This window comes from Drosophila guanche, unplaced genomic scaffold (assembly GCF_900245975.1).
Source record: "Drosophila guanche unplaced genomic scaffold, DGUA_6, whole genome shotgun sequence".
Lineage (NCBI taxonomy): Eukaryota > Metazoa > Arthropoda > Insecta > Diptera > Drosophilidae > Drosophila > Drosophila guanche.
The window spans coordinates 421,615-493,703 of NW_022995766.1; the positions used below are offsets into that span (position 1 = coordinate 421,615).

Sequence of the window (72,089 nt, forward strand, 5' to 3'; positions counted from 1 at the left end):
AAATTTGTGTGAAAAGAGTCAGCAACTGGTCTCAGAAAAGTGGAGGTGTTCAAAGTACATTTCACCGCTATATCGTCCAGTTGAGGAGCTTTACCTAGGTAAGGCTTTTTAAAAAACCTCACCCTTTTCACCTGGTTGAGCAATTAAAACTCTCGCGGGACTCAACTCTTAAACCAACGAGAAGGGACGTGTGAGACGCTTCTTACGCGTCACAAATTTTATACCCGGTACTCTTTAGTACATTAGTACATTACCTTAGTGGTTCTTTTCCAAATTTTAAATTTTTTTACATCTTTCATCTACATCTACATCACTACTTACCACAACACGTTTTCTTAGCTCGCCCTCCTCGCCTAGAGCCACACACTTCATCTTCAAAATTGTAGATTTGGGAGGTTTTCGGCCTTTTGCGGGGGCGGAAGGGGGGGCGGGACTAATTTTTTAAATACACTGGTTTCAGTGTGAGCATACAGCAGTCCGGAGCCAAAATTTGGTGGCTCTAGCTCTTATAGTCTCTGAGAACTAGCTGACAAACAAGACGGACAGACGAACGGACGGACGACGGACAGACAGACATGGCTCAATCGACTCGGCTATTGATGCTGATCAAGAATTTATATACTTTATGGGGTCGGGAACGTTTTCGTCTGTGCGTTACATACAACCGTTATTCGCACAAATACAATATACCCTATTTACTATTCGAGTGCCGATCATAAAAACTAACTAAACGAGAAGGGACGTGTAAGACGCTTCTTACGCGTCACAACTTTTATACCCGGCACTCAGGACTACATCTAGATGTAGAAGACATCGCCAACCACTAGATATCGTTCACATTACAGAACACGTAGTAAAAAGCCTACTAAATAAAATGCATCACAAAAATTGGATCACTTAATCGTTTTTTCCAATTTATGAGATATTTAAAACAGCAATAAAATTGGTACTTTTTCCCTGCGCATTCTGTGCTATAATGACCGCTAGGTTTCACAGCAGATTTTTCGAAAGCCATTTATGAAATTTTCTGGTACGCAACTTTGATGGTCACTCCTTTTCTAATACAGAGCGTATTACATGTATGTTCTATAGCAACAAACTTCTGTCAGTATGTCGTAAATGCAACAATTCAATAGCTTAATGCTACAAATTCATTTTACTTATACAAAATATTTATTGCTCCCGGCCATAAGCCCTTTGCGCTAATTTGGCGTAAACAGCCACCAAAACTGGTCATTGGGACAATAGTGCATCTGCACCTCAGCTGTGTTTAGTCAAATTTTAAATTTTTTCTTCATCTGTCATCTACATCTACAACACTTCTAACACCAACATGCGCCTTTAGCTCGCCGCCCTTCCCTAGACCCACATACTGCTGACTTGCGGCAGACGCAGAGGCAGCGCCATCACTTAAAAGTCGGAAGAGTCATCGGCAGGGGGAGGGCAAAGGCAGTGGCCGAGTGAAGCAGAAGCAGAGTGTGAATGAGAGAATGTAAAACGAGCAACGAAAGCTGCGGGACAGGGTGTGTTTAGCCAGTGGAAATTAATTTCTCCATTGTGGCTATAATAATGATCCGATTGGATCCCAATTTGGTGATCTGATAGATATGGCCATTCACTACGGAATGGCGTTTTTAGTTTTCTTTTATCTTCAAAATTGTAGATTTGGGAGGTTTTCGCCTTTTTGCGGGGGCGGAAGGCTCATTTTTGAAACACAATGGTTTCAGTGTGAGCATTCAGCAGTCTGGAGCCAAAAATTTGGTGGGTCTAGCTCTTATAGTCTCTGAGAACGAGCCGACGAACAAGACGGACAGACGGACAGACAGACACGGCTCTATCGACTCGGCTATTGATGCTGATCAAGAATATATATACTTTGTGGGGTCGGAAACGCTTCCTTCTGTGCGTTACATACAACCGTTATTCGCACAAATACAATATACCCTATTTACTCTTTGAGTACCGGGTATAAAAACAGCTGGTAGTTGAATTGAGAATGCATTTGTCATTTTGCAATAATGCAAATGGTTTGCCAAACGTCCCCTATTGCCAAAAGAACACAAATGTAAATAATTAATTTATTAATTTCAGTAAATTTCAGTTAGACACTTAAATGTGTCTAATTAAGTGTCTATTAATATTAAATAGAAAATCAATATCGAGTAATATGATTTTTATCGGAATGGTAGCCACACATGGAACTACACATTTGCTACATTTTACCTAAATATTTTAGTTTCTGCTATGAAAAACTGCATGGTATGTGTTACGAACCTGTTTTGGTGTTGGGGCAAGGCCGGCTTTGCCCCAACACCAAAACAGGTTTGTAACAATAATGGCGCCCAATGTAAGACAAATTTATGAGTCGCAGTCCGTTCTCGAACACGAAAGTGGGAGAGTACGGCTGCGAATCATAAAGGTCGAAGAGATTATAAATGTCCAGCCGAGAGGAACGATCTCGAGTGGTAGTCTGCAGTCAGGGTCCGTCTGTGTTCCGGTGGCCTGTGAGGAGCTTTGAAGGCTGGCTCGCAGATGCACGGCACTGAGGGATCTGTAAATGTAGGAATCCACAAAGTAAATTGTTTTTTTTTAGTTTGAGTTTAAACTTATCTGACAGAGGGAAGCCGGAGCTCTCAAAGGGGTGAGGTTGGCACTGGCTGAGGAGAGTTCTCAAGCCAGTTTGCAACCGACCCGTTGCCTGGTGGACAAAAGAGAGCCGGAAAAGAAAAAATACCCGAAGTTAGATAAGATGAAGTTTGTTTTGTTGTTCTATGGTTGTATCTAAACTTAGCTGACAGAGGGAAGCCGGAGCTCTCAAGGGGGTAAGTTTTGGCACTGGCTGAGGAGAGTCCTCAAGCCAGTTAGCAACCGACCCGTTGCCTGGTGGACAGAAGAGAGCCTGGAAAGGAAAAAAATACCCGAAGTTAGTTAAGTTCGTGTAGTTTTTTTGTGCAGCTTCCCCTACTTACCGCTGGAGGACACCGGGAAAGTAGTATCTCGTAGAGATTTGTTTTACTCGAGGTGGCCCGTGGGGACATCAAGTCGGCCACGCGATGCACGTGGAGCAGCTAGAAGATCCCGAGGCTATCCTTCAGTAGAGTAGTGGGATAGAAGCAGCTAGGTAGCAGAGTGAGCGCCCTTGACTCTTAATCTTCTGTAGAAGATGAGAGGTCAACAGCGCTCGCGAAGAAGTTGAAGACGTTGGACAAGCAAAGACGTAGGGAACCAAGTGCAGATGGCCCCAGTAGCAGTTGTGGTTACTTTCCCCTCTTAGTGTTGATCTTGCAGTAATTTGAAGTTCCGTGTCAGATTTTGTTTGAGTTTTGAGTTTCTGTGGAAGAGAGAAAAGTAGGTGGTCAGAAAAGTTTATGAGCAACTACAATTTACGGTCAAAGGGGAAAATGACTAGCAGGACTCCTCCGCCAGGAAACTTGCCGGAACAGGGCGCAGAAGGAGGAGAGAACGACAGTTGGAACCAGCCGAAGTACCCAAAAGAATTGCCGTCGGAAATTATTTCGGGCATAAACGTCGCCATAGCACAAGCGCAGGAGACGCAGAGAGGAGCTATGGCGGACACCATCAGCAGGACGCTGCAAGAGGAGATCCGTCGAGGATTTATGGAGCTGATGGGTGCCATAACGGAGGCAATGACGCCCCTGCGCCAGAAGGGAGAGCTGATCCAGGATCTGGGCTGGGAGGATGGTCCGAATGGCAGAGAAGGCGGCGCGAAGGCTCCAGAATGGCGAAGACAGAGTACCGGCACCCGACCCAAAGGTTCCGTGGAACAACAGGAGCATATTCCACAAGCGCCTCCGAGGAAGCCGGAGAGACTGAGCCAATATTGGTCACGCAGGGTGGAAGATGGCGACCTGGAAACGAGACCGATGGTACCTGAACGTGAACCAGCAGGAGACGGCGGAGCTCGGCGATACACGACGCCCTACGAGAGGCGAGACGACTGGAGAGAGCCGAGATGGGGACGCATCGACAAATGGGACATCCATTTCGACGGCGACCCAGACCCGGCCAAACTGACGGTGGAGGATTTTGTCTTTCGGGTCGAATTTCTCCAGAGGCAGAGTCGACGCTCGTGGGACGAAGTCCTTGATAATTTTCACCATCTGGTGAGAGGACGTGCTGCCGAGTGGTACTGGCAGTTTGTAAGAGAGAGGCCTCCAGAAGTCTGGGAGGACTTAAAGGACGAGTTGGTATCCCGATTCCGTGCAGTAGGTGGGCAATACGAGCGGCTGCGTGCGTTGAATGAGCGACGGCAAGAACCTGGAGAATCGGTGGAAGATTACTTTCGAGCGATGCGGAGGCTGGCTGCAAGACTGATCACCCCAATAGCAGATTCTGAGAAGGTCAGAGTCGTCAAGAAGGGACTCGAGGAGGAGATCGCTCGTTATGTGTACGCGATCCGAGTCCGGAACCTGGAGCAGCTGAGGGAAGAGTGTGTAGAGGTGGAGTACCTTTTCCGCAGACGCGAGCGAAGGTCAGCTTTTCGCCCGACGCTGAAGTTCCAACAATCCGGTAAGCGAGTGGAGGAGATCGAGCCAGAGTCGGAGGAGCTGTTGGAAGGAGAGGAAGAGGTGATGGTTGAGGAAACCCACCTGACAGCGAAGCCGAGGCTGGGCTGCTGGAATTTCGGGGAAGTTGGCCACGGGTTCCGAGAGTGTATGGCCAAGGAACGCAGAGTATTCTGCTATCTCTGCGGAAGGCCCGAAACGTACACGCCGAAGTGTCCCAACTGCTCGGGAAACTCAAGAANAGTATTGGACACGGAGGGGGGAAGATGGCGACCTGGAAACGAGACGGATGGTACCTGAACGTGAACCAGCAGGAGACGGCGGAGCTCGGCGATACACGACGCCCTACGAGAGGCGAGACGACTGGAGAGAGCCGAGATGGGGACGCATCGACAAATGGGACATCCATTTCGACGGCGACCCAGACCCGGCCAAACTGACGGTGGAGGATTTTGTGTTTCGGGTCGAATTTCTCCGGAGGCAGAGTCGACGCTCGTGGGACGAAGTCCTTGATAATTTTCACCATCTGGTGAGAGGACGTGCTGCTGAGTGGTACTGGCAGTTTGTAAGAGAGAGGCCTCCAGAAGTCTGGGAGGACTTAAAGGACGAGTTGATATCCCGATTCCGTACAGTAGGTGGGCAATACGAGCGGCTGCGGGCGTTGAATGAGCGACGGCAAGAACCTGGAGAATCGGTGGAAGATTACTTTCGAGCGATGCGGAGGCTGGCTGCAAGACTGATCACCCCAATAGCAGATTCTGAGAACCAGTCTCAGCAGTTCTTCCCTGAGCTCCTCCTCTAGCGAGCAATACACATGCGCTAGGCTCAGGCCTTGGACCTCGTCGACTCCCTTCTCACACATCTCCACCTCATGGAAAAGGCGTCTGCGCTCGCTTCCAGTCGAAAAGCGGGCTGCGACTTCAAGGTTGTTAGGCCATTCGCTCACCTCCTCTAGCTCGGTCTCTCGGAGGAGCTGTTGGAAGGAGAGGAAGAGGTGATGGTTGAGGAAACCCACCTGACAGCGAAGCCGAGGCTGGGCTGCTGGAATTTCGGGGAAGTTGGCCACGGGTTCCGAGAGTGTATGGCCAAGGAACGCAGAGTATTCTGCTATCTCTGCGGAAGGCCCGAAACGTACACGCCGAAGTGTCCCAACTGCTCTGGAAACTCAAGAACGGGCATGATGAAGGCGGGATATCAGAGCTCGGGACGGAAGCCCGCGAGGAAGTGAAGGAAGCGCTATTGGAGGTTGTAAAAATTAAGCATTTTAACCCAAGTAGCATAGAAAAAAATAATTTAAAATTCTTACCGGTCGAAGAGAGGATGAGGAAGTATAAACAAGCCCGAAATCGGATCTTTGACGGACATCAGCTGAATGGAATGCGAGGTGTCAGCCGTAGACTCCAGAGGGCCCGTGCACGCTTCCGGCAAAGGAGACAGACTCACAAGGAGGTGGCGGAAGCAGTCAGGCGTGGAGCAGGACGTGACCCAAGGGTTTTTGCCGAGGTGCAAATCCTAGGACGGAAGATTTACGGACTCCTGGATACTGGGGCATCCGTAAGTTTCCTCGGAAAGGGCAGTCGTGAGCTCCTAGACGACCTCGGGGTGGAGATGGACAACTATATCTCGATCGTCAAAACCGCCGCAGGAGAGGACAGGACCATAATCGGCAAGGCGAGAATCCCTGTGGAGTACAACGGAATCAGCAAGGACATTCTCTTTTACATCTGTCCATACCTGGAGCAAGTCATGTACTTGGGAGTCGATTTTTGGAGGTCGTTCGAGTTGGCTCCCACAGTCCTCGGTCCGTATCCAAGATCGACAAGCGATGCCAAAATATCCGAAGTCCAGATGTCACAGATCAGTCAATATGTCGAAGACCACCAGGAGAACGTACATGTGGACGCGTGGGACCTGGAAGAGAAGGAAGCTGAAGAACTGGAGAAGGTAAAGGGGGAGTTCCTGACTTACGAAGATGCCGGATTAGGGTCAACGACTGTAGAGGAGTATCGGATCCAGTTGGTAGAGGGCGCGGCACCGTTTAAGGATCGACACTACCCTCAATCCCCAGCGATGCAGGAAGTGGTCTGGACCGAAGTGGACAAGATGCTGGAACTAGGAGTGATAGAGGTTAGCGATAGTCCGTGGAGCAATAGGACGACGGTAGTGCGGAAACCTAACAAAAACAGATTTTGTTTAGACGCCCAAAAGCTGAACCAACTCACCGTCAAAGACGCTTACCCTCTTCCTAGCATCGAGGGAATACTGTCCAGGATCGACCAGACGCATTACATTTCAAGTGTGGACCTTAAATTCGCGTTCTGGCAAATCAAGTTGGATCCAGAAAGCAGGAAATGTACCGCTTTCACCGTTCCAGGTCGTCCGCTGTACCAATTTGTGATGATGCCCTTCGGTCTGTGTAATGCTGCACAGAGGCTATGCCGAGTGATGGACAAAGTGATCCCGACGCAGTTGAGATCAAACGTTTTCGTCTATCTAGATGATCTCTTGGTGATAGCTCCCGATTTCCAGATGCATCTCCGGTACCTTCGGTTGGTGGCCCAGTGCTTACGAAAAGCAAATTTAACAATAGTCTTGAAAAAATCAAAATTTTGCTTTAGGTCACTGAAATACCTGGGATTTATCATCGGAGGTGGCACGTTGCAGATGGATCCTGAAAGAGTTTTGGCCATTCAAAGGATTCCCAATCCGAGTTCAGTGAAGGAACTAAGAAGCTTCCTAGGAACCGCAGGATGGTATAGGCGCTTCATCAAGGATTACGCTTCCATTGCTGTGCCGCTAACAGACGCGCTGAAGAAGCATCCGCGTGGAAAGTTTTCCCTGTCCACGGAGGCCGAGACGGCGATAGGATTCCTGAAGAAGGCACTCACCACGGCTCCGGTATTAAGTCATGCTGATTTCAAGAAGCCTTTCTATGTACAGTGCGACGCATCGAATTACGGAGTGGGAGCGGTGTTGTTTCAGTTGGACGTCGAAGGAGCCGAGCGTCCGGTGGCATTCTTCTCCGCCAAGTTAAACAAGCATCAGCTAAATTATTCTGTAACGGAAAAAGAGTGTTTAGCTGCGGTGTTGGCCATTGAAAAATTCAGACCGTACGTTGAATTGATGCCCTTCACGGTTATTACGGATCACGCCAGCCTGAAATGGCTCATGTCATTGAAGGATCTAAACGGACGTCTTGCGAGGTGGTCATTGCGACTGCAGAGGTTTGACTTTGGGATCGAACACCGGAAAGGAGTCGACAACGTCGTGGCGGATACACTCTCACGCTGCATCGACGAAGTGGTGATAGATCCAACGGAGATCCTCGGATTCCAGACGACAGAGTTTGAGTCTTNACAATAGGCTTGAAAAAATCAAAATTTTGCTTTAGGTCACTGAAATACCTGGGATTTATCATCGGAGGTGGCACGTTGCAGATGGATCCTGAAAGAGTTTTGGCCATTCAAAGGATTCCCAATCCGAGTTCAGTGAAGGAACTAAGAAGCTTCCTAGGAACCGCAGGATGGTATAGGCGCTTCATCAAGGATTACGCTTCCATTGCTGTGCCGCTAACAGACGCGCTGAAGAAGCATCCGCGTGGAAAGTTTTCCCTGTCCACGGAGGCCGAGACGGCGATAGGATTCCTGAAGAAGGCACTCACCACGGCTCCGGTATTAAGTCATGCTGATTTCAAGAAGCCTTTCTATGTACAGTGCGACGCATCGAATTACGGAGTGGGAGCGGTGTTGTTTCAGTTGGACGTCGAAGGAGCCGAGCGTCCGGTGGCATTCTTCTCCGCCAAGTTAAACAAGCATCAGCTAAATTATTCTGTAACGGAAAAAGAGTGTTTAGCTGCGGTGTTGGCCATTGAAAAATTCAGACCGTACGTTGAATTGATGCCCTTCACGGTTATTACGGATCACGCCAGCCTGAAATGGCTCATGTCATTGAAGGATCTAAACGGACGTCTTGCGAGGTGGTCATTGCGACTGCAGAGGTTTGACTTTGGGATCGAACACCGGAAAGGAGTCGACAACGTCGTGGCGGATACACTCTCACGCTGCATCGACGAAGTGGTGATAGATCCAACGGAGATCCTCGGATTCCAGACGACAGTGTTTGAGTCTTCAGAATATCAGGAGCTGAAAGGAGAAATCGGCAAGAATCAAGACATGTTGCCTGACCTACGAGTGGAAGCGGATGGCTTTCACGCAAATGGACGACCAAGTGGAAGGGTCCATTTGGAAATTATGGATTCCCGCGTCACTGACGGAAACTCTCATCTCCAAGGCCCACGAAGACCACACAGCTGGACACGGTGGACTTAAAAAGACCTTGCATCGGCTAAGAAGGCAATTCTACTGGCCAGCGATGACGACACAAGTGCGGGAGTATGTCCGGAACTGCGATGCTTGTAAGGAGTCCAAAGCACCAAATTATCGAAGCCAGGTAGGGATCGGTCAGGAAGTCGTAACGGAGAGGCCATTCCAGAAATTATACATCGATTTACTGGGGAAGTATCCTCGGTCGAAAAGGGGACAAGCTTGGATTTTTGTCGTCGTAGACCACTTCTCTAAATTCACCTTTCTAAAAGCGATGAGAGAGGCGACAGCGGCGAATGTAGTTCAATTCCTAGTACAGGAAGTGTTCTACAAGTTTGGGGTGCCCGAGGTGATCCACTCCGACAACGGAAAGCAGTTCCTGTCGAAGATCTTCCAGGACATGATGAGCACCTTCGGCGCCCGACATCTGCGCACAGCAGTCTACTCACCACAGAGCAATGCCGCCGAGAGGGTGAACCGGACAATATTAGCTGCAATCAGGACGTATTTAGAGAAGGATCATCGAGACTGGGATATGTACCTACCGGAGATTGAAGTGTCGATCCGTGACTCAGTGCACGAAGCCACAGGCGTGACGCCGTTTTTTGCAGTTTTTGGACAGCAAATGTTCCTTAATGGGAACTGCTATAAGTTGGCGAGGAAGCTGCAGTCGCTGACGGAGCATGAGGTGCACGCATTGAACCCCGCGGATAAGTGCCACATCATCCGGGAACGTATCAAGGCTAACCTTCACCAAGCGTACGAGCGCAGCAGCCAGCGCTACAACAAACGGGCCCGAATATTTTTCGCCAAACCTGGGCAAGAAGTATACAGGCGCAACTTCACCCTCAGCGACTTTGGGAAGAGCTACAACGCCAAATTCGCCCGGAAGTTCCTGAAGTGCCGAGTCGTAAGTCCGGTTGGAAATAATGCCTACGAACTTGAAGACCTGGCGGGGAAACCGGTGGGGATTTTTCACGCCAAAGACCTGAAATTGTAGTGGGAAAGCCTTAGAAGGAGAAGGGAAGAAGAATAGGGCACTCATGTACAAACCGAGTGGGTGTGAGCCTACGTTGGGCGCTGCAAGACCTTAGGGCAAGCGTTAGGTTTCAATGTCCTTCGAGTGTTTGCGAATAATTCTTCCGTCCAGGCACGCCTGAATTTTCGCTAGGTGTTGCATTCGAAGGAGAGCGATAGGCAAAATACTAGATTTGGTAGTATTTTTTTGGAGGTTGATAGGTCGATAGGCGAAAGGGCAAGGCGATCAACGGTGCCGGTGAGAGAGCGCGAGGGGAGAATGTAAGAGAGGGGAATATTGCGGGATCCACGAGCCAGCTCACCCACACCCTCAAGAATGCCATGCTATGCCCTTGAATTTGGTTCAAGGGCAATAGAAGAGATGAGATCAGCTGCAGCAAGGGGGAATGCGTAGAGTAGCTACGCTGAACATGCCGGCAGTGGAAAATAAACATCGGCAGTGTTAGAGCGTTTTGTGTGTGTGACCGTATAGGAAAACAAACAGACCGGCCAACGTAGAGGACCTTTTTACCCGAATCGAAATAAAAAGTGAGTCCAGTCCAAAGGGAAAATGGATCCCAGATTCAATATTTTTAAAACCCATAGGGCGTATATTGTATCGGCTGGCTTCCCGTAGATGGGCCAAAATTACCATTCCCCGGCCCGCGGAATCCTGGTCACACCCCTGCCCGGGCGCGACCCGCCACGGCGCCACCGACAATTAAATAATTAATTCATGCCTACATAAACGCATACCTATCTACATGCATATATAAAGACACACCAAAAATAATATCTATCTATATTAATTAATATTCAATTAATTAGCCACCCCACATATATTTACCGACCATATTAATGTAATATAAATGTAGTATTTGTATTTATATTTATTTTATTATTTATATTTATTATTTTTGTGATTATTCCCACCCATTAATTTAAGTTGAAGAGTCGGGAATAGGCGGACGCGCCACGAGACATTAGTATAGGGATTTTTAGTTAAGTATGTGTTAAGTTTTTGATTTAAATATTATAACGTTTAAAATGAAGTGCTAGTGTGTTTAGTATGGGGGGGAAAGGGGACCACAACGGCGAGATGGAGAAAGTCCGCCACACTTGGGAAGGAGATCTGAGGTATTCTGAGTCGCATCTCAGGTAGAGTACGTAGGAGCTAGACCATCGGCACCTTAGACTTGTCCACGTCTGTGTTGGAGAGATGTTTGTCCGTTAGATGTAGAGTAAAGTCCGATGCATTGTTTTGAATTATCGTTTGTTTTTGATATTTGTTCGAGATGTCCGAACAGTTGGTTTGTTGTGCGACCTGGGGGCCTGGGAAGAACTCAGCCCTGACATGACTGGCTAGCCGGCCTTGCCCCAACACCAAAACAGGTTCGTAACATATGTTACTTGAGCCAGTGCTAGTACTCAGATTGAAAAAAAGGGGTCGCTAAAGATATCAGGGATGATATTCGTATGGAACCGATAAGAAATTTTTGTGCGCACAAGTTACTCTCTAGCGGCTGTACGCCAGGCTGTACCACTAGCCCCGAAAACAAAATCAAATCATCAAAACGAATTTTCGTTTCATCGCTCTTCATACATTACTTTCAGTGTCCGTGTGAATCAAGACAAAACCGGTTTGGAGCGCTAAAAAATCATTGGCTACACGCACTTATACAAATGTAGCTGGGATTTCTAGCTGCGTGTTCTACACGCACTAATACCTGTAGCTACGACGTTGGCAGAGGCCTGGGACTTCGAGACGCACATTGAGCGGTGACGTTTTGCTTGGCTTAAATTGAGAGTCTACTATACCATTTGGTTACTGGCAGTACTCAGATCGACCAAAAAACAGGCCGAAATAATCTAGAAAGTCAGACGATAGTATTTTGTGGTATCGATAGTATTTGTGTGGTATTCGTTGGTATGTTGCTAGCAGCTCGACAAATATAGATTTGATTTATATTACGAGGGTACCTAGCAAACAGAGAGTAAAGTCTCAATCAAATGGAGTCAACAATCCCGCAGAAGTTGAAGGCTTGTTTTGAAGGCGCCGTTTTACGACTTTGCCACGGGCGCAAATATTCCATTGGCACGTCCTTGCTGCTCCACCAATTAAAGAAGGCTGCGGAATACGCAAAGGATATCGTTTCATGGGTTTTTATAAATGTACACATATGTATATGATTTATAATACTGTATAGACAAACGACCGTCCTGGTTTGTTTCCTGCTCCGATCATGCAAGAGCCGCCAATCCCACAAAAGCAATCTAATGCATGCATCAATTTTGCATTCATTGTTTTAAAACCATTTATTCAATATTCACACATTTTCAAAAAGGGAAAAAAAACAACACAGCTGCCTGAGAAGTGTAACCGTGCGAAATGCGGGTCACCTCTTGGTCACACTCTGCTGCTATAAAAATATAGTGCACATTTTTCTAGTAAGTTTTTTTTTCGATCTGAGTACTAGGCTTTAAACAAGGTGTCGTCTTATCAGCCATGAACCGAAATCTATTTCAACGATGTTGATTTGGTTATTAGTATTAGTATCCAACAAAGCTTTCAGGCCACAGAAAGTCGATTCATCAATCGGTAAAAAATTGTTTTTCAACGAGAGTTCTAACTACCTGGTTATATAAATTATTAATATCAAAATATGAAAATTATGTAGGATTCGGAATATATACTGCATATTTTGTAAGGAGGAAGGTATATTTCGGTATATATCCGAGGGTCTAACGGTATATTTGATTGTTAACTTCGTGGTCACACTATTATATATTTTCGCGACAAATAATTATATTTATACAAAAAAATGGGCTTAAAAAAGGCTTTGAACAATTGCCTGATCAATTTTGATTGTCGCGTGATGGTCACAGACCTGCTGGAAGAGTACAAGTTATCCTACAAAGAGGTAAATGACACGTTGGAGGCGTATATCAAAGGGAAGGAGCCTGCAACGAGATTCGAGAAGCGATTCCTGGTCCATGGCACAGGACAGAAAAATGGCACAAATGATGAGTTCTACACGATTGTGCAGGAGAGCAAGCTAGAGGATTGGCGGACGAAGATGCGGGATGCGCAGTGGCAGCTCTACAGCGTAGAGATTGCAGGGGGCTCCAAGTCTCCGGCAACTGTGTTCCGTCCCATGCAGCACCTGGAGGTGAAGCTGGCCGGCGTGGAGAGGCGCTCTGGTACCAGAATTGCTGTGGACAGGGCCACGAACGGTGTGCAGAACTCAGGTCCATCAACCAATGGCGTCCAGAGGGCACCGACTGCTGTGAATGACGGCAAGACTGCTCCGGCTACAAATGGGTTCAAAAACTCTTCTAACAGCAAGGAAAATACTGAAACCGAGCTAATGAAAACATCGCCCAAGGAGCAGGCATCGAAGGGCAAAGCAGCAAAGAAGGGCAGCATCAACAGTTTCTTTTCAGCAGCAGGAGCGGGAGCTACTGCAGCTAGCAACAAATCCAAAGAAGTCAAAGCTACGCCAAGCAAAGCCAATACAATGGACACTTTCTTTAAGAAGCAACCAGCAGGAGGAGCAGCTGCCACAGCAGTCAAGAAGCTGTCCCCAGAGAGTCAGACCAAGAAGTCCCCTGAAAGCCAGTTCAAGAAGTCTCCTGACAGCCAGGCCAAGAAGTCCCCTCCGATTCAGGAAAAGAAGGAATCCACAGCCAACATGTCCATTCAACTGTTTGACGATGAGATCGCCGAATCATCCGAGGAGGAGAAAGAACTGGACAAAATACGACGCAAAGTATTGGCCTCGGACAACGAGTTCGACCAGGAGAAACCCACCACCAGCAAGCGTCGTCGCATTAGCGACTCCGAAGACGAAGAGCAGCATCCCACTAAGAAGAGCGCCGAAGAGGAAGTCCTCACAGTGGATGACGAAATGGAGGCGGATCCCTCGAATGAAACCTTTCTGGATGATGACGGCTTTGTCGTCACTCAGCGCAAGCCCACAAAGCCATCAAAGGCATTTAAAACAATGGCTCTACCAGTCGATTCCGCAGCCAAAAATAAGTATTCGCCTTCACATTCGGTTGCAGGTGTCAAGAAGAAATCGCCTCCAGCGACAACCAAAGTCGGCAAGGAAGCACCGAAATCGAAGCAGGGGAATCTCATGAGTTTCTTTACTAAAAAATAAATACGGAAAATATTTATACTGGAATGAAATCTAAACAATGATATTTTTTGCTTAGTTCTTAAGAAAACTGAATGAAATTTATATGCTCCAACAAAAGCTATTATTAGTCTTTGGAATATTTAAGAGGATTATTTCCAGATTATATGCGCTGTGTTAATTATAAACCTTTCCATTAGAATCTGAAAGTATTTTCTGGAAAATCTGGTAATTACTTTATAATTAGTTTGTTTAGGCTCGAAGTTGATAAATTAAACAATATCCTAATCCTAATAAATATTTGTCCCATTCAATTTGAAACCTCTTCGATTAAATAATCCATGATTCTCGCTGCATACAGTTATATTCTAAATGTTTAAAACAATTAATATGATATTCCATGTCTATAATAATAATCAAGCAAGTTAATATCAAAGCATAATACAGATCAATCGACTGAATTTTCTATAACTTTGACAATTAACCCAAAATGCACTTTATACATAATTCTGCTTTGGATTTCTAGGATGAATTGGAAGATCAAGCAAAAATCCATGGATTTACTACTTTAAATTTGTTCGCATAGTTTTAAAGAAGGGACGTGTGAGACGCTTCTTACGCGTCACAACTTTTATACCCGGCACTCAGTACTACATCTGCACCTTAGCGGTGTTTTGTCAAAATGTTACATTTTTTTATACCCGGTACTCGAAGAGTAAATAGGGTTATTGTATTTGTGCACAAAGTGAATGTATGTAACGCACAGAAGGAAACGTTTCCGACCCCATAAAGTATATATATTCTTGATCAGCATCAATAGCCGAGTCGATTGAGCCATGTTTGTCTGTTCGTCTGTCTGTCCGTCCGTCTTGTTGAGCGCCTGGATCTCAGAGACCATAAAAACTAGATCCACCAAATTTTGCATCCAGACTTCTGTATGCTCACACTGTTACAAGTGTATTTAAAAAATGAGCCCCGCACCCGCAAAAGGGCGAAAACCTCCCAAATATACAATTTTGAAGATAAAAGAAAACTAAAAACGCCATTCCGTAGGGAATTTTAGTTTTCTTGTATCTTCAAAATTGTGAATTTTTGTTTTGCGTTGTGATTTTTATTGCATTTGTTAATAGCTACTAGAAGTTTGTTTGAGTATCTTGCTGTTTGTTGTAATTTTTGCTTAGTAATTCATATTCGATTCCGCGTCTGTATGTGTGTCCGAATGTGTTGGTGTGTATCTGTGTGAAGACTGCCTGGCGTACGCGTATCAGTGCGTTTTTAATTGGTATTGTTTCCTTTTTTTTTGTTGTTCAATTCATATTTTGTCTTCATCTTCCTTCAAAACACTTTCAAAAATTAAGGCGAGGTTTAATACAATTTGAATATTGATTAAGTTATTCTGTTTTTCGTTTCTGCAGTGATTGCGATTGATTCCTATCTGATTTTTAAGCATTAAAAGCTTACAGTCTGGCTGCCCAATGGCAAGCAAATATATACGTGATTGGGAGAGGGACTTTTAACTCGATCTGTATCTGAAACAATATAATGTCTTTCCTGGTTTGATGGCAAGATTTGGAGATCGATTTTGTTTGGTTGGAAATGCCTAGGCTTAGGTAGAAGCTTCTCAGAAGCTAAATGTTTTGCTTATTATTAAGTTTGAGTTTGCTTAGAAAGAGATTTGTATGTCCCCAATGTTCGCTGAGAATACGTTGCATTACATTCCTTTTTTATCTGATTAATGTCCGAACTAAATTTATGAAGCGTACAGTGGGAATGCTTTTGTTTTTTGTTTCGTTTGCAGTTTTAGCTTTCTCAAAATATTGCTCGCATATGCAAAATGTAAAACTCATCTGCTATAAAAATCAGTTGATAGTTTTGTCCTAGAGGGTGGTGTGATATGAACATAATGCATGATATGATTCCTCTACTAAAAATGATTTCTCCACTTTTATTCTGTTTTTTGATTCGTAAAATTGTATGTCATTTACTTAATCACCTAAATGAATGTTACATTCGTTGCGTACAATTTAATATCTCAGCACCATTTTTTGAATAATAGCACAAAGTATATATAATAATATCTATATTTTATGGATCAACAGTAGTACCTTCCTAGAATTTGTTTTCGGGTTTTGTGTGTTTCTTGTTGTGGTTTGCTCTACAGAATAAAATAGTTTTAAGTTAAGTTATGGTTTTGGGTTCTCGTTTTTCTTTTTGCTTCTTTCTTTCTATTAATTTCTGTGTTGTGTTCTAGACCTGTGTATCTACAACACTGCCATAGGACTTTTCAGCATATTTGGGCGAAATATAATCCTCGTAGTAGTTGATGAATATATCCTTGAATTCATCGGCTATGAACTCCAGCGCATTCAGCATCTGCATCAATTCCCGATCGTTACACTTGTAGTTGCTCAATGCCATCACATCCCAGAAGTAGGCAAAGTATTGCACATACTCGATCGACTGCCCGCCGTATTGGGCCACCACAGCAGGCAGCACGGCGCGCATAATGGATCCCAGCTTATTGAACTCCCAGTCATCCAGGACGGTGGCCCCCTCTTCAGAACGCACAGACAGCAATAAGACGACCCGATAGAAAGATAATACACACACAGAGAGATAGAGATAGTAATAGCAGTATTTGCACACAAGAAAAGAGGAAAAGAAATGGTAGGGAGATTGAAAACAGAAGCCCGATTCTTAATGAAGGTGAAACAAATGACATCAGTGCGAAAGCAAGAGCTGGCAATGAATAAAAAAAAAAGTAAATGATACAAATTGTAAATATCGAAGCGTACGCTCCCCAAGGACATACCACGATGCACCATCAGGCACTGCTCTAGCAGAAGCCGGGCCAGTGCCACCTTGCACTCGTGCAACTCCATCAGCTGGCTCTCGGCACGCTCAATAGCGGCATACAGCTTGCAGCGCTCCTCGATCAGCTCGCAGTCAATGAGGGATGTATTGAAGGACCAGAACCACTCCAGTTTCTGCGCCTGGTCACAGTGCGGACACACAATCAGCTCGGCGCCGTTGTATTCCGGCTGGGTGTACTCCTCGGACAGCCACCAGCGTAGGTTCGGTGCATGGGGAAGGGCATGGGGCGTGAAGATCTCCATGCATTTGGGATTATCACAACGATAGCGATGGAACTTGTACTGTGAAAAGGCGGGAGGGTGTAAAGATATGAACATTTTGATCATATGCCATATCCCACTTACGAACTGATCATCCGTATGGGACAGCTGGCAGGCACTGCAGTAGCACTTGATGCCGTGTTCTTCCAGCTCTTTGCTGCGTTCTCCCTGACGCAACTGCTGGTAATTGCCGCTGGCAAAACAATTATATATGCCCGATCCCGCCGGCAGGTCCAGCAGTGCCAATGCAGTCAGCTTTCGCCCCGAGAACTTGCTGCAGATGGTGGAGGAACAACTGTGGCGACAGAGACTCAGTGTCTCTGGATAGACGGCATAGGCCACGACCGCCACCTCGCCGGCCAGCAGATGCAGATGGCCCTCCTGCAGCCGCATGGGCGCTGCCCACAGCTGGAACTCATTGAGGGGCGAGAACACATGAGGATCCGTGGGCAGCACAAAGGAGCGGCAGTGTGTTAGCGAACGATGGCGAAGCTGACTGATGTGGCGCATCAAAAGCGCCGCACACAGCAGCTCCCACTCGGCACTCGACATGCGGGAGGCGGAGGGCAGGCTCTTCTCCAGCTGATCGAAGAACGTCGTGCATTTGCTCAGGTAAATGGCCAGAATGTGCGCTGCCAGTGCCAGGGAAATCAGAGTCTCCGAGGAGTGCTCTTCTTCAAGCCTCTCCAGTCGCAGCACAGAGCTGTAGCCAATATCCTGTCGCTCCAACAAGGCGCCATTGATGCATGACCATAGCTTGCTGAGGGTCGGCTTTTTGCGGCAGTGCGCCAGCATCTCTGGCAGTCCCGTAATCAGCAGTCGCAATGCCAACTGCAGCAAACGCGGCATGCCAAACACCTCTCCAAAGGACTCGAACAGTTCTATTTGGTGCCCAAAACACTCCACGGCATGAATGGCAGCGTGCTTGAAGCGACACTGGCGAGAGCAGTAGACAACCAGGCGGTTGGAGCAGTAAATGCAAGGAAAAGGAATGAACTGAGTGATGCCACAACAATCACACACCCGACAATTGCCACTCGGCACCATGGCTACCGCCTCAGACTCGAAGATGAGGGAATTCCTGGCCAGAGCACGGGTGCTATGCAGCGACGAGGAGTTGTCCAACCAGGCACTGTTTTTGGTAATAAAAATATCGATTAATGGTGGTCCCTAGTTGATGATTCTCACTCACATTTCAAAGGCTTTCATGTCGTTGGTTTCCAGATCATCGCCCGTTTGCACAGCCATCTCGAAACGCTCCACCTTGAGCACCTCGCACTGGTGCCAGAGCTCGTGGGTGCGCGTCTCGAAGACCTGGTTCAGTTCAATGTGCAGGAGCTCGTGGAGATGCTCCTCGCAGAGCGTAAAATTGCGTAGTTTTAAGGCACAGGCGGCTTGTCGGAGCTTTATCAATGGCAAATACTCCTCCGGAAAGCCCAAATCCAGAGAACACAGACAGTCATCATAGGATTCCTAAAATAAAATTACTGTTATTGGCAAGAAATATTTAAATTATCTTTGAACTTACAGCATACAGACCACAATCGTACAGAACCAGTGAGCGATTGGCATGGGCCAGGGCAGCGGCCAGCGTGTTCCTTGCCGGGGCTAGGAAGATGGCCTCTGTGAACAGATCGCTGGCCTTGAGCGGATGCTTCTCCTTGCGGTATGAATCATTCCCGGCCTCGCGCAGTCGACGCGACTCCTCCTCGGACTTGAAGTGGCCCGTTTGGTGGCGTAGATTTTGAAACCATTTGAGTACATGCGTTCTGTAAGTAATTATGCCAAGAATGGGGCGCAGGTGGAGGCCGTTACATGGTTATATGTGACGGGTGGTGAGGTTAAATTGGTTCACTTAATTTATTCACAGAAAATGTCAAAACGAAGTGACCCATATTCCGAAAATCGACATCGAAAATGATACTTAACCGTACGAATGCATGCAATCAGAGTGCATGTTTTATATGAGGTGGGCGGCAGTCCAAGCGAGGCAGTCGTTTTAGTTGCATTATCCGTTACAGTTGTGCAAACCAGAAGGACTGGGAATCAGTCTGGGAATACCGGACAGACCCTTACTCTATATTTATGTGACCTGCAAGCAATCACGACCTGGGCTGAACTCGCTCTCTGAACTCACCCCCACCCACAGAATTACAAAACACACCTGACAATTACAAAACACATTTCTTATGCCATTCATTATATTGGCGAATAAGAAAGTCTACAAAGGTGGAATTAATTTCACATAGTTGCGGGAAGGCAATTTTGCATAATTTGATTGCATTGCCGCCCTGGGGCGCAAAAACACTTTCGCTCTCACACGCACACCCACACACGTACGCTTGCACTGACTGGGACACACGCACACGAAAACACACGAAGAATCGTTTGTTTCACCTAAAATCCAACAGCGGTTCCTTCGTCGTTGTCGTTGCTGGTGTTGATGTTGGGGATGAAACACTGAAACCACCCACCGCCCCAATTAGATCGTCATCTTCTTCCCCGCCATACTCCGGCCTAGAAAGTGGCGCCAATGCGACCACAGTGTCTCCGCCACCATTGCAACCATCCTTCTGTACATCCCCATCAGCCTCCCGATTGAGTTTTTGCCGTTTCACTGGCGTTAAAATCTGAATGAATTGCAGTTCATCTGTATAGTGGAGCTCCTCCAGCTTGAGTTGTCGCAGCTGGTGACCAATTAAATCACCCAGCGACGGAACTGGAGCAGAAGAAAAAGAAGCAGCAGCGGCAGCAGGAGGAGCAGAAGATGTAGCTTTGTTGTTCACACGCGCAGATGAAGAGGAAGAGGCCATCACTTGCTTCCTTTGATTGGGCTTTGCTTTTTTTGGTCTTCACGTCTTCTCGCGTCTTACGGTCTCACACTGTCATTCATTCAATGGGCCATGATTTTCGCCTCTTGTGGTATATGCTGCGGTAATCCTGGCGAGGTACTGGCTATCAATTCGTATGCACTGCACCGCGACATGCTTCAAAGTTGCTAAGACTTGGGCGAAATTTTGCACGTTATGGCTTTCATTGATTTGTTGAACATTGTGGCGAGTATCATCGATAAAATATACCGTAAGGGCTTCGTAAATATACCAAAATATACCATTGCATTTTCAAAATATACCGTAAATATACCCTAGTCTTAAATCAGACTCCTCGATTTTTATGTTATATTTGATATTACTAGCTTGCAGACTTTCACCACTGAAACAATAATTTGATCCGATTGAAGAATCAATTTTGCTTATTATAAATACTCATTTTTATTTGAATTTTTCATTGAAATCAACCCCTCCGGAAGCACTGGAGCTTTGTCTTCAGTATGTTACTGTATGTAAATTATTAACAGAGACACATGTACACATGTTAACTGATATCACTAAGCTAACAACTCATAGAGTGTTCAAACGTTGGAAAAACTGCCTGCCTAATCAGTTTATTGGATTGGCTCCCAGTGCCTTCGGCTCTTGGTGAGAGAGCCTTCGGCTAAAGTCTCAAGTTTGAAGGAAGGGTATGTGAGCTCAGAATAAAAAAAAATGTCAAACGTGTCAAGCACTAAAAGTGAAAACGCATATAAAGTCGAGAATAGATACACGCATTGCCATCATTTATGTATGTACATATGTGTCACCGCACACAAGCAATTACGAAGCAGACTTGAAAAAGAAAACTTTGTTTTTGCGCGTGTTGCTTTGCGTTCAATGTTTAAGAGAGCCAACGCCAAATCTTTTAGTCCAGGCCAACTCGAGCGTGACTTGGATCTATTCTTCGTTTTTGGTTGCCCGCTTAGCACAAAAAGATTCTCACGAGCCTTGGCTTAGCGGCTCTTCCAAATTGGTTGACAAACTGGTCGACTCTGCTCATATAAGCCAAGCAAGCATATTTGCATAAATATGTATCTGGGAGGTGAGTGTGTGAGTGTGTGTGCAGTGGATGTAGATGTAGATGTGAATGGTCATATACCTTCCCTTTTGGCCTAAGTAATTGTTTTTGTGGCACGTCTTCAATATGTTTATTGGCCAAGCAGCAACGAACACACAGAGCCCAGCGAGAACTGTTGCACTCCAAAGTTTGTACGAGAGCGGCGGACAGTTTGACAGAACAATAATAGGCATTAGGTATTACTCGTATAATATAATCCGTAAATATCATCTGCATTCCCCAATCAGCAGACCACAAAGCGAGAAGCGGGCAGAGAGAGACAACATTTAAATCTCTAACGGACATTTCTTCATCTTTAATATCGAATTTCGAACGTTTCGTGAGAGCCGAATCCACATTTTGAATATTAATTGGTTGAAAGTTGAAAACGCGTAAAAAGTAGAAAAAAAAGTATTAAACTGAATCGATTTTTCTTGTATAAATAGTGGACCAGAATAGTATTCAGTATTCAGTTTTCGAATAGAAACATGGGGTAAATACTCTTGCAGAGAGAAGCATGCCTGAACTAATGGGATGAATGGTTAGGAAAATAAGAGTATTATTAGCAGTTTATAAGTTTTCTTTTAATTGTTTACAATCGGAGCAAAACCTAAGTGACACATACTTCTAATTGAAAAGTTATCTAAGCCGCAGATGAAAGTTCCCTTAGATTTCGCAAATTCAGCCGAAGGCTCTCTCACCAAGAGCCGAAGGCACTGGGAGCCAATCCCCTATACTGATTAGGCAGCCAGTTTTATGTCGATTTGACCACTCTATGAGTTGTTTGCTTAGTGATTATACTTATTTAATTTACCAACCATCATCTTATATTAGCAAATTTGTAAATTGTATCTTTCCTTCCGCTCCTGTATCATATTAGCAATTAATTATTAATTGCATATAAATAAATACTTACTATAATCCATATGTTGTCTATAGTCATAAACTAATATATTTTATAATATATTGAGTCGTTCTCATTAGTTGTTCAAACTCCCTTCGCAAAGGAAAAGAGCTTTCAAACTCCCTTAACAAGCCAAGGGAGCTTTGTGGGGCGAAATTTGTACCAAAAACTACGTGATGGAAATTCTCCAGGGAAGTTCTCTCCTGCGTCTTAACGGTCTGGGAAATCATCTCTTGCCAGACGCGCTCACATGCACTATTAGGGATCCTTTCAACAGGTGCGAAAAAGGTGGTAGCTTTGAAAAGCTCGTCGGCCAAAGAGAGGTCAGCAAGAGAGAGGATGCGACCTCTGTTCTCACTCCTAATTTCGTCTCAATTTGAGCACAGAAATCCTACAGAAATATATCACAAAAAATATACGCTCACACGTGCATAAAACGTAAATCTTCACCTATTTCCTCGACTTCGACCTTCTATTTTATATTACTAGCTAGTTTGGACTCTCAGAACTATAACTATAGTTTAATCAAATTTATGAAACAGTTCTTAACTAGATTGGCTAGCTTTCATGACTTCCTTTTATTGGGTTGTTTAGAAAATAAGTTTAAAAATCAACCAAGCAAATAAAAACGAGAAGGGACGTATGAGATGCTTCTTACGCGTTACAACTTGTATACTCAGTTGGTATATCTGTACCTTAGTGGTCCCTTTTGAATTTTACAATATTTTTACTTCTGTCATCTATATCTACATCACTTCTCTAGACAAATAAAAAAGCTGCTGGACGGGGTGGGGTGAATCCAATGCAAATTAAATTCTTTATTGTGTCCATAATAATGATCCAATCGGATCCCAATTCGGTGATCTGATAGATATGGTCATAGGTTTTAAATTTCTTTTGTCTTCAAACTGTGGATCCCGCAGATTTTCGCGGTTTGCAGGGGCGGAAGAGGGCGGGGCGAAATTTTGAAATACACTTGTAGCAGTGGGAGCATACAGCCATTTGCGCCCTCTAGCTTTTATAGTCTCTGAGAACCAGGCGCTCGACAAGACGGACTGACATGGCTGTGTGTGTTACATAAATCCAATTTTCCCCACAAATACAATATACCCTATTTACTTTTCGAGTACCGGGTATAAAAATGGAATTTAATAGATGACTGAAACTCATGATACCAGATATCGTACGTACATACGTACACATTGATTTCATTTTCGTAGTTTCAATGATTTTTGTATATTGTGGGAACAAAAAGATACTATTACGGGATATACTAGTAGAAAATACAGCCGCAGCTATTTCTGGCTGTCTGGCAGTCTTGTGTACAGCGCCAAGCTTTAAACAAAAGGTTGTGTGTGAAATTGTGAAAATAATTTCGTATACCGCACGTTACCATCATTATATCGTAGAATGAGCAGTTCGGTCCGTGTGCTATAGTCAGACTTGATAAGAAAGTATTTGCAAATGCTTCTCTTGTCATTTCTTCTCCAGATTAATCAACTCACAAACACACACACGCACGCACCCCACAAAGTGCACTTGGCTCTCTTAGGCACGTCGCCTATCAGCCGCAAGTTGTAAGTTTTATCTTTCATTTATCTAGTGTTTGCTCTTGATCTTATCGTTCTCTGCTTAGCTCCACATCTTCGTTTGGGGGATATCGGATCTCTGGCATTCTCTCATATAAGAAACATTTATCCGTCAAAGTTTCTGTTGTCACGTTGTGTTTTCTGTTCTTTGGTGCTGCGTTCAAATTGTTTAGCATTATTATGTACAAAAATGAGGATACACCTATTGCCAAGTAAGTGTTGAGGAAGGGAACGAATACGGGGACGGCAGATTATCGTCTGACTTTTGGAATAAATTTAAGTGGCAGGAATAAAAAGTTGCGTAAAAACAAAATCTCTTTTGGGTAAATTAACATAAAGAGAGAGCCCAAATGAGCTGCTGATTTGTGAAATAGCCGTAAAAGCGGACAGCGTGGGAGCGACACCAACTGTGCCGGCACTCTCTCTCTCTCTCTCTATCCCTCTCTCTCTGGTAGGTGCGCTTCTAGAAGGCCTCGAAAAGTTGCCTACTTCACTCTATTTTGCTTTTTGCAATTTTTCTTTTAGTTTTATTTTTGCACATGCTCTTGCTCTTGTAAAGGGGATAACAATTTTGTAATGATATTTTTATCCTAAACAATTGGCGTGCCACTGACAAAAATACTGTCTGGCGATATTACTTGAGTCTTCCGAGATATTTGATTTTCTTCCACTCGGCATCTGTATTTGCGTTGGCGGGGCTTATTCAATTTTTATACCCGACCTCACGTATATATATTATTGATCAGCATCAATAGCCGAGTGATATAGCCATGTCTTTTCGTCCGTTCAACTTTCCGACAGAAATCATAAGAGATAGGGCAACCAATTTTTGCATCCAGACTGCAGTATGGTCACAATGTTACAAGGGTATTTCAAGAGTATATACATACATACAAATAAGAAGAGTTATCCCATAGTATCCATATTTGGGAGCAACTAAAATGTGTGAACATTTTAGAATTATGTAGAATCAAGTTAAGGGTTTGACTGACACAGAGTCAAACATTAAATTTGTTTTGGAACACGAGATATGAGTAATCTATGGATCATAGCTCCATTTCCTCGGTTTATTCTGGACACCCTTTGCATTCATCTCCAGTATCATAAGCTCGCATACTATGTTGGTATGTACATATGTGAATATGTATATAGACATGTATGTAAATATGTATGTAATGACTATGCACCAGGCATAAAATAAGTGACGCGGCTTTAGAAGCGCCTCACAACGTTTCTCCCCTTTGTGTATTCTGCCGCCTTTACGTTTTTGCAATTTCGTTTGGGAAAGTTGCAGAGGCAAGTAGTTTGGCTCCATTTGCACTTTTCGTAGTAAAAATTACGCACACTTGTACCCCTTCCCAAGCACTCGCAAACGATGAAAAGGTATCACACATACTCATACCGATGGGAACACATTAACCCCAACCCATACTGATGAGGAAGGAGGCGATGCTCCTGAAGTTGGGATGGCAATAGGGGCGTGGCCTTTAAGTAGTTCTCGCTAGTAGTCTTTGTTAAGTAAGAAAACTTCAAATTGAATTTTTCGCAACACTTTTCATTTTAGCACCTATCAAAAAACCCACTTTTTCCGAAGCAACTCAGCCTTATTACTGTGCCAACTGCCTGATGATGGTCTGTGGTTGTGGGTGGTCCAAGGGGCATTATATGATGGGTTTTAGTATGGAATGCGGCCGCTTACATTGTGTCTGCTTGAATGCCGCAGTTTCTTGCCAGCTTGCAGTACGTTTTAGTTCTCTTTAGAGGGGTTTCCTACCAGTTGAAGTCGAATTTTCCCTTCACGAGCCAAAAAAAAAATTCCTTGCTGTCGCTGCTGCTTCCACTGCATCGTCTTTTACTTTTTTATTGCCGAAAACAGTGAATTTCTATAGAAACTTCTAATAGAAAACGCCACTTTAAATCGGTTTTTGGAGGCAGAAAAATGTATCAGATATAACCCTATTTAACCACTATTTAATATAAATAAAATAAGTTTTTTTTTCTCTCTCTCTTTATATTTACAATCTGTTTGTTTAAACAATAATTGTATAATTAATATTAAATTAACAGAAATAGCAGTTTCCCAATGAGCCCTTCTATTATATATAACATCTTTTCAGTTTATTGGATTTATCTATTGGGGAGATCGAGAATGTGGTATCTTCTCAGTCTTCTTACTGTTAAGCTATTCTCTAATAGACTTAAGGCTAAATTATTTTCATGGTTGTGGAGTCTGTCGATGTATTTCTTACTAGTTTTCTTTATTTCCTCTTTAATGGTTGGAATATTAAGATCTTTGTGGATATTTGCATTAGATATGTAAAACGGAGCATTGACAATGTGTCGCAAAGTTTTTGATTGGTAACGCTGAAGTATCTCAATATTTGAGTAATAAAATAAGTGATGCAATTTTGTTACTTTCATTTGCTTATTTGATAAAATGTTGTATTTTATTTTTAATTTATAGTTCGGAAAATTCCCGTAGGGGTAACTATGGAACGGGACAACTGAAGGGCCAGACTAATGGTGGCAATGGCAACAACAATAACCCAGCAACGCCCTCAACACCTTCTCAAATTTTTTGTTTGCACGGACGCTCCAATAACGTGGAAGGTATGTACGTAGACTTGTGGGTGGCACTGTGACAGCTGCGACGTCGAGGCGGCACTGTCGTGTCGCTTTCAATCAGAGGTGGGGCAAACAATTTTTAGTCGTCATTCATAAATGATTAAGACAAAACCGCAGCAGGCTGCCATTTTCCACTAAAAGTCAAATGCAAAAAAATCAAGCAGAAAAAACCAACAAAAAATCATTGAGATATTAAGCAAACAAAACTAGTTTTTCGTTAGAGTTTCGATTCGTTGCTGTTCAGTTCTGTTATATTATCGTGAATTTGTTGATTGTTCCGTAAATGCTCCGTTTCGTTCAGAATCGGAAATTGTGTGCAATTTGAGCGGGAGAACCATACCATACATTTATTATAGGGTTAGCGATTCGCTAATTGTCAAACGGCACGGAAATCGGCAGGAAATGAATGATAGCCTTGCTGCTGGTAACGCTTGTGATGCCGGTGTCAGCACTCGCATCGAAATGTTGCATAAATACGGTAAGCGAAGCGAACCAACTTAGCACCTATTAAGTGGCACAGGCACACTCCGACACATCACAGCTCATCTAACAGCTGATGCTGCACTCTTCGCGATTTTGCAGCAAGTGCTGCTTCTGACCCACAATCTGGGGCGTAATCAAAATATTTCAAGCCAAAGCCATAAATCGGAAGAGGAGCAACATATCTGCTCCTCCTCGTAATTTACTTATGTATGACATCGATGAAACACCCCCACACCCATCCAAATAAATGTTGGGGTAATTTTTCCATCTACGCCATAGGTGGCAGACTCCTTCGATCTGGAAGCTCTATATTTTAATTTCCTCTCAGCTGAGTCTGCAAGATGTTAAATTTTTTCAGATTTTTTTGGCTGATGATTCATTTTATTGGCAGACGTCGAACGTCGAACAACGACGACCCTCAAATGACATTAAGATGTGTCTAGACTCTACACTGTTGATGGTGGTGCAGGCAGCCCAGAGCGAAAGTCTTAGTCTTATAAGCAGTGAGCTCAACTCTTGTCGGATGCATTTTTATTGGCTGGCTGGGGGATTGCCTTATGGCAATACATAAAGGTTTATCGTTGGCTAAATCCAGCAAAATGTTATGAATTTATTTACGGAAAGGGGATATAATAGGGAACAATTTGACAGAATGTAATGTGAAACAGCTTTCTGATTACCTGAAAGCTGAAAACTTGGGAAAAGAACAATTACAATTTCCAAAATTTTAGAAGGGGAAATGATACAACAGCTTTATATTATGGCAAAATCTGTATGAAGAAGATGTCCTTCTATTTCTGAACTAATTACCGACTAAATGAAGCTACAGACAAGATCTTAACATGACTTTAGGAGTAAATATTTATTTTTTTGGCAGCTTAAATGAACACATACATATGTGAAATTGAAGCCCACAACATTTGCGACAAATATTACAAATCCTGGGCATGCAAAAAATACCCATATATATGTTGGTACCGCCAAACGACCTATCACTTTATAAGTAACATCCACACACATATTAGCGATATGCACACAAATGTAATATGCAATCATCTGGGCGCTTTCTGGTGCATTCAATAATAGTTCAAGTAACAAGCACCCATTAAATGACCCGAGAGCATGTTGTCAACCCCCCACTCCCACTCCATACACCCCAACTCAAGAATCAAGACTAAGCCAAAAGCAGTTACAGCAGCTAGTTTCAATTGTGTGTCCAGTGCCTAGTTAGTCGTTCGTTAAACGCGTCCCAGATGGGACCTAGTACGCTCCCCCTGGTACCTTGGCACACAAGCCCATATGCCGATATTCTGGCATACTAATCATTTGGAATAGTTCAAGTGGATCGACGTTCCGTCGTTTCCATGCATACTGTAGTGATTCCCAGCTCATTGTTATCGATGCTTAGGATTCGGATAACATGGATTTGTTCAATAGGAAAGTGCAGAACAGAAGCGAAGGTAACTATCCACACATATCCATAATTACGGACTGGCCACAGAGATACATGTATAGATGGGTAGATTTATTGAAATTTGGTGGGGGATGGATGAAGTTGTGGATTAGATTTCAAGGGAAATTGACGGAAAGATATGTTAGTGAACAGTTGAGTAAGGTAAGGATTGGGAGATCGACCACTTTGAGACCTTAAAACAACAAAAACTATTAATATATAAGCAAAGTTTTTAACCAATTTATGAAATATAATACTTACCTAGTAACCTATAGAAATCATTATCCAAACCGTGACTTTAATCACCTAACTGGTGAACATAAAATAATCTCTATAGGAAAAGCAGCCCTTTGAATAATGCACATCTATGTTAAAACATTCCCTTCATCAGATGATGGAACTCCTTTCATCACTTTGTTGACAAAAATACACAGAGTTCGCTGCAGCATGGCATTTCTTATTTGTACATAATGGAATACTTGTACGGAGAAGTACTCGACTTGTGCTTGTTAGCTTTTGTTGCTGATTAATGTCTATTCAATTACTGCCCGTTGTGTGTGCTCGAGTTTTGGTTCCCACTTGCACTGACATCCCATTTCTCCAATTAATTATTTATAAGTACACATAGAGCACTCAATTGTTGTTATAGCTAGAAGAAAGGAAGGTGCATGCCACCGGGAACCTCTCCTCCACATATTTTCCCCTTCGCGCAAGCAAGCAGGGACGCTAAAAGGAGGACGCATACCATGGACTACGTTGGTCCAAGGTGACCAATTAAAGATGCAGATGGATCGGAGTTGTTTTAATTGAAAGTATGATGATTATTATGCATCAGATGGTGGCTGCTGCTGCTACTGAAGCCAGTCAGTGGTGCTGCTGCGGCTGCCGCCTCGGAAGCGGGTCTAATAGGTGAAATTTTCACGTGCCACAATCATTGTGCACTCATCATTGTCGTTGTCGTCTTCATCGTCGTTGTCGTCTGTGTTCTCAGAGCCAGTACCGAGCCTTGGTAATGCACATGCAATAAATTTCGCTGCCGGTATTGTTACTGCCTCAGCGAGAGAGAGAGAGAGATAGAAAGAGATGTCATGTGGGGACTCGTTGGATATGCGAATGTGGAGGTGGCAATTCAGAGAAGAGGTCACCTCGCCAGCATCAGACGAAAGGCCAGCAGGCGACGAGTGTAGGATCCTTGCTCTGAATTCAAATTACGATGGGAGACGATCAAAGTGAGTCGTGACATAAAATAGTGAAAGTGAAAATGAATTATTTGAACTTTAGCGGTGGGAGACGATCTCGGTGGAGGGGATACAGGGAACTTTATGAATATAAGCGTGACAGGAATTTTTAGCGTTCTTGGAACTTTGTATAACTTAAAATTGATAAAAGCAAAACTTTAAAGATAATATTAGATTAAAAAAACATAAATTAAGCGAAGGAAATCGAAATCTATAATTTTTAGACAGATTCTATATTTTTTAGCTTTTACACAGCAATTTTTTACATCTTATTGACTTTAAAAACACGGAAAAAGTCGAAAAAAATAAATCCTGTGTCTATTATTTTTTATGAATGGGTATTTTATTTTATTACAGATGTAAGATACATCAGTTGCATGGAAAACAAGAACTACCTCTAAAAAAACGTTAAAAATACCATATTTTAAAAATATTAAAAAAAAGTTCTGCCATATACAAACAAATTATTATTAAACAATTTCTAAGCCCCATATCTTTTATAAAAAGTCGACTAAATCGTGTCGAGTAGTGTAATCATTCCTGGCATAAATACGCCATTGAGAATCCCTCACGTACTCATATCAAACAAGATGAACGGCAGAACGACCAGGCCAGTGAAACATATGCACATGTGTAAAGCCACTTCTTCCTGGTGGTCCACCAAGCAAAGACGACCAGAAGAAGGCACTGAAGCAGTATCAGGAGATGGAGCTGAAATTTCTACGAGCTGATGGAGGGAGAGCAGAAGCTGCGGGAGGAACAAGCAGAAGCTGAAGGTGTAGTGGTAGGAGAGAAAGGCAGGAGCTGAAGCCAGTTGCAAGTGCAAAGAAAATGCATGCGGGAATGACAAAACATGAAATACGGCTGCGACAAATGCTATAAAGTATTTAATAGACTGCTCCTAGCAAATTCTTCGAAGCGAACACAAACAGAAGCAACAGCAAGGAGCAGCAACTGAGAAGCCACTAGCCAACTTTCGCTGCCACTGCCACTGAGACCCAAAAAACGAGTAGAACGTGTTACACCTTTTAATTTTTTCGTGCAACAAATAAAAAAAAAACTGTTGGAAGGGGTGGGGTGCAGGCACTGGACATGAACATCGTCATTCTGTCTATAATGATCCAACAGATTCACAATTCGGTGGGCTGGCGAAGCAGTCACAGCAGTCTAGAGGAAAAATTCGGTCGCTGTAGCTCTTATAGTCTCTGAGCCATAGCAGGCAAACAAGACGGACGGAGGACTGACGGACGGACGGACAAACAGACTTGGCTATATCGACTCGGCTGATATTGATGCTGATCAAGAATATATATGTTTTATGCGGTCGGAAACGTTTCCTTCTGTGCGTTACACATGTATGCATCCACATCCAGTTTTGTACACAAATACAATACACCCTATTTACTCTTCGAGTACTGGGTATACAAAAAGGAAATAAAATCCAAGGAACACAAAAAAAAAAACAACAGAAAATACGAAACGGGAAAATGGGTCATATACCCGGTATGGAAACCATATGGGAGAGGCGTGTTAGCAGAAGCACCAAGGAGCGGCAGCAGGAGCATTGGTGGTCATTATTCACTTGCCTTGTTAAATAAATTTAAATGTAAATATGTATTGCTCATGCTCAGCGCCATAACAGATGGCTCAAGCTGGAGGATGTAAATGCAGCAGCTTCAAAATGCTTTTCCAGCAAAAAGAAAGTGATCGCCCAAACTGGATCCATAAACAAACAAACAAACAGACACATGGACCGTGCTACACTTTAAATTTAAAACCTTCGCAGAAAAAGAATGTGCCACGTGGTTTAAATTCTTAAGAAAGGGCTTAAAGGAAACAATCATGCAATTTATTCAATGCAAAGAGGAATGGGCAGAGCGAAAAATAAATATGCAGTGGAATGAAGACAAACAAAAGCGAAGAAAAGGCTTTACTTTTTGCACAATACTATACATGTACATATGTACATATAATAACAATCATTGTAAATTGTTTATAATGAGCAGGGACTCCGCATGCCTTTGAGAAATTTGTATAAATACAGAGGTTTTGGGTAGTAATTAAAGTGGGATAATTTTATATGACATGCTGGGGTTAAATGAATGCTTATGAATTCCAGATGAATTTAAATCGTTGTATTTGCTTCGACCATATCAGGTCAAATAAATATATTTTATAACATTTTTATTATGTGTAAAATGCCAATAAGTATCTATCAAATTTATAAACATGTTTTTTCTATATCATTTTAAATATGTGCCAATTGCAGATAATAATTTATTAGTACTCAGTTTGTCTGCTTTGTTTCCTACATTTCCCCGAATTTTCAAAATATTTCATTAAAATGTTGTTACCTAAAATATTTCTCAAATATTTGTAACCTTTTCCCTTATTTTTCTTGCTTAATTTCAGTTCGAGATCATTGCCATCGTGCCCGCAGCGAGGGTGTGGATGTAAGGGCCCGTCAAAAGCTGATTATTGCCAGTGTTTTGTGTCTGGTTTTCATGATTGCCGAAATTGTGGGTGAGTGTAAGAGGAAATGCAACAAGGAAGTTACCCATTCATTACGCGACAAACACCCCCCTCCCCCTTGCCATTGTGACGGTCGACTGCTCTTTCAATTCCTGAAATTCCACATTTTTTACTCCCATTGGTGGCTCTTTCAGTCAAACTAATTTCGCTCACCTCTGAAAAACTTAGCCCAAAAATAAACAAGCAGGAAGAAGGAAGAACAGAGAAAGCAGTAAAAAAAGTTAAACAATTCGTGCAGGAAAAAAAGAAAAATGGAATAGGGATACGGGACAGAGGCCACGGCACAAGCAAACCAGAACAAGCAGGAGACGACGATGTCGATGAGGACGACGACGACGACGAGACGATTAAAAACTGAGCACCGGAAGTGCAACAGTATAGCGACCGGAAGGTCTTACTGTCTGCTGTCAAGCTCGTCTCATATCTGGCTTCATTTATGAGAACAGAAAGGCCACCATTGTAGAAGAGGTGGAGTCAGGGATGGTTGGGGGTTCTGTTGGTTATACAATAAACATTTCATTTTCGAGTGGCGACGAAGTCTCTGGGTCCTTGGACGGACGGCTTTTGCCGTTAATCGCTTTGAAATTACTTATCTCTCCTCACCGGGAGAGGAAGAAAGGAATTTTTTAGCCAGTGCCTTTTGCTGTGCCCTTCTCTGTTCGTTTTCGAAACTGTTCCTATTTTCATTCCTCTTTTCTTTTTTTACCCGGTACTTGAAGAGTAAATGCGGTATATTGAAGAGAGAGCTTCTCCTTTTTCTGTTTTTTACGCTCACTCACACAACCAAATCCGAGGGGATTGTCGAGGCCTTGTATACCTTTGAGCGTGCAAGTACCTCTCTCCATCCACTCCCTTCCAATCATCTCACGCAACTCCCGCAGATTGTCGAGTTAATTTTTTGCTCATTTATTTACTCACTTTCCCACAATTCACACCAACTTCCTTCTCTCTGCTCTCCAAAACCACAGGTGGCTACCTATCGAATAGTCTCGCCATTGCCACAGACGCCGCTCATTTGCTCACAGATTTTGCCAGTTTTATGATCTCATTGTTTGCCATCTGGATTGCCGGACGTCCATCTACGCAAAGGTAAGTACAGCACCAAGTATCAGGAATTTCCATTTTAGACCTAACCAAAAAAAATATACACTGCCAAAAGGCATTAGGGAAGGAGCTGGAGCAAAGAGGGAGAGGCAAATCAAGTAAACGTAAAGTTTTCCTCTTTTTTTGCCAAGCTATTTTCATTCCCCTTCTCTTGTTTTACCCGGTACTCGAAGAGTAAATGCGGTATATTGAATTTGAGCTCGAAACTGAATGGATGTATGTATGTAAAACACAGAAGAAAACGTTTCCGACCCATTAAGAATGTATATTCTTAATCAGCATCTGTCTGTCCGTAAGGCTGTCCGTCCCGATGGTCACCTAGTTCCAGAGTCCATAATGCTAGAGCAACCAAGTTTTGCATTCAGACCTCTGTAATATCACACTATTACAAGTGTATTTCCCTTCCTTCCCTTCCTTTTCTAACTTTTACAAGACTTCAAAATTTTGCACTGCCCTCTCCTGCCACCACAAATTTCAAAAAATTGTAAAAACCAAAATTTTAAAAATATAAAAAAACAAAAATGTAAATATATATCAGATCCTCAGATAAGGCTCAAATTGCATCATAATTATATCCAGAGTTTCGAAGTCCAGTCGCTATCCCCACGCCCTAAAGTAATCAACGCTTGCTCATTCTATCTCGCTCGCACACTCTGCCTTGTGCAGTGTGCGGATCTGGGGGAGGGAGCCGAGCTAAAAGGGTGTGAGAAGTGATGTATGCAGATGCAGTTTTTTTTTAAATTTAATCGCTTCAGCGAAATTGGTTGGTCGCAGACGATGAGTCCGCATTGACCAGATACAAATGTTATTAAAAATTTTGAACTCAAAAAAGAACGAACACTAAAAATAAGATGTAGATGTAGTTAACAGATGTAAAAAAAATGTAAAATGTAAAATTCGAAAAAATCATAAGGATACATAAATGTATCACACTAAGGCTACATACGTACTTGTACATATGTACGTACCCTGATTGAGTACCGGGTTTAAAAGTTGTGACGCGTACAAACGTGTCTCTCAATAGTGGTGACGATGGTGGTATGTATCACACTAAGGCTACATACGTACTTGTACATATGTACGTACCCTGATTGAGTACCGGGTTTAAAAGTTGTGACGCGTACAAACGTGTCTCTCAATAGTGGTGACGATGGTGGCCTTAAGGCTCTTTGCGAAATTAATGTAAAACTATTTGTTTTCTGTGCCAGAATTAAGCTGGATCCTGAGATAAAATATTTAATTTGTATTTGTGGAGTATAACTGATGTATGTAACGCATAGAACGAAACGTTTCAGACCCCATAAAGCATATATATTCTTGACCAGCATAGCCGAGTCGATATATGCTTGTCTGTCGGTCCGTCTTGCGTCTGTCCTTCCGTCCGTCTTGTTGAGCGCCTGGATCTCTGAGACTATAAAAGCTAGAGCGACCAAATGGCTGTATGCTCTCACTGCTACACGTGTATTTAAAAAATGATCCCCGCCCCCTTCCGCCCACACGGGCGAAAGATCTGCGGTATTCACGGTATTATTTTGAATATACGAGAAAACTAAAATAGCCATTCCGTAGGAAAGAACAATACCTATCAGATTACCAAATTGGGATCGGATTGGATCATTATAATAGAATTAGAAGAAATTCATTTGCAGTAGATAAACCAACCCCGGGCCCGCAGCTTTTTTTTTTTTTTTGCACGTTCTCTCATTTACACCCTGCTTTTGCAGTGTGCGGCCTCTGCCGTGCCTCTGCCTCTGCAGTGTGCGGCTCTAGGGAAGGGGGCGAGCTAAAGGTGACGACTGATGAAGAAAAAATGTAAAATTTGATAAAAACTGCTGAGGTGCAGATGTAGTACTGAGAACCGGGTACTCAGTAGTTGTGACGTGTAAGAAGCTTCTCACATGTCCCTTCTCGTTTAATTTAGTTTTGACTAAGATTTCATTGTTTCTATCATAAAAGTTAATAATAATCTTTACAATGAGACGTGGAAAGTTCTGCAATGCGGAGAAGCGCGACCTTAGCAAAAAATTTATATTGAAAGAAAAAACCTACAAAGAATTTGGTCAATTGATAGGAAGCCGATTAAAAGAAGAATGATTAAAAACGCCTTCAAGTATGAAGAAAAGTGTAAAACACGTGGACGAAAATTATCTATGACCCCGGAAATATCTTAGGCAACATAGCTTAAAAGCCTGCAGCCTAAAAAAACTACCACATCCCACTATTGGAGGAAATTCTATATTCAGATGAGTAAAAATTGTTTTTTTTTTACTGGAAAGGGATCTTGAACATACTTTAGACGTCCAAGGAACACCAGTAAACCCCAAAAAGGATTAAACATGAAAGGTGTGGTGTAATGGTATGGGCCTGCTTCACTACTATGGAGTAGGTCCACTGTATTGAATAAAACCCATCATGAATCAGCACGTGTAAGTGGATAATGAAGACAGTAATGCTACCGTTTGCAGAATACGAAATGCCACTCGTATGGGTCTTTCAATAGGATAATAACAATACATAACAAAACAAGAAATGGTTCGAGGCCAACACTAAACGTTTTTGTGTAGTGGCCTACACAGTCGCCTGACCTGAAACCCATCGAAAATCTGTGGTTCGACGACCAGAAGGCAGTTGCTGCTTCCAAGCCAACCTCTGTCGGATCACTTTAAGAACACATTTAAGAGTCCTGGTCCAAAGCTCCCCTAAAACGATGTCATGACGAAGTCGAGTCCATGACAAGAAACTACGCATCTGCTATTGCCAATAAAGGATATTGTTCTAAATATGAAATAATAAATATAGATTTAGTATTAATAGATCAAAAGTTTTGAATAAGAAATTCGTTACTTGTTGGTCATTTTTAAAATTTTAAATTTTAAAATTAAAATTTTGTTCGCCTAATTTTATCAGATTCACTAAAGTTCCTTAAATAACTTAAAAACCTTAAGACTTAATAATACCTACATACATACATATGTATGCATGTACAACGTATGACCTAAATGTCTTTATAACTCACTCAGGTGGGTTAAATTCTAGTGTATTTAAAAGGGGGTTTCATTGCAATTTATATTAAATTTTTCTTCAGTGGCGCCTGCACCAAGGCACATGGACATGCCCTGCGCTGTCCCCATGTACCCCATTTTCTCCATCTCTCAGCCGTGTCTCCGGGTGTGCCTCCATTTCCCCATTCGCCATCGTCTAATTAGGCGAAAAGCCTGTTTCCAAATTTTGTTGCGTGGTTGCTGTAGTTGCAGTTGTTGCTCTGTTGTTTTTCTTGTTGCTGCGGTTGTAGTTGCAGTTTCTGCTGCTTCTGTGGCTGCTACTCCTGCGAACGGTTCGGCCGTTGCACATTTTTCAATTGGTCTTTGGGACCAAGAGCACTCCCTGCTCGACTGCTCCTGCTGCTGTTGCGGCTTCTCTGCATCCATCTTGTGCTCAAACTAGAAGGCGGAAGAGGCAGCAGGAGCAGCTAGGGTGGCAAGCGTCACGTTCTGCTCATTCATGCAAAAATCTCACTCACTCGACGACTCGACTGCAGCCACAAAGTGAATAATGAAAAACTTTTGCAATTTCAAGCGTGTTGCATGGTAATTTTGTAAATTTTGCTGCAGCTTCTGTTGGTGCCTCTTTCGCTGCCTTAGCCTCTGACTATAGCCCCTCGTTGATGTTGTTTCTGTTTCCAGTTTCCCTCTTTCTCAGTCTCTGTCTCCCAGTCTCTCTGCCTTGTGTCCTTTCTGGTTGCCATTGCATGGGTTCTGCATGCTGCATAGCTGCTATGAGAGGCTATATGGTAATGAGAGGCCTTAGTTTTCAGCCTCAGCTTCAGTCTGGTCTGGGAAGGAAAGGTCTCTCTGTGTGCAGTTCGCAGAATCTCTACCTTCCACTCCTTGGACTGCTCCTCATCCTCATGCCCCACCCCAGCCATTGTGCCGCCGCCCTTACCTAATTTATCAAAACAAAACACATTTGCACAATTGCAGAGGCAAACAAAACTATACGGTAAAGCACAGTGAACGAGATACTATTTATTTGGCATTATTTTGATCATTTTCAAAGGAAAAATTATATAAAATTATTGAAGTTCAATGAGTTCCTCAACGAGAACTCAATGTGCCGCAGAATTTGAAGCCAAAAAATCATCTTTCTCATCACAGTAAATGTTGGCTTTCATGGAAGAGTAATCGACTACTGTTTCAAATATGATTATCCATTGCTTAACCAATTAATAACACTTATCGACAAAATCGACCTTTTTTTTCTCAAGGAACTAAAACTACTTTTTCCGAAAGATTTGGGGATTAACATTTTTTTATGAATTGTGGTTTTTTTCTACGGAGGAACTTTTATTTTAAGAAAGTAGTATTTTCGTTAGTGCTTTTTTTGGAAGTAGCGGTTCGGGTGTGTACATAACTTAAGGATCTTAGATTTTGTTGTTAAGAACCATTCTGAGAAGCTATTTGATTCACGTAAAAATTGAATCCAAGCACTGACTTCTACTGTCTGGGATATACATACATATGTATGTACAAATAGGGCTTTCAAATGCAAAATTTAGTATTTTTATGCGGTATTTTTTTTTTTTTTATAATTTCGCACCTGTATACGAACAAATATATTACATCGGATTACAATTTTTTTCGACTTTTCCTGAGGTTTTAAAGTCGAACCTAAAAAATAAGTTTTTCTATTTCAAAGCTTAATATATCCCTGACATTAATCTTAATCCACAAAGTGTTTGGGGACACTTTAAAAATGTCTTTATGAGCTTTTTAAAATTACATGGTTCGACCAGATGTAAGATACTTAAGTTCTGTGAAAAAAAGAAAAAAAGCATAACAAAAGAATAACAGTTTTTAAAAATTCTTAAAAAAATTCTGCCATAGAAAAAAAAAATATCACATAATTTCTGAGCCCCATATCTGTCAGAAAAAGTTGGTTTGGTTTTTAGTGAACGTTCTTTAAAATTATTAAGATTCAATGCAGTTGATCAAATTCCCTTAAGAGATCGCTCAAAATGCCTTAGAACTAGAAGCTAATAAATTATTTTTCGTATATTATAAAATTTAGCATCAATCGGAGGGAAAGCCTATTATTGCTATAGAAATGAACCAAATAAAACATTAACATAACACTGTACCTATAATATAAAAAAAACAGTTGCAAAACAGCATCCCTTCCTTTCTCGCCTTTAACTTTGTTTCTTTGTCACGAAATTTCAATCGCTTTGTCCTTAATATTTTATTTTATTTTTCCAGATTGATTGGCATTTTAAGTGGAATGTTTTACATACAAGTAACAAAACCATATTTTATTTTCGCTAATCCCAATTAAGTGTTTTGGCTCCTTATTTTTAATTATCGTGCTGCTAGGACCCACTGTGTGAGTGCGGTGCAGTCATTGAGGTAGCTGCTGCTCCTCCGCCAGCAGGACCTACAGCAGCAGGCGGTCATTTAGCAAATGGCTGCTCTTGCAACTTCAATGACGTCGATCCCCTTAGACAAAAACCCTACTCGTATATATTCACACATACATATATTCGACAGAATCTGGGGAAATGCACCAGGGAGTGGGCAAGATGGGGTAGGAGTTGGAGGACACGACGGATGTTTGCTGGAAATTAAATTGTATTATTATGGCGAGACATTCGTTGCTGCACCTCCTGCTCCTAGGAGCTACCTGGCATCGCATTAGTAAGCACGTTGGCAAAATTGTTACCTTTTGCCATTATTTCACTTTTATAAAGAGAGAGTGGAACCGAGCTCCGTTCGTTGAGGTGTTGACTTAGACCCGACCAAAATTGAAAATATATACACAAGAAATATATACACGAGTACATATGTACATATATACGTTTAGGTAAAAGCACACGCAAGACTCACATTACATTAGGGAAAAATAATCGCACAAAAGGGAGTGGGAGAGGTGAGAGAGCGATGCCTCCCCGTTTTCACCACTGCCAAAATATGATCATCCAGAACCACACCCCAGAAAATGAAACGAGGAGGCACGTGTGAGGCGTTTCGTGCGCGTCACAACTTTTATAACCGGCACTTAGTCAGCATATCTGTACCTTAGCGTTTTTTTATACCCGGTATTCAAAGAGTAAATAGGGGAGTAAATGTATTTGTGCACAAAGTATGTAAAACAGGTAATAAAGCAAACTTTTCCGACCTCATAAAGTATATATATTCTTGATCAGCATCAATAGTCGAGTCGATTGAGCCATGTCTGTCTGTTCGTCCGTCTGTCCGTCCGTCTTGGTGAGCGCCTGGATCTCAGATACCATAACAGCTAGAGCCACCAAATTTTGCATCCGGACTTCTCACACTGTTACAAGTGTATTTAAAAAATGGGCCACGCCCCTTCCGCCCCTCAAAAGGGCGAAAACCTACAAAATCAATTTGAATTTTGAAGATAAAAGAAAACTAAAAACGCCATTATGTAGGGAATTACCATATCTATCAGATCACCAAATTGGGATCTGATTGGATCATTATTATATCCACAATGAAGAAATTAATTTCCAGTGCCTAAACCCACCCCGTCCCGCAGCTAATATTTGTTTTTTTCACATTCTCTCATTCACACTCTGCTTCTGTTGTGTGCGGCCACTGCACTATGGTCCCAATGAACAGTTTTGTTTTCCTAAATTAATAACTCGCAAACGAATCAAGATTTTTGAATTTAGTCTTTTGATATTAGTTAAAAATAGCAAGAGGTTTTTAGAAAAAATGGTCGTGGCACCGCCTTTTTTTAAGGAAAAATTGGACTTTAATTTTTTTTCTGAAAATGTTAGAATCAAAAAACGGATGGGAATATGTTTAGCAGTACAGGATTCTATAAAAAAAGTCGTAGCACCAATTAAAACAGCTTAAAAATCCAAGATAATTGAATTTTTTCTCCCACAAAGCATTCTCTATAGGAGTTTCCATTATAAAACAATATAGCACTGGATATCAAACTCTAGCCCTCCAAAATAGCTATTGACTAATACTGTGGCTTAAATGCAATGCAAAATGAAACCATACTTCACAATTTTATTCCTCTGTGTGTTCCAAACGTCAAAAAAACATTAAAATGTATCTTTTGAGGTCAAATGTGGCATTTCTGACTATATACATTTTAACAATCATTTATTACTCTACGACACACGTTAGGTTTCAAGGTAAGACTAAGTGGCACTCTATTAAAAACCCTTTTTCAAAAATTAGTTTTCACTACGAACAGACACATATTGAAAGACTAACTTTAACATAAAATTACAAAGACATCGCTAACTACTAGATACCGTTCACATTACAAAACAGGTAGTAAAAACCCTACTGATTTTATTCAAAAAATTGGATCAGTTAATCGTATTTTTCAATTTATGTGATATGTAAAACAGCAATAAAATTGGTACTTTATCACTACACATGTTATGCAACAATTACCGCTAGGTTTCACAGCAAATTTTGCGAAGATGGCGCCATCTATGACAATTTCTGGTAAGCAGCTTTGATGATCCATCTTTTTCTAATACAGAGCTCCAAAAACCGCGTCTTGGTTTTAACTTTTAAACTTTAACTTTGGTGTGAGAAGTGTTGTAGATGTAGATGACAGATGAAGAAAAAATGTTAAATTTGACAAAACACTGATAAGGTGCAGAAGTAGTACTGAGTGCCGGGTATAACAGTTGTGACGCTTAAGAACCATCTCACACGTCCCTTCTCGTTTAATTTTACATTTTACATTACAAATTTAGTCTACATCTATCATCCACATATATCTCTTCTCACCACTTTTTAGCTCGCCAACGTCCGCCAGTGACGACCACTGCATGAGGCAGAGTGGGCGAGCGAGAAGAAATGAGAGCAAAAAACAAGAACTTTATGAACGGCTGCTGGACGGGTGGCAGTAACTACTGCAAATGAATTTCTTCATTCTGGCTATTAAAATGATCCAATCGGATCCCATTGCAGTGATTTGATAGATACTGGCGTTTTTTGTTTTCTCTTGTCTTCAAAATTGTGGATACAACATTTTTTTGCCCTTTGTGGTACGGAAGGGGGCTGGGCTAATTTAAATACCCTTGTATCAGTGTGATATTACAGAGGTCTGGAGGCAAAAATTCGGTGGCTCTTGCGACAAACAAGATGGACAGACAGACAGACAACGAAAACGTTTCCTTCTGTGCGTTTCATTCATCCACTATCGCGCACAAACACAATGTACCCTATTTATTCTTGGAGTACGGGGTATAACAAGACAATTAAAACCTGTGTGCGTGTGTGGATGGAGACTAAAATTAAAATGGCATTTGACAAAATGTCATGGAAAAGTCAACTCAAAACTCTCTAGAAAGTGTGGAGAGATAGATAACAGTAACCCCCACAAACACATCATCCCACATTAGTTTGTATGTGTATTTTGTTTTGTTAGAGTTTTGTTTTTGACATGCCTTTTCTTTGAGGTTTATTTGGATATGTAGCTGTGAGTGAAGCTTCCTTTGATTGGTCGCAAGTAATTAAATTAAGTGTTGTACCTACACGTCCTTTTGGGATTCAATTAACGAAAATAGAAGGAAATACATATTTTAAACTTTATGCAATACAGGATTATTATGCCCGGTAATCGAAAAGTAAATAGGATATGTTGTATTTTTGGGGAAAAGTGGATTTATGTAACGCACAGAAGAAAACGTTCCCGATCCCATTATTATGCCCGGTAATCGAAAAGTAAATAGGATATGTTGTATTTTTGGGGAAAAGTGGATTTATGTAACGCACAGAAGAAAACGTTCCCGATCCCATAAAGTACATATTCTTAATCAGCATCAATAGCCGAGTCGATAGAGCCATATCTGTCTGTCCGTTCGTCTGGGCGTCCCGTCTGGCCCACCCCGTCCATCAGCTTTGCCAATATGTATGTTTGGACTTTGATATGTCGCAAAACAAAAATAAAACGAGAAGGGACTTGTGAGACGCTTCTTACGCGTCACAACTTTTATACCCGGCACTCAGGAGTACATCTGCACCTTAGCGGTGCTGTGTCAAATTTTAAATTTTGTCTGTCATCTACATCTACAATACTTCTCACACCAACACGCTCCGTTAGCTCGCCGCCCTTCCCTAGACCCACATACTGCTAACTCGCGGCAGAGGCAGAGACAGAGGCGGACACAAAAAAAAAAAAAAAATAAAAGCTGCGGGACGGGGTGGGTTAAAAGTCGGTAGAGGTAGGTACAGAGGGACGGCAGAGGCAGGGGCCAAGTGAAGCAGAAGCAAAGTGTGAATGAGAGAATGTGAAAAGAACAACAAAAGCTGCGGGATAGGGTGGGTGGCTATAATAATGATCCGATCGGATCCCAATTTAATGATCTGATAGATATGGCCATTCCCTACGGAATGGCGTTTTTAGTTTTCTTTTATATTCAAAATTGTAGACTTGGGAGGTTTTCGCCCTTTTGCGGGGCGGAAGGGGGCGTGGCTCATTTTTGAAATACACTGGTTTCAGTGTGAGCATATAGCAGTCTGGATGCAAAATTTGGTGACTCTATCTCTTATAGTCTCTGAGAACTAGCCGACAAACAAGACGGACAGACGGACGGACGGACAATACGGTCCTGATGTATGTATGTTGTACTGAGGGCACCATACACATGAGCCGTATTCTAAAATAGCTCGAAAAAGCAAGATATAGAGAGTTTTCGTTATATAGGGGTCATCAAATTCCTTTGACCACGTCTTTATAAACCCAATCACACCCATGGCTTTGTTTACCATGGTAGGTCGAGGCATTAAGGTGTAACATATTTGCACAAAACCAAGACTGAAAGTTATTGAGATCTGATTACAAGCGAGAGTGAAATGGAATGGAACACAGAGCCTGACATCATCCGCATACATAAGTGCTCGAGAGTTTTTTAATACAGAAGGCAGGTCCTTAATAAAGAGTGTGAAAAGTAAGGGGCCTAGCTTGATACGGTGTGGTACTCCAGAAGTAGCCATAACAGGTAAAGATAAGGAAGAGGACTCTTTGAGACCTAGAACGCAGATGTCAGAAATTCATCTTAAAAGATTAGGCGGAAACCCTAGAAGGTCAAGCTTTTGAATGGTGGTTTACAGAGCCAAATGCCTTACTAAAAACAAACATTCGTCTGCAAGTTACATTGGAATCCTTTATTGATATAGGAGGTGAACTCTAAAAAATTTGTGGTTGTTGATCGCCTTATAACTATGTTGAGCTAGAGATATAAGTGATTGGCAGAAGTGTTGCAAGTGCGGAGTTAAAATATTCTCAAACAATTTAGGAATTGTGGATAATTTAGATATACCTTTATAGATTTTTGAGTCAGACCCGCCAGCTTTCTTATGGAGAGGAATTATGAAAGTTTCCGCCCAGATGGGGGGAAAGCATGAAGAATGGATGGATAGAGTAAATATTTTATATATTTAATATTCGGCACAGTACCTTACTACACAGCCGGGAACTCCGTCGGGGCCCGGTGAAAATACCGACTTATCTAATCGAAGATAATGAAGCAGAAAGCCTTTAACAAAGGGCAGAAAGTGCCGTTTGACCTTGTTTTAGTGCACATGACCAGGGTAGCTTTCCTGTTAACAAGTTGTTTGAACAAAATTGTGCAAAAAGATTGTCGATTGCCTTGCTGAGTTTACCGACGTATTTAGAAACGACGCCGAATGAATGCACCTGTCAATAAAAAATAAATAGAGAACACAATATATATTTTTTTCGAATTTTCCCCTCACTAAAATCAGCATTTTTGCATTTCAAAGCTTAATATTTCCCAGACGGTACGCTGTAACCACAAAGTGTTTGGGTTTCACTTTTTAGCTGCATCAATCAGTTTTTAGATAAGCAAAGTTCTTTACAACCAGATGTAAGATACTTAAGTTATGTGAAAAACAAACCGCTTCCTCTGAAAAACCCGTTACAAAAAAATACCAGACTTTAAAAATTTAATTAATTAAACAATTTTGACTTGTTTGATTTGATTCCTTGAGGAAAAAAAGTTCCATTTTGTCAAGTAGTGTAATAGATGAAAATGTGTTACGTGTGAAGTCTAATCGATAAAATGTACACTGAAAAATATAAAACTCTTCCAGTGGTAGACAAGTCTTAAGCAATTATTTTGGCAACTTTAAGAAGAAAAGTTTCTTCTGTGCAATTGCAATTTTCATTTTCTGGAAATACTTATTTTTGTTTTAACCTGCACCTCAAACTTTAGTTCTGATGCTTTTCATTCTTATCTTTTGACAGGATGTCCTTTGGCTGGTATCGTGCCGAGGTCATTGGCGCCATGGCCTCTGTATTCATGATTTGGGTCATCACTGGCATACTCGTCTGGCTGGCCATTGGACGACTCATTACGGGAGACTTCGAGGTGGATGCCAGGATCATGCTGATCACATCGGGACTGGCCATATTGGTTAATGTAATGTAAGTTAATTTCTGATATATGTATGTACCGTCTGCCGTATGGTGCTGTCACTCCGGCTGTCTATCTGTTAATGCGACTGTGAAGTTTTTGCCCTCTGTTTTCCTACAAAAATGGGCTGTTTTCCAATTGCAATTGCCGCAATCAACTTGTCCCGTAACAGGAAGCGAGAAGGGGGATGAGGAGCTTCCCGGCGGTTCATGGCAGGGCCAGCAAATGGGTCAACACATTGCTGCAGAAATTTTTCTCCGCCGATCCGAAAGCCCTTTGCCGTTGCCCATTCCCTTTTCCCCGGCCAGTTTCTGCGGCAACTTTCTCCACATTTTAGCGACAACTATTTCCACAAGTTTAAAATTTTTCCATCTCCTCCCATGGCTCTGCTTTTGATTTGTGCGATTTTTTTCTTCTGCGTCAACAAAAGACCAAAGCGGCGGGCAACGACGACGACGACGACTACGACGAGCAGGAGTTTGCCTGGTGTTTGCCTTGGCTAGTCTCAAGATGGTGTTTTCTCTAGACTGGGGAAGGACTGTAGGGTACTCTTACTCTTAACCCCAATGCAGACTACATTTTGCATTATGCCTGCTGAAGACTCTGTCTCTGTGCGCGATTGGATTTTGTGTTAATTTGGAAAGCTAAAAAAATTAATCGAGAGTTGACAATGTTTTCTAAAATTTTAAATGCAATTTCATCGGTTTACGCTTCTTGTGTTCTTTGGGTGGGAGGCAGGTGACGAGTGTCCCATCTTTCGAAGGGAGGAAACAACTTTTAAATTATATGTATGGGGCAGCTTACTTTTCTAAGAAAAGAGCTGACTTTCAGAGAAGATTTCCGAGCGTTTTTTACAATATTTCTTTTTAACTTAACTCTTATAGTTTTGTTCTTATGAATGACACTTCTAAAGAAGTGTCGGTATATATTTCTTTAAAATGTACAACTAGTTTTTCAAACGTTTTCCATTCTCAGAATAAATGAAATCCGTCAAAATATATATATTTCACTCACTGTTGAAGAAAGACGATCTTCCCTTTTTAACAATCTTATAATTTAATGAATATCGCTTTGTATACCGATAACATATGCATGTGCATGTATGTAGATTCTCATATTAAAAATATATTCAATGCGTATCTAAGAGCATATTGTCTTCGTTTTTTGAATTTCCTAAACATTCCCGCTTTCTGAATGTTTTGATTCCGTCGAGTGCAGCACCTGCCTGGCAGCCCCTGTCATAACCCTTCCTCACGGTCTCCTGCCACATTCATGCTCATTCATGTAGCTGACGAAGCATAGTTTTTGGCGCATAAATCGCAACTTTCAATGCTGACAGCATACACACACATGCATATGCCCCCACACTCTCAGTCAACTCACCTTAGCTCTCTTCCACCCCTCCTCCGTTAGACCAATATTTTTGTTGTTGTTGTTGGTCGAGGTAGTGCTTCGGGGAAAGCGCAAAAACTTTCCAGTTGACGTTGGCATTTTCACTGTTTGCCACTTGAATTGTTTGATTACGTGAATTGATTGTGAACGAGCAGGGACGTGTGAGACGCTTCTTACGCGTCACATCTTTTATACCCGGCACTCATTACTGCATCTGCACCTTAGCGGTGTTTTGTCAAATTTAACATTTTTTCTTCATCTGTCATCTCTATCTACAACACTTCTCACACCAACACGCTCCGTAGACCCACACACTGCAGACTGGTGGCTAAACCCACCCTGTCCCGCAGCTTTTGTTGTTCTTTTTACATTCTCTCATTCACACTGCTTCTGCTTCACTCGGCCCCTACCTCTGCCCTCCCCCTACCGATGACTCTTCCGACTTTTAACCCACCCCATCCCGCAGCTTTTATTTGTTTTTTTTTTTTGTGCGGACGGTGGCTCTGCCTCTGCCTCGTGTCTGCAGTGTGTGCAGCAGAAGCAACTCTATGTTCTCCGTTCACATTTCTTCATACTGCTTCTACTGCTGCTTTGGCTTAGATGTTGTTGGACAAAAGAAGACCAGAGGGAGTGGTGCCATGCCATCTCTAAGGCCATCCAAAAAATTCGGCCATGTAAATTGTACTAAAGTTAAGTTTGGTGCTTCCCTCCCGATGTTCCTCGAACGGATGCCATCTTACGCTCATTCCGTGTTCGAACAATGGTATTAAATGGCCACCTTTTTCGCTATGCGTGCGGTTAGGTATAGGGCGCCCAACTGACGATCATATCCGTAGCTGGTAGTCGCTAGTCGTCCATTGCACTATGGAAAATTTGATCACTTTTTATGGCAAGAATTAATAACTGCTAAACGAAACATATTTTTTGATTTATTTTTTTGATATGAGTTTATCGAAGTAAAAGGAAGGTGGTTGAAAAATGAGCGCGGGCAACGCCTTTCCTTCAGTGTAAAATCGAATTTGTATTTTATTTTTCAACTAACTGACCCGGCGAACTTCGCATCGCCTAACAGTCAATGAATGTCGTGTTACTTTTTAGCTGAACTAATTTGGGCTTTGATGAACGTAAAACAATGATACAAAATAATATGTTTATATAGATAGAAACAAAAAAGTACCAACTTGATAGCGGGTGATTTTGTAGTTGGTATTGGATGTTTGGATACCAAAAACCGCCATGTCGCTCCCTTTCGTGACATATTTGCAAATGTATTTAACTGACTTGACCGAATTGCAATCACTTGGCATGCGCTCTAAAGCAGTCTTGAACAGTCTGACCAATGCATGATGTTCATGAAGCATTTGCTGTAGATCTTGGAGAATTGCTCTCTTCGTAGCTGGGTTGATCCCTTGACGCCTGTCAAGTTGTTCTTCCATATTGCCCATATTTCAAGAATTTATGCTGTGCATCTTCTATAGGTTGCAATGATCCAATGCGATGGTAATAGGAGTTTCATTCAAGCACTTTGTGGGAAACGACATTCTTTGTTTTTTGGTCAGGCGCAAGAGCAAATAAAGCGGATGGTTTGCCGACACGTGAGCATGCCTCGTACAATTGACCATGAGGAAAACATTCATTTTCTAGATTGAGGCTACAAATAGTCAAGGCCCTGTGATTTGTTGATCGTCATGGCGAAGGCAAGACGAATCGGGAATTGAATTCGTTTAAACTCAAAGGGCATATCCGTTGGGATCATCGGAATCCTTGGAATAAGAACTTCCTCATCTTTAAATTTTCCTTTAAGTATCGACGCGTGAATCACATTGCTCATCAGTTTTCTTATCACCAAACCCGTTCCATTATACAATTTTGGTTGGTTTTAAATTTCTAAGCATGATGACTACCGAGCCAACTTTAAGTTTTAAATTGTGCGGTGGTAAACCAGGCACATCCAAGAAGTTTAAAAATTCAGTTGGATAATTAGTGGCTTCTTCTTTGTTTGTTACACAGTCGATAGATTTGAATGAATATAGAGTACCTACGATTTGATTTTGAATTATATGAATGAGGTCATCTACATCTTTATTTTTAGCGGCCAAAATTGCTCGCTCACTTAACCATTTAGTATTTTTGTGGTTAGAAATGATATCCGGGAATACGTTGTTGATAAGCTCGTCTTTTGATGGTACGAAATTGCAAAAATTTTGAGGAAATGAAATCAAACCGCTCGATTTGTCTACAGGAACACGTCCATTACCGATAGTCAGCAATTGCTTCGAGAAATCATCAGCAGATAGATCGTTCAACACTGCAACTCTCATATTTACAGACTGTTGGAGTTTCTTTACATATCGCCACAGATTTGATGCTTTGAGGTAAGCCTTTATTTCGTCTGCAGCAGTAGATCTTGGAATGACTGGTAGTGTTTGTCGGAAATCGCCATATAATAAAATCATTGCACCACCAAAACATCTCGAGTCATTGCGCAGATCTTTTAATGTTCGGTCTAGTGCTTCCAATGCGCGTTTGTGCGCCATTGTGCATTCGTCCCATATGATGATTTTCGATACTACTAAAACTTTGGCCATTGCGGAGTTTTTGGAAATGTTACATGTCGGTTGTTCAGTAGTTTGAAGGTTTAATGGCAATTTTAAAGCTGAGTGAGCCGTACGGTATCCGTCTAACAATGTGGCCGCTATTCCAGAAGAAGCAATTGCTGCCGCAATTTCGGATCTCGCACGTACAGTGGCCAAAATCAAGGACATGAGGAATGTCTTCACAGTTCCACCGGGGGCATCCAAAAAAAAAAAAGCCGCCATTTCCATCATCAATTGCATTAATCAGTGTATCATAGACTTCCCTCTGCTTAGGATTCAACAGAGGTACATTCGTTTGAACTGATTGGATTAGTTCATGTGGAACATATTCATGTTCACGTTCCAATTCTCTATTAAATGGGTCGTTCATTCCGCGATCTGGCGCTGGCATTCCTAACCGAACTAACAAACTGCCGCACATGAGGTAATACATATCTTCGATCAAGAGCAAAGTCTGGTTATGGATCTCCTCAACCACCTCAAGATCGTAATTTCTTGAGCTGAAGCGAATTCAATGTAAAATATCTTCGGACATGTTATCTTTGTATTTGTTCCACAGGTCAAGTGGGTTCGATGGGAAGCATGTTGAAATGATGATAGCAAATAATGTGCGTATCTGACTTGGAGATGCAGATATAATTGCTTCAGCGATTGTCGTGTCCCAATGAGTATCGTTTTCAAGCAAATTTAGCTATTGACATGCTGTAGGAAATGTGGGGCACACGATACTATTAACAGTTCGCAGTGATTCAAATGATGTTGGCCCTCGAACATGTACCAGCAACAACCGCAAATAGAAACATTCATCATTCTTCGGATGAACTGTGTAAATACGACGAAGAGCATCAGTAGAACGCATGTGGCAAACGTGGCATTTCTGAGTAAAGCAAAGTTCGTGCTGATAGCGCGTGATTTCATCGTTGGTATTGGATGTAACAAATAAATAAAACAAATATTAAATATGATTAAACATATAGAAATGAACAACAAATGAACTTTTTAGACACATTTCTGAACACACACATGATGTCTTCAGAAAAAAAATAAAGTTTTGGCTTTAAGGCCGCAACAAACAGGTCATAAGTTGTTTTTAAGATGTATTCTGCTACACGCGACGGAAACAAATCCAACAAATCAAAGACCATGGCAATCGAGTTATAAGTGCTTTACAAAATACGACATTCTTTTATGTACACAATATGTAAAGCAAAGCCATATTATATAAAAAAAAGGCTTGCTCGGATTTTTAAAAATTAAACTAGAACATAACTGGAATTTTACATTGACTTCCTTCTATACTGCAAGCAGCTTCCTTTTCTTGAGTTTTAGAAATGTTGGACACAATAGCACTGCACGTCAGAGTACAAAAACTGGAAATGTTTCAACGTTATTATATGTGTACGATTGTGCACAAATTCAGCCAATCTGAAAATTTTCGATCGATTTGTTTCAAGATTTCCGTGAATTTGTTATATTTATCCGAAAAACTGTTCAAAAAATGTTTTTCAAGGATCTTCAAATAACTCTTATCGTTCTAAAAACTAGTGACAGGTATTACCGCCTAAAAATGTAACGAAAACGAGAAGGAACGTGTGAAAATTGTTATACCCGGCACTCAGTACTACATCTGTACCTTAACTGTTATTTGTCAAATTTTAAATTTTTTCTTCTTCTGTCATCTACATCTACAACATTCTCCCGCCAACACGCTCCGTTAGTTCGCCCCCCTCCCCTAGAGCCGAACACTGCAGACGCAGAGGCCGCACACTGCAGAAACAGAGAGTGAATTAGAGAATGAGCAAAAAAAACATCAAAACCTGATGTACGGGGTTCGTTTAGCCACTGGATATTAATTTCTTCATTGTGGCTATAATAATGATCCAATCCCAATTTGGTGATCTGATAGATAAGGTCATTCCCTACGGAATGTTTTTTTGTTTTCTTTTATCTTCAAAATTGTAGATTTGGTGGGTTTTGGCCCTTTTGCGGGGGCTCATTTTTGAAATTCACTTGTAACAATGTGAGCATACAGATGTCTGGATGCAGAATTTGGTGGCTCTAGCTCTTATAGTCTCTGAGTACTAGCCGACAAACAAGACGGACAGACGGACGGACAGGCAGACATGGCTCAATCGATTCGGCTATTGATGCTAATCAAGAAAACGTATGGGGTCGGAAACGTTTCCTTCTGTGCGTGACATACATTCACTTTGTGCACAAATACAATATACCCTATTTACTCTTCGAGTACCGGGTATAAAAAATGAAAATGTAAATATCTGCAAAGACGCAGAAAAGCGCAAAAAAATGGACATACATTTAACCATGGATTGATAACTCTACAATATCCATTGAGTTTATTGCTTCCGTGGGTTACCACACACTTTGTAAGCCTTTTTAAAAATTCTCTTAAATTGATCTTTTTGCAATTTAGACTTGATGAAAATAATTATTGCTCCGATAACACTTCTACGATCAAGACCAACTTTTTCTGAAAGATATGGGGCTTAGAAATGGGATGATGATAATTTTTGTTTTCCATGGCAGAACTTGTTTTTAAACAAGTTTTTAAAATCAATATTTTTGCATTTTAAAGTCTTATTTTTCCCTAGCTGCATCAATCAGTTTCAGATTACCAAAGTTCTTTACAACAAGAAGTAAGATACGTAAGTTATTTGAAAAAAAGAAGCGATACCTCTAAAAAGCCTTTACACAAAAATAATACTTGTTGAGTAGTGTAATTTTGGCCTGTTCATATCAAACTTTAACAGCTGTTATCTTAACCGTGGTGCAACTTGTTAATTTTTTGGGTATGTAACAACACAGACTGGTGTTAGCTTACGTATATAAGTTAAAAAATATTATTTTATCGACTTTTTAAAATTGAGTTTTGGCCAGAAAAAGTGGTAAAATTCCCCATAGTGCATTGAAGGTTTTTACTTAGTTTCATTTAGTTGTAGTAGAGGCTAGTTACTGTATGGTTTTATATTCTCCGGACTCTTAGTTTAATTAAAAAAATACAAATACAAAAATACACTCACCTCAGCAGAACATTATCCCCACCACATTCCTTATTTTTTTCGACTTTTCTTAAGTTTTTAAAGTCAATATGCATTTAATTTTTGCATTTCATAGCTTAATATATCCCAGATGGTAAGCTAAATCCACAAAGTGTTTGGGGAGACTTTATAGATGAATTTATAAGCTTTTGTTTAAAATGAAACCTCTGAAAAAAGCTTTAAAAAATAGCAGATTCTAAAAATTCTTAAAAAAAAAAATCTGGCATAGAAAAACAACAAATTGTCAGCAGACCATTTCTAAGCCCCATATGTTTCATAAAAAGTGGGTTTGGTTTTTCAGTGTAGTTAACCTTTGTATCTACTTAGTGTATCCTTAAATGACATCTACAATGCCTTTTCTGTGCTCTCTTTAAAGATGCCGCCATTATTTGCCTTCGGTACTCCTCATAAATATTATGCCATTTACTGTACAACAAATGCTTAGTGTATTTACCATGTGAATATTGAGCCTCCACTACACTCTACGTTTCATCCAGCCAGCCAGTCAGCCACTTAAGACGGGCAGGGCTGGCCAAAAGCTTGTTAGCCTGCCAGCTCAATTTTATTTTCAATTTCTTAAGACCACGCTGTGCTGGTCTCCCAGGCTGTAGCTTGCTCTCTCGAAAAGCAGCTACCCAGGCCAAATGTGGCCATAATTTATCAAACACACAAGATGCATAAATAAAGAAAAACAATAAAAAAGAAAACAGCTACTGTCTCCATCTCCAGTGTTGCAGGAGGCACTCATTCATCGTGGCTTCGGGTCAATGGTGTTGCTGCTTCACTGTGGTACTAGGGATTCGATGCGAAGCACATACGCTTTTTGACTTTGAACGTCCGATTGCTGAGGCATTACCGGGAGTCACTTTTCCTCTCACTCCCTGACTCTGCTCCTGACCTAGCGCGTGTGTTCTGGAGCGAAAAAAGATGCCAATGCGAGCGACATTCCCCCAACATAAGCGGCCAGCCAAAAACCACCAAGAGACCCCACCCCCTGCTCGCTACCACTGCCACCAGGGCTAACCCATGGCATTGTTGTTACAACTGTATCGCTGTAATTTGTAGCGCGCAATGAAGCATTTCCCTTGATTTTGCGGCATCTTTACTCGCCTCGTTAGTGGCCAACAAACGACAGCAGACATGACAACACCAGCCATGACTCTGGGACCATGCGAACTACGGACGAGAGCTCCATAGCTGGCTCACTGGCTGGTTGGCTGGCTGGCTGGCAACGTGACAACGTATACGACATACCCTGATTTAATTGACAGGAACATAAATATTAGCGCATATCTTGACAAAACTCGCCTTGGCTTTGCTTTCCTTGGGATTCTCTCTGTGTGTTTGTTTGTGTTTGGCATCTGGTCTGGTCCCTGTTTTGGTCTCGGTTGGGTATCGTATGTGACTGTTGCCAGGATTTTCCGGCTGCTCCAGGATGTCTCGGGTTGTGTTGGGAATGTGCACCAGAGCTCTGGGTTCTGGCTCACAGTCCTGGTTGGCATCCGGATGCACTGCTCGTTAAGCTGTCGCCCCATGGACGTAGGACGAGCAGCAGAACCAAGCAAACCAAGACTAAAACTAGCACCAAAACCAAAGACACACAGGGATAACGACAAGTGGACACGTTTATTACGCTCATCTTAACGCGCATTTTACAACCGGGTGTTTTTATTTATTTTTTTGTTGTCTGTCTTAGACAGGCCAACCACACCAATCCCCTTCCTAAAAAACTTTTTCTCAAAATTAAATACAAGAAAGAGAAATGCAAGAGATTTTTTGAAAATTGTCTCTTGGTGAAAAATTCATTGTCTTTTGGGTGAATGATTAAGCAATGATGGGTCTTACGTGGATTTAACTATTATTGACAGACGAAGCTTATTTCTTTTTCATACTTATCATTCCGTTTGTTTGAAGGGAATTTGACCCTTATTTCAAGATCGTTGTCCTTTCCAAACCATATGTTCATCCTTTAATGTACTTGAAACCGTTGCCCTGTCTTTGCCCTGCCGTTACTTTCTACCGTACCGGTTTTACATATCCATTTTCATTTCATTTTAATTATACTAGCTACTCGAAGAGTAAATCGAGTATATTGTATTTGTGGTGGAAAGTGGAAAGCAAGTGATGGAAAAGGATTCCCACCCCATTAGATATGTATATTCTTTATCAGCATCAATAGCCGAGTCGATATAGCCATGTCTATCTGTCCGTCCGTCCGTCTGCTTGTCCGTTCGTCTTCATGACAGCCCGGATATAAGAGACTATAATAGCTACAGCAACCAAGTGTTCCATCGCGATTGCCGTGATATCGCATTGTTTCACGGGTATTCAAAATTTCTCCCCGCCCCCTTCCGCCCTCTGCCAAAATCAGCTGTGTCCAAAATTTTGAAGATAAGAGAAGAGAGGATAAGTTCCGTAGAGAGTGGCCATATCTATCAGCTTGCCATAATGACGATTTATGTTCAGTACCTGCTGTCCACCCCTTTCAGCAGCTTTGCTTTTTTATTTTTTGCCCTACGGCGCGACGTGATATCTTTTGAAGACAATCAAATTGACTTTTAGTCAGCAATTGACGTTACGTCAATTAGCCGCAAATCGACATCGTCGTCGTTGGAATGGGTTCATTTTATTTATTGGAGGGGGGCTTTGGGTGCACATGTTGGTCTCCACCCACATCTCCATTCCCTCACAGAGTCTTCTGCTGCTGCTATTCCGTGACTGTTCACTTTGAGCTTTATGTTTGGAGCTGTCAATGGTTTGTGCGTAATTTATGCTAGTTTATTTATTGATTCCCCGGCACACAGTGCATTGTTTTCCCCGAAAACGGCTAAGTGCAGCCGGTGGACAAGAGTGGAACCATACATAGTCATACAGCCGAATAGCCATACAAAACGGAGCAGCAATATCTGAAATCGGCTCTGTCCGTTGTCCGCTGTCCGTTTTGGCATGTCGGTTGGCCCGACCATGGCCTTTTTCCTCCCAAATAGAAAACCCATAAATCTGCAATGTCAGAGCATTTAAAATGACTAAAAAGTCGATGTGCCGAGCTATTAACTGCCTGATGCATGCCGTTTGAGGACGGACGGCTTCATACGGGTTATTCCGGGTGGGGGGTGGGTCAAGTACTGAAAGGACGAGTTGATGGGAGTACAGTGAAGACTAGTCAACCGGTTTTGGACATTACAATTGTATTTGCATGCGGCAATGCATCCGGACGTATGCATCAAGTGGAGCAGAACCAACCCCAGCCCCAAATGGTACTCGGATTTTGGGGGGTTTGTGTTTTTGGCGAGGGCACACAGCGAAACATGGGAACGAAGGGGGATGACTATTCGCACACAACTTCCGGTACAGAGAACAGAGGTGGTTCAGGAGTTTAATCAGAGTGAGAGATATGTATACGGCTCAACTCTCGATTACAGTGTGATGGAATAATTTATTTTTGAAAAGAAAAACATTGTGTGTATTTCAGTGAATTCTTTACCTGAAAGCGATTATTCTTTAATGTGTTACTATTAAAACTAATTTCTCCATTTTCTCTCATAACAGCATTAGTTTCGTGACACAGCCCTACAACTAAACAATATTATTCATTTATTTGTATTAATTAAAATAATTCAAGTGAAACAACTGAACAAATCCCCGTTTTGGAATAATGCGGAATATATCTGTTCAGAAATAATTATCATTAAAGAATTCACTTTCTGTTCATTTTCATTTGATATATGTCATGCTATTCTGTCAGTGCATATTCGCACTGTGCGTGACCTGTGTGTTTGCCCGATTTTGGTGGTGTTTTTGGTGCATTAAAATTCTGAAATAAAATACGAAACAATGCAAAAGCGTTGCCCGCACACCGCCATACCACTCTCTACTACCAAAAAACAAAACAAAACGAGAAGGGACGTGTGAGACGCTTCTTACGCGTCAAAACTTTTATACCCGGTACTCAGTAGTGCATCTGTACCGTAGAGGTTTTTGTAAAATGTTACATTTAACATTTTTTCTATATATGTCATCTACATCTAAATCACTTCTCACGTCAACGGCGACAAAATCTAGTGGCTCTAGCTCTTATAGTCTTTGAGAACTGGCCGACAAACAAAAAGGACGGACGGACAGACAGACATACAGACAGACATATAGACTCGGGTATTGATGCTGATCAAGAAATATATACTGTAAGGGGTGGTAAGCCTTTCCTTCTGTGCGTTACATACATTTACTTTCCACCAAAAATACAATATACCATATTTACTCTTCGAGTACCGGGTATAAAAAAACGACTAAGAACGTTAGTGAGACGCTTCCTACGATCATCAAGTCGTGCGGACGGACAGACATGGCCATATAGACTCGGCTATTGATGCTGATCAAGAATATATATACTTTATGGGAACGGAAACGTTCCTTTCTGTGCGTTACGCACATTGCTCCAACCACAAATACAATATACTCCATTCACTCTTCGAGTGCAGGGTATAAAAAAGAAGGAGAAGAATCTTTTTTCGTATTGTTGCTAACGTGACGCAGACAGTGAGGATATGAGGCCACACAACACCACATAGCTCTTGCAACATTTTCAAGTATATTAAATATTTGTGATAACTTTCAATTTTTTTCTCTCTCTTCCGACCCCCAGAATGGGTGTCCAACTACAGCACGGGCACTCGCATACTCTGGGCGGCGGTCATGGCCATAGCCATGGCGGCGGCGGCTCCAGCAAGAAATTCCAGAAACCCAAGAAGTCAAATAAAACGGGTCGGCTTCCATCGCATTTCCATGCCACATCCACGCCATGCGCCGCCTCGCCCACAGAGCGCATTGAGGGCGGTGTGGCCTTTGCACTCGACGATGCTGAATTGCCGGGCAGCGGATTGCCGACCTACTCCTATCAGAATGCCAAGCTGGTAGATCCTACACTGGATTTGGAAATTGCGGCCGTGCTGGCCGAGACGGCGCCGGGTGCCCATCATCATGGCGGGTCGGCCGGTCGTGAGGCCGTCAACATGAATGTTCGTGCGGCCCTGATCCATGTGATTGGCGATGTCATCCAGAGTGTTGGTGTGTTTGTCGCAGCTCTTGTGATCTACTTTTGGCCAGACTACTCCGTTGTTGATCCCATTTGCACGTTTGTGTTCTCCATCATTGTGCTCTTCACAACCTTTACGATCATGAAGGATGCCCTGCTGGTAAGTGGGTGGGAAAACTATCCATAATTGAATCCTATAATTTGATAAATACTGGTATTTTTATCAGTTTTCAAGCAGTTTAAATACCAAAAAATTCAAGGACATAAGTTTATTTAGCACATAAAAAAAAGTAAACTACGTGTAGGGTTGAATGTTTGTGTTAAAACCAGAATTAATTATGTATTATTTGTCCTTTTGCCTCTTCTTTTTTTTGTTCTTACAGGTACTGATGGAGGGTAAACCAAACTATATGCATTATACCGAAGTGCTGCAGATATTCCAAGCCATTGAGGGCGTTGAGCGGGTCCACAATTTGCGCATCTGGGCGTTGAGCATTAATAAAGTGGCACTATCTGCGCATTTGGCCATTGGTGAGTAGCAGCCCTCCGGCGAGTCCGTCCGTATGTGTCCATGCTTCGAAACAGGCCAAAAAGGTTGCTGAAACATGTGTTTGTCCATGGCTCCCGTCGACCCACGTGCAAGCGCGCTTTGGGTATGGTAATTATCCCAATGGATTTGCTGTTGTTTTAACCGACCTGTCCTACACACCACCAACAGTAATGCTTCTGGCATACCTTAATTCTGCTGCCTGCACTGCTACTTGCCTATTTTCATGGGCAGTCAGTGCGCAATTAGCTTAATTATTTTTGAAATGGCTTTTGAAACGTGGACAATTTTGAAAGGGAGAGCGAGGCAGAACAGAGGGTTGCTGTGCTCCTGCTCCTTCCACCGCCCTTCATTAATGTTATCATCCCCGCTGATATCGCTTCATCGTTTCCTTCTTTTATCCTACACACAAAAAGGATCCAATGCCAATCCAAAGCAGATACTGGATGCAGCAACCTCGGCGGTACATTTGCGCTACAACTTCTTCGAGACGACCATACAAATTGAGGATTATACGGCCCAGATGGAGAGCTGCATGCAGTGCAATGTGCCGGCCAAGTAGAAGACCCAAACCCAGAAATATCTGAAATATATAAATAAAGAAATACATATACGTATACCTTATTTTGTATATGCTAAGACACTTACCCATCCACATTCCTGTCTGGAGACCAGGAAACAAACCCACTAAAAACGATGAAGAAATGTACATGAATGTGTGTTGTTGCTTTTCCTTTTACATATTTCCCATCATCACTGGCAGGTTATCAAAACTTGGTTCACCCTGGGACGTGGATTGTTCGTTAGCTGTTAAAGAATTTGCATAATGTGGCACACAGAACATATTTTAGCCACACTTTGGCTTCCATCTGGGGTGTGGGTATATCAAGAATAATAGTTAGTGGCAATACTTATATGTAAGTGTAAACCATTAACCATACCAGGCTATGGCTGTCTTCAAATTGTTTGGGTATACTGCCCATTCGTGAAGAATTCTTATCAACTCGATCTCAATTCATGTAACTCGCTGAATCCCTTAACCAATTGAACAATTTTGTGATCGAGGGGCAAGAATTGTTTACTTATGTATGTATTTTCCATCAAATTCGATGAATGATCGATATGCAGACACGCATATAAGTTATTAAGCTGCCGTTATGTGGACACCATCTGTCCGTTGCCTGCCTTCTGCAACCGCCAGCGGCAGTGCACACAAAAATTGCCAATGAGTCCAATGTCCTGAAGGCAGGGACGTGTGAGACGCTTCGTACTCGTATTAACTTTTAAACCCGGTACTCAGCCAGTATACTTACCTGTCCCTTATTGTTTTTTTTTCGAACTTTACATTTTACGTTTAACATTTCTTCTACATTGCTCATCTTGATCTACATTACTTCTCACGCCAACACACTCTGTTAGCTCGCCTTCCCCTAGAGCCTGGGAGAATGTGCAAAGACTAAACAGAGCTGCTGGAAGGAGTGGGGATAGCCACTGCAAATTAATTTCTTCATTCTGGCTATAATCCCAATCCCGGATAGTCGGACAGACGGTCGGACAGAAAGACATGGCTATGTGTACTCGGCTGTTGATGCTGGTCAATAATATACACATACATATACGTTTGGGGTCGGAAACGCTTCCTTCTGTGTGTTTTTCCCTAGAAATACAATATACCCTAATTACTCTTCGAGTACCGGGTATAAAAATCTATCCATCAGCTTAACTGAGACCACGATAACCACCTGGTTTCATTCCATTCTACTCCACACCTGGCGATATCATTATGCATAATTTCACATGTCGCCATTGCGTAAGCGAGGACAACGTTTCGTTTGTGGACCGAAACGAGGCGACTCTTTCAAATTACGTCTTAATTGTTGACCGTCAAACTGGCCGGCATATCTATCTCTCTAGGCGGCATATGATTCCCACGTGGAAGGATCTAACACTCCTCTTCCCACACCTCCTGTTGGTGGTGTTGTGTGGCGACTAATCGCCGGCAGTTTGTTGAAAGTTTTGCATGCTCCAAGCGAACAAAGAACAAAGCCGCACCTTGAACAAATGCCGCAAATTCAAGTCAAACGAAGAATCCGACGAGGTCCTGCTAGCTAAGGAACACAGTTGCAGTAAGACACCATTATTCGGAGGTTCGGGGTGGAACTGGCACTCCACTCGGCTCCCATCGCCAACACCCTGCGCAGACGCAACACCAAGTGTGCTAAAAAGAGCAAGAGCAGCAGAGAGAGCGAAGGATTTCGTTTAGTTCGGCTTCTCACGCTGCGGCTTTTGCTTTGGCGTGCAGTTGGAATTTAATGCAGATGTATCGGCACAGCGCCATCCAGATGGATGCACATGCTTTTAGTGAATTAGCATGCAACACTCACCGGTACAGGAGGCACCAACTACGTGCAAAACAGAAGTCATGAATTGGGTGTGTAAGTGGGTGGGCTACTTACTAAGCAACTTCGTAGATTGTAGATGCATTTACACACTGTATTAAAGAACTCTAATTGATTTTAATCTCATAATTTCAATTGTACGCCATATGTAAGTAACCTTTTAAAAGTAGCCTAAGGACATTTCTGAACGCATTAGGGATTTTGCCCAAGATACATAGGTATAAATTCCATACAAAAGCTTCAATTCGATAAAATGTAAAATTCACTAAAATGATAATGTAACATACATACATACACACATACATACATACATACATACATACATACATACATACATACATACATGTATGTACATACATATGTGCATATTAATCAGACTAAGGTTACACACATACATTTGTATGTACATACAAACAGTAAGCACACATATTATTCTTACACCATCTTTGAACACCTATAACTTGGCGTACGGTCAACGTAAACAGAAAAAGTTGATTTTGTATCAAAGATCTACATATTTACTATATGTTTATGAACAAAGTTTTTAATAATCTTCTATAGTATTCTTATAAAAATTAACTGAAGGTCCGATGACCCATAAGATTTTTCTAAAGATATGTTAGACTTTGGAGAAACCCATGGCCAGATTAATTTCTAGAGAATGTGATTTGACTAGAGAGTCCATCTAAGACATATTTTTGATTTGTTGGCCTTGCGAAAATAAATTGACCCTATGATGAGAAAATGGTGGTCCCTGCTGTATGGCATTTCGGAGGGTGCCTAGTGTTTTACATGTGGGACAACAACACCTTGGGGGAAAGAACAAAAATTTTCATTGTTACTTAAAGAGTCGGACGGCTGTACGAATAATTTATGTGTTAATTTTTATAAGGATACTATAGAAGATTATTAAAAACTTTTTTCTTAAACATATAGTAAATATGTTGATCTTTGATACAAAATTAAGTTTTTCTGTTTACCTTGATCGTACGCCAAGTTATAGGTGTTCAAACTAGGGTGATGATGGTGTACAAATAATATGTGTGCTTACTGTATATATGAATGTGTGCACAAATGTACATATACTAATGAATAATGTATAAAAGTTTTAACTTGTACGGCTCGTCTCACGAACTTCCCTACTCGTTGTAAGCGTAAAAGAGCATGAATAAAAACGAGAAGGGACGTGTGAGACGCTTCTTACGCATAACAACTTTTATACCCGGCACTCAGTACTACATCTGCACCTTAGCGGTTATTTGTCAAATTTTACATTTTTCCTTCATCTGTCATCTACATCAACAACACTACTCACACCAACACGCTCCCTTAGCTCACTACCACCCTCCCCAAGAGCCACACACTGCAGTCGGGAAGGGGACGCTGTCAATAGACAGCATGTATTGATGCTGATCAAGAATATATATACTTTATGTGGTCGGAAACGTTTCCATCTGTGCGTTACATACTACCGTTATTCTCCAAAATTTACTCTTCGAGTACCGGGTATAATAAACAAAACAAACCAGAAAACAAATGTTTTGAAAACGTGTGACGCACACAAAAATGACGGTATTTCAAGGATAGTGAAAATATTGAGACAAATTTAATTGTCTAGCCCCTTGAAAAACTGCAGTTTCACAATACATTTTCTGCAAGATTCCGCGTGCACTTTCTTTAAACAGTGTTGCGTGGTGAATGGGAAGGCGGGGGCAGGGTGCTCCGATGCCATGGTGGGTGAAGGTAAATATTTCGAACTGCAGAGTGGTGAGGGTATGGGGCCAAGACGATGACGTCTAACGTCGTTGCTCATTAAAAACTTTTAGCCAGTTTGAACTTTCTGAGCCAAGAGATAAACAAAACAAAACGCAAGATAGAGAAAAATTTAAATTATAAAATTCACAAAGTAAACGGAAAGGGCGAAAATGTTTGGGAAATATGAGATGAGACCGAAAAATGGAAAATGGAGACTGGGAACCGACCAATGAGGGACTAAGACTTGCAGATATATTTTTGGAATATTTATACACGTTGCGATCATGTCTTCAAGGAAGTAAGCAAGAATGAAGTGAAAATACTATAAGTATCTTATGGGTTGCTGATGACTGGGGAAGGGGAGGCGTATATCTTCCCGTCCCAGTCGAATGGGAAACGGGAAACATTGTCCTTTGCATATTTTAATCAACGGAAACTCGTATTGCAAAATATTGTTAACAATAACGTGCACTAGCGGCTGTGGCCCTTTTAAATGACCCACCCAAGCCCAATACAGAGGCCAACATGTGACACACAGAATTGCGGCGACAATTAAAACTTTTCTCTAGCATTCAAATTTTTCAATATAAAGCGAATGGTTGTGGGTGCCATATCCAGAATGGATCCCGTGGCATGCACACCACACTGGGGGGACCACTACACTAAACGACCACCACCAAAAATACTTGCAACAACAACAACAAAAAAACATCAGCAGCGGCAACTTGCAACAAAAGCAGAAACGAAAAGCACACGAAAAGAGAGTAAGAATGAGTTGGGCTGATTGTAATGGTGGTTCCGACTAGCAGCTACCTGGTAACCACACAAGGAGAAGTTACAAGTTTTTAATTTAATTTGACAGACATGGCTATATCGGCAATTGATGCTGATATATATCTATATACTTTGTGGGGTCGGAAACGCTTCCTTCTGTGTGTTACATACATCCACTTCTCCTCACAAATACAATACCCTATTAATACCCTATTTAATCTTCGAGTACCGTATAAAAACTGCTCCAGGAATATTTCGTTTACGTGTTCGTTTGTTAAAGCCGGGTATCCATCACCGCGGAAAATACAAATTCCTATCAAACTTCATATAAAGAACTGCTCCAGAAATTTTTTTGTTTTGCGTCTTCGTTTGTTGAGTATCCAGAAACGTAAACGAAATACATAGATTCTTATCGATATATCAATATGAAGAGCGTGTGTGGACTGAGAAAACTGCTGGTAGAAAGGCCCGGAATACATAGTTTTACAAATTTTCCTGGAGTGAAAAGTGAAAAATCGAGGAAACAACTGTGCGCAAAAACGAACAAAAAAATCGAAAATTATTTTCGGAGTCAAAAAAATACTTCTCCCATGACTTTATTGAAAATGAAAGCATTTTACTGAAAGAATTTTTCACTGTGCTGGAGACAGGACCAAAGGCCTGCCAACAACGCACACGAAAAATTCCAGCAGCAGAATTTTTTTTTTTTAAAAACTGCTCCAGAGATCCGAGATATAAATCATTTTTACATGGACTATCTTGGACCGATAGGTTTCACAGCAAATTTTTCGAAAGTGGCGCCATCTATGAAAATTTCTTGTACGCAACTTTGATGGTCACTCTTTTTCTAATACAGAGCGTTAAAAACCGAGTCTTGGTTAAAAGTCGGAAGAGTCAACGCCAGGGGGAGGGCAGAGGCAGGGCCGAGTGAAGCAGAAGCAGAGTGTGAATGAGAGAATGTAAAAAGAGCAACAAAAGCTGCGGGACAGGGTGGGTTTAGCCACTGGAAATTAATTTCTCCATTGTGGCTATAATAATGATCCGATCGAATCCCAATTTGGTGATCTGATAGATATGGCCATTTCCTACGGAATGGCGTTTTTAGTTTTCTTGTATCTTCAAAACTGTAGATTTGGGGGGTTTTCGCCCTTTTGCTTGGGCGGAAGGGGTCGTGGCTCATTTTTGAAATACACTGGTTTCAGTGTGTGCATACAGAAGTCCGGTCGGTTTTAAACCACCGAGGTCGAGAATATCAGAGACTCTTGATCGGCTATTTGTTCTGCCTGTCTGTCCGTACCGAGATAGCTGAGCCGATAACTACGACTAGTTCTTCTTATATGAAATACCCCAGCCTTTGCGAAGGAAGACATGCAATGTATGTTGGCAATAAGCGTGTTTATGTTATAACCCTATTTACTCTTTAAGTACCGGGTATAAAAACGGCTGCAAACAGTATCTGCAACTTCATGGTGGAAAGTTTTACGTGTATCTTATTTCACTCTTGATTTGTGACGCTTTTTCTATGCCTTTTAATAAAACCATTCCACGACTCCGATTACACCATCCGACACGATTTTTCCTCAAGGCTCAAAACCCCCTTCATATAAAAGATATGGACTTAAAATGGTCTGATGACAATTTTTTTTTTCTGTCAGAATTTTTTTTAAAGAATTTTTAAAGGTATCGTTTGTTTATTCACATAACTTAAGTATCTCTTATCTGGTTGTTAAGAACTTTGTTTATCTGAATAGGTGCTTTATTCAAAATATTAAACTTTGAAATGCAAACATTTTTATTTTATATGTAAATATTGTGCATAAAGTAGACAGAAATATTTCGCAAACTTTGTTTCAATAAAACGAGAAGGGACGTGTGAGACGCTTCTTACGCGTCACAACTTTTATACCCGGCACTCAGTACTACATCTGTACCTTAGCGGTTATTTATCAAATTTTAATTTATTCCTCATCTGTCATCTACATCTACAACACTTCTCACGCCAACACGCTACGTTAGCTCACCCCCCTTCCCAAGACCCACACACTGCAAACTCACGGAAGAGGCAGAGGCAGCGCCCGCACAAAAAAAAAAAACAAATATAAGCTGCGAGACGGCGTGGGATAAAAATCGGCAGAGGAAGAGGCAGAGGGCCTCATAATGCAAGAGCAAAGTGGGAATTAGCCATTGCAAATTAATTTCTTCATTGTGGCTATAATAATGATCCCATCGGATCCCAATTTGGTGATCTGATAGATATGGTCATTCCCTACGGAATGGCGTTTTTAGTTTTCGTATATTTTTAAAATTGTTTGGGAGGTTTTCGCCCTTTGGCAGGGTCGGAAGGGGCGTGGCTCATTTTTGAAATACACAGTGCGAGTATATAGAGGTCTGGATGCAAAATTTGGTGGCTCTAGCTTTTATAGTCTCTAAAATCCAGTCGCTCAACAAGACGGACAGACAGACATGGCTCTATCGACTCGGCTATTGATGCTGATCAAGAATATATATACTTTGTGGGGTCGGAAACGCTTCCTTCTGTGCGTTACATACAACCGTTATTCGCACAAATACAATTTACTCTTCGAGTACGGGTATAAAAAAAAGTTCACTTGGGTTCTTTGCAAGCGCCCTTGAAACCATTCAAACTTTCTTTACTAACCACAAAAACAAAAACAGATAAAATAAAAAAAAAAATCGCTTTTAGAATTGTACATGCAATATGACAATAAACAAAAAATAAATCCTATAAAAAGAGATTCGCTTTTAGTATAAATTTTTTATGCAATATGTCCCACCTTCTCTGGTACATACTCGTATATACAAATTTAGTTTGTTATTGATTAAAGCTAAATAGCATCAGTAATGGGTATCAGAAAAAAAATGAACACACAACATTTCCACATGGACAAAAACTCAAATATTATCAAAAGTTGTAAAGTAATTTTGAATTATTACTAATCACTAATTATATTATATCCGAGATTATCTCTCATTACCTGTTTAAGCAGAAGTGGGGTAGTGTGACACGTGCATCGTTTTTATTCGAATCACCGACTGTTTCTTTTTATACTTTTGCCTTACATTTTACGACTGAATAGCAATAAGTACTATAGTAAAATAAGTGTATTAATTGTCATCCTCTGTAATTTCACATGTTTTAAGGCCTTCTGTGCAATTTCCGACAATAACATTTTGACTTTGTATACCTGAAGTTGTTTATATTTTAGAACAGTTTAGAATTGTTTGTTTAAAGTCATATACATATGTACATATGAACATAACACCCACCTGGCTCCTTATACAGTTTAGCGTAACATGCAATCGTGCCACTTCGCATTCGGCCACCGCCATCCAGAACAAGTCCACAAAAATACAATGGCTGTGGGGGCCCTTACTATCACAAATTTTGTGGCATCTTCTTTGCATCTTTCGCAAACTTCGCGGCATCCTATTGTCACGTTGTCCCATCAGAACCTACAGAGAGGCCAATAGAAAAACGCTCCATTTGTTAAGGATTTTCAATGCCTGTTGATACAATTAGTGCCAATGGCATGGCTATGAATACCGATATGGAATAAGAAACACATCGTTCTTTTTCAGTTTAGTGCAAAGGGTACAAATGTATATTTAATGATTTAAATCATCGTTTGTACATATCAGAACTCTTAAATCGTGTCATTGCGTAGAAACGCGAATGTAGGAGACACACACTTAAGCACACACACACTTACAATTGTCTTCGAGAGAAGATAGAAATTCTGTTGGACCTCGACTCGCTTTTTTGGACATGCATGGTATGTAGTCCATCATATGTACATTGAGGGACCATAGTGAAGCAATTTATTAAAAGTATTCAGTACTGCTACGTCTCATTTGGATAGATCTAGCACATTCTGCCTCAAACTTTCTTTCGTCTCACTCTCAGCGCTTGCGATCAAAGCTTGGAGGAGATGTTAATGATTATGGAAATGATACTGATTACCTGATTACTGATGCAACCTCATTTTAATGGGAATCTCGTCAAACGTAGAGTAGAGGTGGAACTGAGGCAATTATAGCCTAATCGCCTGTGTCTGTATTAACTGTTAAGCTGTGTCACCTGTTTGATTTGGCATGTGTGTTTGGGTACTAGCTATGTCAGCGTTTATGCGTACCCACGTGTTTTGCATACCCACTTTAGCGTTTCGTACACAGTAAAATACAAGAAAGGGAAAAGAAAAAGGCGCGACATTGCCATACTGTGTACACAGTACCGTCGCTAGGCGTGGCTGAGTTCGGTATGTGGAGGCAGTATGGCACGTGGATCGTTCGTTGAAAGCGGCGTGATAGAACGAAAAAAATAAAGAAAAAGAACGTGCCTGTGCATGGGGAAAGTAGTGAAGGCTTGCCGGAGGGCATCTGCCGTCGAGTGCAATATTTGTCTATGAAAAGGAAGCCGTGACAACTGTACGGGCACTGTGGAAAGCCCCCTCCCGCTTCCGACCACTACGACAACTGACTGTCGGTGACCGAACAGGCGGAGCGGAGTAGCGTCGCTTGTACTGAGGGCTGCACTGCCAATATAATGCCAATATAATAATAAAGCTTAAACGGAAAAATATCGCAAGAGCCACCTCCCTCAGTGGTCGAATCAGCCAAATATTAAATTGATGGATGTGGACGCGTAAAGTTACCTTTTTTGTCCACGTTATATTGTATATTGTATTGTTATTGATTTTTCCCTCTCTCTCAGTGGCAGATGAATAAGAAGATCTGAAAGGGATTACCTGGTTTGCATACAAAACGAGGAGGGACGTGTGAGAGTCATTATACTTATCTGTACCTTAGTGGCTCTTTACAAATGTTATATTTTACATCTTTTTACATTTCACATCTTTTCTTCATCTACATCTACATCTACATCAGGTCTTCAGCCAACACCCTCCCCCAGTGATGCACACTGCATGAGGGGAGCATGTGTGAGTGTGAAAGAATGAGCAACAAAAAACAATCATAAGCAAAGCTGCTGGAATGGGTGGAGTTAAGCGACTACATATTAATTTCTTTATTACAATACACTTGTAGCAGGGCTATCTGGATGAATAATTTGGTGGCTCTAGCTTTTATAGTCTCTGATATCCAGGCACTTATCAAGACGGACGGACAGACATACATGACAATATCGACTCGGCTATTGATGCTTATCAAGAATATATATATATACTCATGTTCTTTATGGGATCGGATACGTTTCCTTTCCTGCGTTACACATGTACATACATCCACTTTCGAGCTAAAGTATTATATACCCTGTTTACTCTTCGAGTACATCTTTTAAAATTAAAGTAAACGATAAATAATGGGGAAAATCTAAAGCTGAGCATAAATAGTGAAATATTTTAAAATAAAATATTCTTTAATGGTCATTCGTCTTGGGATTGAACAAATATTTGTGGCTTAGTAAATTAATTAATTAATTATTTAATTAATTTAATTTCTTTCATCATATTGTAAGCAAGAAAACTTTAAGTGACTTTTGCGCACCAACAAACCAAAGGTCAAAGAAACTTGATTTTGCCACATTTTGTATCTACAATCGGCATCTCCTTCTTCAATATTTGTTATAGAACATGTCGCAAGAAAGTCCACAAAACCAAAGTCGTAACCGTCATAGCAGTAACATTTTCCTGAAATCCAGAGCTTTGGCAAGGCCGTTACTCTCATTGCACGACTTGGCCTCATTAAAGTCTCCTAAAATTTTGGGTGACTCCAGTGATGCTGGCAGGGGGATAGGATCCCCATGAATTATGTGGAATTGAATCCAAAGCTTTTGGTGGGAAAAACGATCGATGTTGGTCGGGTGCTCCGCAGTGGGACTTTGAAGATGTTTTTTGTTACCAGGAAAAGCCAAAAAGAAAGAAAACAAAAAATTGTTGGAAAGTTTTGTAGCGCAGAAGCCTAGGATGTAAGACATAGGACTATGGCACACAGGCATCGAAAATGGCACAATAAACACTGAACGCATATAAAGGACAGTCGAGTTCATTTGTAAGACGTGTTTGTGGTGTGGCGGGGAGGAAAAGGGGATAGGAATGGCATGGCCAGTGCATTGTACTCCCTACTGTAGCCGCTGCTGTTTCTGTTGTTAAAAACAATGACCCGACGGCGTGGCACCGAAAAATAGCTGCAACAAACTTTTGCAAACTCTACAATTGCATAAAATCGTACAAAATTTATAGGGAATACATGGTCGCTCTAGGAGAGGCAAGGAGGGAGCGACGAAACTCCCTCGATTCTAGAAAACAGGAGCAGGAACAAGAACAAGCACAATTGTTTCCATTGCAATGGAGAGGCTTTCGCCAAAAACGACACCAAAACAAGAAGGGACGTGTGAGACGCTTCTTACGCGTCACAACTTTTATACCCGGCACTCAGGACTACATCTAGATGTAGAAGACATCGCCAACCACTAGATATCGTTCACATTACAGAACACGTAGTAAAAGCCTACTAAATAAAATGCATCAAATTGGATCTGTTATATTTTCCAATTGATGAGATATTTAAAACAGCAATTAAATTGGTACATTCTTGGACCGATAGGTTTCACAGCAAATTTTTCGAAAGTGGCGCCATCTAGCGTTAAAAACCGAGTCTTGGTTAAAAGTCGGAAGAGTCAACGCCAGGGGGAGGGCAGAGGAAGGGGCCGAGTGAAGCAGAAGCAGAGTGTGAATGAGAGAATGTAAAAAGAGCAACAAAAGCTGCGGGACAGGGTGGGTGATCTGATAGATATGGACATTTCCTACGGATTGGTGTTTTTAGTTTTCTTTTACCTTCAAAACTGTAGATTTGGGGGGTTTTCGCCCTTTTGCGGAGGCGGAAGGGAGCGTGGCTCATTTTTGAAATAAACTAGTTTCAGTGTGAGCATACAGAAGTCCGGTCGGTTTTAAACCACCGAGGTCGAGAATATCAGAGACTCTTGATCGGCTATTTGTTCTGCCTGTCTGTCCGTACCGAGATAGCTGAGCCGATAACTACGACTAGTTCTTCTTATATGAAATACCCCAGCCTTTGCGAAGGAAGACATGCAATGTATGTTGGCAATAAGCGTGTTTATGTTATAACCCTATTTACTCTTTGATTACCGGGTATAAAAACGAGGAGTGACGTGTGGGACGCTTCGTACGAGTCACAACTTTTATACCCGGTACTCAGTCAGTATACCAGTACCTTTTTGATTTGTTTGTCGAATTTTATATGTTTAAATCTACATCACTTCTCACGCCAGCACGCTCTTTTAGCTCGCCTCCCTCCCCTAGAGCCACACACTGCATGGAGCAGAGTGTGCAATGAGAGAATTTCCCAAAAATAAGCAAAGCTGCTGGGGTGGGGGCTATTGATGCTGATCAATAATATATATACTGTATAGGGTCGGAAACGTTTCCTTCTGTGCTTTACATATGTACATCCACTTTCGAGCACAAGCACAGTATACCCTATTTACTCTTCGAGTACCGGGTATAAAAGAACAAGAAAAATAACTACATAGGCCACTGTGTAATTGCGCTGCCAAAATAAAAAAACCAAAACAATGCAGAAGGACCGGCGGATGGGGGGCTGCATATAAATAAATGTAAATCAATATGTAGCGGCAAAAAAGTTGTTAAAACAAAATAAACAATCCACCCCAGCGTTCAAAAGGATATCGCATTACGTAGCCGTAGTGGGATTTTTTAATTCGATTAGTCGTTTAAATAAAGGATACTGATGATTGAGATGCAGCCAACATCTAGCAGGAATATTTATAACAAAGTTCCAGTTTTAGAAGAAAAGAGTAGGAATTTATGGATCTTTAATGGAAATAAATTTAAAAGCAAAAATTTTACGCAGTAATTTAATATATGAATGCAGTTTTGGGGATCTTCGCTGAGATACACAATTCAGTGATCTGTTTTACATGAAATTGTCTTCTTGGTATTAGATAAACGATTAATCTCTACAACATAATATAAGTTTAGAAAGTCTATAACAATTTAGAGAAAACCTGCGACAAAATGGATACCAATGAATGAACTTTGCACAAGACAGAAAGGAGCTTGCAGTCCTCGATTACTAAATCACTTCTACCTATGTACGTTTAATTTGCAAAACAAACGCAAAATCGTATTAAAAAAATAAAATGTCCTTCATCTCAAATCATCAGCAGCGCGGATATCCAGAAAAACTTTAATATATTTAATAGTTAACTACCTCAGTTCTCTTAATTTATAATCGGATGTATAATTATGATTTATAAGCTTTTATCACTGAGTTTGACATCCATCAATTTAAAAATAAGTCGTTTCTCTTTTAGTTTCTGATACTTGAAGTGTTCATTCTCCCAAGCCTTAAGCTTTTTAGCCGTAATATCTCGTGAGTACTTATTCAGATCTTATTTTTAGCCACTTCTACGGCATCCCACATACTCGTATTCGTCCTCGTATTCGTACCAGTCGTCATTCAAATTGTGTGCACCATTCATAACGTTTTTTTTTGTCGCTCAGCTCCTATATCCACATAACAGTTCTTGCATACCCGAAAGCGTAAACATAATTTGTATTGCACTCCAATGTGCTTGGCTCAGAGCATAGAAAAACTGCAAAATGAACACGGTCCAACCGTGTCGTGGTTCGCAGTTTTGCAGACTTTCCTCTGGCTGCCACACACCGCATGTTGTCGCTTAGCCTCGGGTCTCGTTTTTCTATTGCTTTCTTTCACACTTTTATATTTTTTGCGCAACCGAAGACAAAAAATATAACGCCCCGGCACGTTAAGCCAATATTTTGTGGCTGCTTAAAGTTATTCAAAGCTCTGTGTGTGTGCTCGGGGCTTCGTGTTTCACTTTTTCGCGGTTTATTCAAAGTCGCGCAGAGTCAGCGGAAAAAGGAAAAACAATTAACACGCCCAGAAAGTTCGGATTCAGAATAAACCAGACGGACGCCGAATCCCTACCAAACCTAACCCATACCCTGATGAACATGAACCTCTGCTGAAAAAAAACGTGAGAAAACGAAAAACCCGTATTGGCTGGCCACAGATTTTCTTGTTTTTATTGTGAAACTCTCTCCTGGGGGGTGAATTCGGGTGGTGCCCCAGAGGTTGAGTCCTTGGGTAAATGTCCAAAGGTTAAATCCGGGCGAAATGCTGCGTCTGCCAGTTGGTGAGGGATAAATGTCCGATAGGTCCGAGGGACATTTTTGTGCCGCTTGGTGGTTTGCGTTTTTTTTTTGCGACTCCTCCGTAGGTGGCCACCACTTTTCTTTTTCGCTCACATATACTAGCACTACAAATAAATTGTTCACCACTGACATGGTGTCAACCTCAGCCTTAATTATTCGGCGGCCACGGAAGGGCAAACTGAATAAAAGGGTAAAGGATCTCGACAGACACACTTCATATGGGAACATTTTTAGACGGTATATGGGGAGCCCCGTCAAAACGAGTTTTCGTTCCATCGCAGTTCAGCAAGTCAACGCACTAATTTCTATATTAAAAATTGAGCAGCTGAATATTTTTTTGCATACGCTAATCATGTTGCTGGATATGAATCATGACGATGAGGCCAACATAGACGAGGAGGAGATATTAGAGTGGATATCTGTGTTGAAAACACTGATGCCAGGAAGTTTTTGATCGTTTGTGAGTTATTCTACGATATACAAAGGTTTAATTACAAATATATGTATTTTTAGTGATATTTTAGAAACGGTTTGGGACATTTTGGCCGAGCCTCTATTCCTCTGGAAAACGTATCGCCATTTCTTGATAGACTTTGGGATTTTCTTCTGAATACCGAAGGCTTTCCGAAAGCCTACTGTCGGTAGGCTTTTTGGCGTGTCAGGAAACAGCGTCTGTAATATCCTGCATGAGTTTTGCAGAGAGCTAATAAAATAATTATCTGAAGATTATATGTCCCCGAACTATCTAACTTCCGAGAAAATATACGAATGTGTCCAAGGATTCGAAGAGATTGGGTTTCCACAGTGTCTATATGCAATTGGTAAGAGAGCAATAGAAAAATCTATTATACATCTACAGATATTAGACCCACTAGAAACTATATTCCTTTGTTTCTTCCACTGTGCAGAT

General features: G+C 41.6%; 3 protein-coding genes across 6 annotated transcripts; 2 read left to right on the top strand and 1 right to left on the bottom strand.

Annotated features, from left to right (window-relative positions):
* Nucleotides 1–12,629: 12,629 nt before the first annotated feature.
* On the top strand, nt 12,630–14,229 carry LOC117591142. Its single transcript, XM_034284251.1, has one exon. The coding sequence runs from the start codon at nt 12,688–12,690 to the stop codon at nt 14,026–14,028; it is 1,341 nt and encodes a 446-aa protein (XP_034140142.1). The 5' UTR covers nt 12,630–12,687; the 3' UTR covers nt 14,029–14,229.
* A 1,694-nt stretch (nt 14,230–15,923) lies between these two features.
* On the bottom strand, nt 15,924–20,193 carry LOC117591148. Of its 2 annotated transcripts, none has more exons than XM_034284258.1 (6): nt 19,536–20,193; nt 18,667–18,907; nt 18,331–18,611; nt 17,223–18,270; nt 16,817–17,159; nt 15,924–16,559 (listed from the first exon to the last, which is right to left on the bottom strand). In XM_034284258.1, exons 1-6 carry the CDS (start codon nt 19,949–19,951, stop codon nt 16,252–16,254), a joined length of 2,637 nt encoding a protein of 878 aa, XP_034140149.1. In that variant the 5' UTR covers nt 19,952–20,193; the 3' UTR covers nt 15,924–16,251. The 2 variants fall into 2 exon arrangements, with proteins under 2 accessions (XP_034140149.1, XP_034140150.1); XM_034284259.1 differs by having other exon boundaries at nt 16,439–16,743.
* Nucleotides 20,194–23,616: 3,423 nt separating this feature from the next.
* On the top strand, nt 23,617–57,667 carry LOC117591147 (zinc transporter 2). Of its 3 annotated transcripts, XM_034284255.1 has the most exons (8): nt 23,617–23,773; nt 26,026–26,171; nt 31,773–31,883; nt 32,861–32,981; nt 44,259–44,438; nt 56,118–56,667; nt 56,891–57,038; nt 57,471–57,667. In XM_034284255.1, the coding sequence occupies exons 1-8, from the start codon at nt 23,742–23,744 to the stop codon at nt 57,614–57,616; spliced, it is 1,434 nt and encodes a 477-aa protein (XP_034140146.1). In that variant the 5' UTR covers nt 23,617–23,741; the 3' UTR covers nt 57,617–57,667. The 3 variants fall into 3 exon arrangements, with proteins under 3 accessions (XP_034140146.1, XP_034140147.1, XP_034140148.1); XM_034284256.1 differs by lacking the exons at nt 23,617–23,773; nt 26,026–26,171 and adding an exon at nt 26,574–26,664 and having other exon boundaries at nt 56,891–57,042; nt 57,475–57,667; XM_034284257.1 differs by lacking the exons at nt 23,617–23,773; nt 26,026–26,171 and adding an exon at nt 26,574–26,664.
* Nucleotides 57,668–72,089: the final 14,422 nt, after the last annotated feature.

Bases quoted from the DNA above. Each gene is read 5' to 3' on its own strand.
- LOC117591142 (XM_034284251.1), top strand. From the start codon at position 12,688: ATGGGCTTAAAAAAGGCTTTGAACAATTGCCTGATCAATTTTGATTGT.
- LOC117591148 (XM_034284258.1), bottom strand. From the start codon at position 19,951: ATGGCCTCTTCCTCTTCATCTGCGCGTGTGAACAACAAAGCTACATCT. The intron at 18,908-19,535 runs GTGAAACAAACG...AATTACTTACAG, and splicing joins GAACCGCTGTTGGATTTTAG to AACGCATGTACTCAAATGGT. The intron at 16,560-16,816 runs GTATGTCCTTGG...TGCGTTCTGAAG, and splicing joins GTGCCTGATGGTGCATCGTG to AGGGGGCCACCGTCCTGGAT.
- LOC117591147 (XM_034284255.1), top strand. From the start codon at position 23,742: ATGTACAAAAATGAGGATACACCTATTGCCAA. The intron at 26,172-31,772 runs GTATGTACGTAG...GCTTAATTTCAG, and splicing joins ACGCTCCAATAACGTGGAAG to TTCGAGATCATTGCCATCGT. The intron at 57,039-57,470 runs GTGAGTAGCAGC...ACACACAAAAAG, and splicing joins ATCTGCGCATTTGGCCATTG to GATCCAATGCCAATCCAAAG.